The 72,089-nt window shown below is 42.1% G+C and overlaps 2 pseudogenes; one reads left to right on the top strand and one right to left on the bottom strand.

Moving 5' to 3' along the window:
* Nucleotides 1–6,033: 6,033 nt before the first annotated feature.
* LOC111525687 lies at nt 6,034–8,679 on the bottom strand (annotated as a pseudogene).
* A 12,564-nt stretch (nt 8,680–21,243) lies between these two features.
* Nucleotides 21,244–31,057, top strand: LOC111525688 (annotated as a pseudogene).
* Nucleotides 31,058–72,089: the final 41,032 nt, after the last annotated feature.

A 72,089-nucleotide genomic window follows, 5' to 3' on the forward strand; every position in this document is an offset into this window, starting at 1 on the left:
AGAGTTGTGCTAGGGTTTCTTGCCCTATACCCTGTCTTTAAAACAGAGAGAAAATGCAGCTTCCCCATACCCTTTCCCTCTATGTCATGAACAGACTGAGCCCCAGGTAGCTTAGAGGAAATGTCCTGCAACCCTCACCGTGGAAGATTCTCATTCTGACCTGTGTGTTTTGGAGCAGCCATTTGACATCAAAAAGCCTGTGTTTTCTCATTTCTACATTGAGAATGATTTTTGGGAACTCTCTGGGATAGTGCTCTTCATAAAGATTATTAACACAACAGGTGAGTGCTGTTGTTCTACAGCTGATACAGTATGATGAAGATGCCTTGAAGTTATTAATGGATTAATTATTCTTTACCTCCACATCAAATTCATCATTGGAAGCCTAAAAAATTCTTCACCATGAACATGTATGTCCTCCCCATGCACAGGTCTCCAAAGGATGGGGACCTCCTGATCTGAGCCACACATTCCAGTCCTCTGGTGTTTCATGGTCTCGTCACTGACTGTGTGTTCCTTCTTTCCCTCACCCACACACACATGCCCACGTACAAATATGAGTCTATCCTGAACCTAGAGATTTGAATGAAGCCAACCCCCCAAGCCAGGGACAAGGGAGAAGCTGATGCAGTCCCTGGCAGCAGGCTTCAGGGGTCAAACTATCTTCTTTACCATTTTCCTGAACTTATACCAGGACTTCACCACCACTCCACTGTTCCCAGACCAGATGTTCAGTAGGCAAGCTTCTGTTTTCTCCAAGGCACAGTGGTGACTCTGCCAACTACTGTGTTTCAGAATAACAATGCATCTATATTAGCCTCAATTTCCATCTCTGAAGAGAATTGTACCACGAACCTCATACAGTTTTTGTGAAGAATGAATGACATAAAACATGAAAAGTGGATCCCTAGTGCCTGGCTCGGTGGAAAGGCTGTTGGGCATGCTCTGGTTGTTCATATTTATATATTTTTTCTGTTCTTTCACCCAAGAAGCTTTTTCTCATGTCTCAGTGACTCATGTCCTTCTATAATTGGAAAAGCATATAGAAGACATACCTGTTCTTACATTTGTAAGGGACAGTTGAGCTTCATTTTAGCTGGACTTTGTCCTTGACCCAGAGAGAATGGATATCCCTGGGTGCTGAGAAAAGTACAGTCAGATATATCTAAAGAGGTAGGAGTTAGGGCTAACGTATTCATCATGTATATATTAAGCACTTTTTCAGACACTTGGCATAATTCAATGAAGAAAGCAGATGACAGTTCCTGGGCCTCAATTTATTTTATGGAGTCAGACACTGACAGTAGACTTCATAAGCAGGTCATTTTGACAGCATGTGAGACATGATGCCCTTATCCCTCCTGTAGGTAGGTACGGATGCACGTCTCAGCTTCTGATCAGAAAGAAACACCACAGGACCAAATATAACCATTTAAATATTTGAATAAATTTGTTTCAAAGTAATATCCCTTCATGATAAAAACTCTCAACAAATTAGATATAGAGTAAATTCACCTGAACCAATTAAAGGCCATGTATTACAAATAAACAGCTAATAATACATTAAATGACACAAAGTTGCAAGCTTTTTCTATAAGACCTGGAACAAACAAGAATACTCACTTTCATCAATCTTATTCAATACAATACTCTATATCCAAGCCAGAGAAATGAGAGAACAAAATCAAAGGCATACAGATTGGAAAGGAATTTAACTTCTCACTGTTTGCAGACCACATAATTTTATATATGAAACCTTTAAAACTCTACTAAAAAACTGCTAGATCTAATGTAGAAATGTAGTAAACTTGTGAGAGATAAAATCAACATATAAAAGTCAATAGGGTTTTTACACACTAACAAGAAACTATGCAAAAGTATTTGAAAAAGAAATCAAGAAAACAATTCTATCTATAATACATACAAAAAGTATACGCAGAAATAAACAATCAAAAAGGTAAAATCTGTATGTTAAAAGCTAAAAAAGCTTTAAAAATTGAGGTCAAAAATTAAATAAAAACAAATGGAAAGATGTCCCTTATTCATGAATTTCTAGAATCAATATTGTTTTAATGTCTATATTACACAAGATAATCTACAGATTTAACATAATTCTTATCAAGATACCAGTGACATACTTTACAGACATAAGATAAAAATTCTATAATTTATATGATGCAAAAAAGGCCTTGAAGAGTCAGGGCAATATCAGCTAAAAAAGAAAAATGTGTAAACATTACATTACTTGACAACAAAACATGGTACAAAGCTATAGTAACCATGGTATGGGCATAAAAACAGACACATAGGTTAATGGAACAAAATAAAAAACTCAGAAATTCATGCATTTACAGCTAATTGATTTTAGATGAAGGTAACAAAAATACACACTAAAGAATGACAGTCTGTTCAATAAATAGTGTTGGGAAAACCGGGTATTCACACAGAGAACAATAAAATAACGCCTTCATTTTACACCATATATAAAAATTAACTCATAATTTATTAAAAACTTACATGTAAGACCTGACACTCTGAAACTGCCATTAAAAAAAAAAAAAAAAATAGGGTAGAAGTCCCATGACATTGGTCTGAGCAATGAGATTTTGAATTTAACCTCAAAATTCCAGGAAGCAAACCTAAAAATAAACAAATAAGATTACTTCTAGGTAACTAGGTCAGGCATGATGGCTCACACCTGTAATCTCAGCACTTTGGGAGGAGGAGGCAGGTGGATCACTTGAGTTCAGAAGTTTGAGACCAGCCTGGCCAACATGGCAAAACCCTGTCTCTACTAAAAAAAATACAAAAATTAACCAGGCATGGTGGTGCATGCCTGTAATCCCAGCTACTGGGGAGGCTAAGGCAGGAGAGTCGCTTGAACCTGGGAGGCAGAGGTTGCAGTGAGCCAAGATCGCGCCACTGCACTCCAGTCTGGGCAACAGAGTGAGACTCCATCTCAAAAAATAAATAAATAAATAAATAGAGAGATAAAGACACACAAATATAAAAAATACTGAAGAATAATTAGCATAGGTAATTGTAGAGAAGTACTAAAAGTATGACAGAAAAGAAATGTATTTAAAAATATCCACTTCTGAGTTGTTTGTAGATGTAGACACCTGACAAAGAGTTGCTCCTACATTATGCAAACAAAAAAGCTAGAAAAACTGCAAATGAATGAATGGCTTGTTCTGAACCGTTTGGAGACCTGAAGTCACAGGGAAGACAACAAATCCAACAACAGGGGATGCAGAAGCCTGCAGGTAATGGAGGCCCCAGGCTTTTATGTGCGCCTGAAAGACCATGTACACTGGTAAAATTAAACCAAAACTTTTGAAGTAGTACCTGGTGGCTGTCTGTAGGTGGGTGAAGGAGAAGGTGAAACCCTGGAGTCTACAGACATAAGGTTTACACCTTTATTAGAGTATTTCTAGCAACCCTACAAGGCCTGTCAGGGAGGATGGGGTAGAATCCTGAGAATGCTTCCCCAACAGTGCTAATGGGGAGGGACCACTCTCCCACCCACTGCTACAATTCTGGAGACATAGCTTTTCTGTCTCTCCCATAGACTACAAGGCCCAATGTGCAAAGTAAGGGCATCTAAACATGAGCCAGAGGGAACCATGAAAAAACTCACAGCAGCTGATGGTGGAGAAACAAGGCCAACATCCACATCTCTGCACAGATGCATCTCCCATAAAGAAACTGAAGCCTAGCCAGGAGCAGGGCTTATGCCTATAATTCTAGCACTCAGAGAGGCCGAGGCAGGCAGATTAATTGAGCCCAGGAGTTCAAGACCAGCAACATGGTGAAACCTTGTCTCTACAAAAAATACAAAAAATAACTGGGCATGGTGGCACATGTCTGTAGTTGCAGCTACTTGGGGGGCTGAGGCGTCAGGATCGCTTAAGCCCAGAAGGTGGAGACTGCAGTAAGCAGAGATTGCGCCACTGCACTCCAGCCTGGGCGACAAAGTGAGACCCTGTCTCAAAACAACAAAAACAACAAATAAACTAAACTGTTAATTTACAGGGCACTGTTGCAGACCTACTTCCACTGGGATCTAAAAACATGGACTAGGAGCCTCTCTACTACAGGGGGAGAAACAGAAATGCGCCCTTGTCCCTGCATTGCATCTACAGGAGGGGCAGGAACATGTTTAAATGTCAGTCACCACACACCCCAGTTGACAGTGCTGTCTGAGGCTTCCTCAGAACATCAGAGATATCCTCACTCCTTCACCTCCTGTCACCAAGTTAAAAAACATGGAGTTGGCCGGGCACAGTGGCTCACACCTGTAATCCCAGCACTTTGGTAGGCCTAGGCAGGTGAATCACCTGAGGTCAGGAGTTCAAGACCAGCCTGGGCAACGTGGTGAAACTCCATCTCTACCAAAAATACAAAAATTAGCTGGGCATGGAGGTGGGTGTTTGTAATCCCAGCTACTGAGGAGGCTGAGGCAGGAGAATCGCTTGAACCTGGGAGGTGGAGGTTGCAGTGAGCCGAGATTATGCCATTGCACTCCAGCCTGGATAACAAGAGCAAGACTCCATCTCAAAAAAAAAAAAAAAAAAAGAAAGAAAAAAAAAAAGCAGTAAAAATCAGAGTAAAATACAGCTGTGCACGAGACCATCTCTGATAAAAGGCACCAAGGGAAGGCATAGCAAACCTGGGAGATATCAGCAAAGTATCCTGAAAAGGATTTCAATTCCCTGGTGCTCAGAAGGTTATTGCTGCCATAACAAATTTCAATCCCAACCTACCTCTCATCTACATGACCACAGACGCCTACACTAAGGCCTATCTGAGGGAAAACTGCTCATCAGTAACCTAAAAACTATTTATACTGTTTCATACAACATATACTACTGCTTTTAACAAATATTACAAGCCAAGCCATACTATTTTGTTTTAATGTGAGATCTTTATTTGTGTGAGAAGCAAATAAAAAACTGTAAAGGACAGAAGAAAATAAGCCATCAGGTAAAGGGGTCAGAAGAAATTAGGTATCACAAAACCTAGGCATACTGGAAATATGTTTAAATTTGTAAGCAAATGGGGAAAAGGGGGTAACAAAATAATCAGAAAATTATAAGCTAAACAAGCAAATTTGTAAAAGAGTCAAATAGAAATGGAATAATTTCAATATATATTAATATACAGTGTATGAGTTAAATATTAAATTAGACTGAGTTGATGACAAGAGGATTAATGAACTGGATTAGTGAATTGGACTATTGAAAAGAATGAATGTAGCCAAATACAGTAAGAGAAACAAAATAGTAGCAATCTGAATGTAATTATACATATATAAGTACAGAATGAGAAGGAACAAAGCAAAATTATTTTACTTAAGTCCATACAAATAATAAATCACACTAATAAAACAATTATTTTCAAATTTTGAAAATTAAAAATTGGACATAAACTCATAAATGCAGAAGTGTGCTGTGTCTAAAAGAAAGCAATAAATAAGGATATTTAACAAAATAACAGGCAAACTGCATAACACCAAATAGAATGAAGACAATTAAAAGCCATGAGAAGGAGAGAGAACCTACAAGGTGAGAGTAAAATCTCCACAGCCTCTGCAGACCCAGAAAACTGAGAAATAAATATTAAGAGTTCTGAAAAAAGTTATTGTTCAACCTATAATTGGATACATAGCTAGCATATTTTTAATAAATAAGGGTAAACTAAATTACCTTAAAAAGTAAAAAAGAGAGAGAGAGAAAGAAAGGGAGAGAGATTGTATTTACCAACAGGAGCTTCTTGAGTGTACACTTCAAGAAGATAGAAAAGTTGTCTTATAGAAAAATTAGGGAATCAAAATTAAAGATAAAAAACCTGTAGACACAGGAGACTGTAGGGGTGGACATTGAATTCAAGAAACCACTAAGTCTTTGGCAGCATAGGTTTCAAAATAATTTAGATAGATTAAAAGTATCATTAAATTATATATCAAATCATCTACTTCTTGTATAATTTAACTAATGTCAAAATAATCTATTTTTCAGACTATTTTAATAATTAATTTATTAAAAATTTATATTTATATTGCACATTATGCAAAATTTTGATTATTCTTTTATCAGAACTAATAAGTGTGAAAGGGCTGACAGTGGAATAGAAACTGCCTGCAAGCCTCTGGACACTCACAATGACTGAGTCATAAGCCAATAATAGAGATGAGGAGGATGAGATAATCAGGTCCACCCACTACGTGACCACAAAGCAACTCACCAGCAGCAGGATGGTCTGGGTGGCCCTTTTCTCTGGGGAGGTTCTTGGAGAGAGGTTGGTTCTATGAAGGCTTTGGGATGGTCTCTGATGCCTGGACAAGAGAATTACCATGTATGCACTTGAGAGCAGCATGAGTGCTACAAAGAAGACATTCATAAACAGTGGCAGCATGAAAGACAGGCTTTTGATAATGTAGCTTATGGAAGAAAGTGAGCTGTATTTACTGATACTTAGCATATCCGTGTTGGTCCCATTAGAAGAAACCACAGTGGAGGAGAGCAGGTTACTACTGAGAGACAAACTGAGAACTCATAGGAAGAAGGAGTGAAAGATGTAACCTGTGAACTTCTGTTCACTCCTTGCAGACCAGGAGGTGCCAGGGCTGACGGCGACGGCATGGCTCATGCTCAGGAGGCAGGTGGTGCAGATGGAGAGGCTCCCCATCACCCTGTGCATGTAGAAGAATGCCTTCCACTTGAAGTCTCTCTGAAATACGGTGACTTAAACAGGTCTGGAGATGCCAAGAAGACCACAATGAGGAGCAACACTAAGTGGACAAGGGCCAGGTAACAGGTGATGAGGTCAGTGGGCTTACGCCTCTGATCCTGAAGGAGGGAGAAGATTCGGAAGAATAGGAGGAAGTTGTTGGCTGTGAGTCCAACACCAGCTTGAAAAAGAAGGGCAATTGTTAGTTGTACCTTAACTGGAACATGGTCATCTTAATGATGAAGAGGAATTATATTTTATATCTGAAAAAAAGCAATAGACCTCTTATCATCAATGTGAGTTATTGTATAGTCAAAACTATTACCAACCTTATCATTTTAATTTTACCCATTTATCTTGATCAACCCTGAGTATCTCATATAAAATTTTTAAGTGCAGCCTGAGTATTATATTTTACAACAAATAATTCATATATATATCAAATATCAACACATCTGCAATCACACCTATGTAAGGTGCACATTATCTATATTCATATAGTACCTGTGGCTCACTCCTCAAAAGCATTTCTTTACTTTCTGTATTTTTTGTTTAATTTTAACCACCCATAATAACATGCATATAAAATAAATCATGGATGCTTTTACCACTGAAATGAGGTAAACTTTATGCTAATGGAAAAAGAATCACCAAAAATTTTTTTGAAAAAAGTTGCACTGAATTGATCCAATATCCCATCACTCTAATGCTTTTCTTACTGCCTTCCTCTTTCATATTTAAGTACCCTTCTAATTACATAGGGCTTCTGCTAATGATGAAATAATCTATCATGAAGTCAGGTGCTTATTAACCTTGACACCATCTGTACTTAGTTTTCCTTTGTCTTATTAGCTAAGATATTCACAGGATCTGGGGTTTAGGATGTGAACATTGCTGCACTAACTGTATCTTTTCAAAATGGTCCTGGTTCTCTTGAAGCTTAGTTTTAATATGGTACTCCTTATCTAAACCCTCCTCATCTCAGAAAGGAATTACTAAAACCCTGCTTTCAATTTTCAAGAGAACGAACAAAACATTTCTAAAGTTTATAGCATCCATAATTTCACATTAAAATGCTTACGTGAAGATCTTTTACTTGAGCCTTCACTTAATACAGGAATACCCTCCCATGCCTTCAAAAACACATTGCTCTTCAATAATAAAGGCAATTTTCTTCATATGTTAATTGAAAGAACTCTGTATCAAAATAATTTTTCTGAAATTTTACTGAATAATTTAAAAATTGTTCTCATGTTATTTGCTCTGGATGCTGGCATTATTATTTTATTAAATCAATTCAATACTGGCGTAGAACTATTTAGCTATTTAATACTGAAACAAAATCTATAGGCACTCTATTTTTCTTCTGAGATGTAAAAGTGTTCAATTGTTTTCAAAGTCACTTTAAACTACATTACATTAGTCCCTAAGTGTAAATATGTAAGTCAATGCAGATTATGTGATAGTTTGTGTTTTTGGCTCATACTCAGAAAATAATGGCTGAGGTAGGCATTGCTCTAAGACCACTTAGAAAACTGCAGCAAATAGTTTTTACTTTTTATCCAAGCACTTAATCTATTAAAGGGACGTATTTATTTCGACTTACAGATCCAACCAATGGATAGTTCTCAACAATATACATTTGTACTCTCAGCTCAGTTGGAATCTGTTGCCATATTGCACTCAGGAGAAACACCAGAAGAATATCGACAGAAAGTCTTAATGATCTTCACATTATAAGGTTCACAATCCAGTACAAGTAAAGCAAAATTTGGGTATGAATCACTAACATATATGGAATTATTTAATAACTATGTACCAGAATCTTTTTATTATTATTATTCAGGAATTGTAGGTTATCTAACAAAGAGAGAGAATAAATGTAATAGAAAAAGTACCATAACTAATAATTTTAATATTTTCTCTTTTTACCCCAAAGACAGCCATCTCACCATTTTTCATTCATGCCCCCACTCTGTAAATGACTCTCACACTCTTATGTGACCTTCTACTCAATGGGACTCTAGGTCATTGGTGCTGAGCCTGGACACTGAGGAGGGCTATGGTTCTTGTGGATTGAGATCAACAGATAAAGTACGAGAGTATTAAATATGAATTTCACATAAGTAAAAATAGTGAGTATATATATATATGTGATATATAATAATAGTTATGCATAGAAATGCTACATGCAAATGTTTAACTATTTTATAGTTATATTAAAAAGTTATTTGTTTTCTTTCTGAATATTAAACTTAACTGTATGCTCTGTATTTTTTTTTTTTGCTGAGTCTGGCAATTCCAACATAAAATAATCATGAGACCTGAAAACATGGTGTACCACTGAGAGAAATTAAACAGAAGAAAACACTCCATGAGGTCATATAGGTTGATCTGAGTTTAAGAATTGGGTCCTATTTGATACAGCACACACTTAGAAAGCCAAATGCAAATCTCAGCACTCACTATGAGATCTGGCAACCAGCTTGCCTTTGGGTTGAGGGTGAAGCCCCTGAGCACTCTCAGAAGACAGATAATACAGATAAAGTTCATCTTCATTATTCTCACTTTCATCTCAGGATATTCTTAATACTGTAAGCCCCAAAGGATATACACAATCATGAGTGTTAGGGAAAACATCCATCCTTTCAATGGACCAGGAACCAAAGGTTGATTATAAAGTCAATGGGCTTGATCAGACATCAGAAAAAAAGATTGTCATGAGAGAAAGAAGTTATTCACAAACCTGTCACTATTTTGCATTACAGAATATGCTATTTTGGACAAGATAAAGTTTTATTAAATCGATTTTTCCATTATTATAATAATATTTACTATTTAGAATTGTATTTTTTATATGTTTTAATAGTTTTTTTTTACATTCTTCCTGACATACATTTATGCATGAAAATCCACATCAGAAAATAAATAACACCTTGTTTTATTTTTACTAGTTTAATAATCAAAAACATCATATTCTCATCAATTTCACCATATTCTATGAACAGTGTCCTAAAACATATTACTAGCCGTCAACTATGATTATAAAGAATGAAGAAATTATGAGAATTGCACATGACCTAGTTGGTAGGGCAGTAGGTCTTTTCATACACTGGCAACAGTTGGTAAACTGACAAATACAGCTGGCAACATCAGAAAAGGGAGTCACCTTTTCCAGCTAAAATAATTTTATAAAATTCATTTGTGTAAAGTACAAATGACAAAAGAATAATTTTGGCAAGTTCCAGATACCACTGAGAAATGAAACTGGAATGCATCTACTATTCTAATGTAATTTAACTTAGCAAGAGTGCAGATGGTAGCACAGGGCGCACTAAATGCTGATATTCATGATCTCAAGACATTTTATTTTCACCTCGTCTGAGAAAAAAACATGGGAAAAGAAAGTGTCACTGCAGAAGTAGGAAACAAACAAACAAAAAAACCACCCTGGCAGGGCATGATCACTAATTCTGAACTTTAACTTTTTGGAAATCATAAAATTATGTGTGCCAGTGCATTTGTTTCTGATTACCAAACTCTAAAATTTTGAGCAAAATATAGGACTTTTTTTCCTAAATGCTTTCAAAGTATTTTGCCATCATATCCCTGTGTATCAGAGTAACAGAAAAATTATACTCATATTAACTGTGGTAAACATTGTATTAAGAAGGAAATGGAGGGCATGCCTTTCTGCTCAGGTACCCTAATCAGGAACAATCAGGATCGATTAAGACTCATCTTTTCAGACATCTTCCCTCTTCTACATGAGTACAGGGCTTCTAACATGAACACATTTAAGAAAAACTTAAAATTCTCTTATGGTACAGATACAGAAAAGTTTGCTACTGATCAAATTTCTTAAGGCTTTCATGCCTTTGTGAGTAAAAAATGGACAATTTCTGTCATTGTCATTTTATTTCTTCTGTTTACAACAGTGTCTTGGTTTCATTCTCTTTCATTTTAAAGATACATAGACACTAAGAGGTATTAACCTTATTAAATACAGAAAAGGTTAACTTGTGAATTTCAACAATTGAGTTAAAAATTACTTGTCACTTTTTGTGACTATATGTCTAATAGGGTTAACTGCAATTTAAACTTTTCAGAAGAATAAAAAGAGATACTAAATTCAGAAGATTTTCTAGTAAGAGAATGCTAAATTACTCACTTCCCAAACTATTATTCTCTCCTAACGAAACAATCTTATAAAAGTGAATACACACATCTTATATGTTTTAGATCATTTAGAAAATCTAAATATCAAACTAAATTTAAAGAGATATTTGAAATTGTACTGGATATTACCAGCCTCTATTCATGTAAGTTGGTCACTCACACTATTGAGTTTTAATATATAACAAAAAAATGATGATGCCAGATAGTTTGTGTTATCAAGAAAAAAATCTTTCTAGTAGCAATTACTGTAATCCAATAAAACATAATGTTTTTTATGGTCATCTGCTAAATTATTGGTATTGTGAAATGTTGAAAATATTTTATGTTATGACATCATTATTTAAATAGTGCTAAAGTATTAAAATATATTGAAGTATCTCTAAACTTTAAAAAAGATATATGATTAAATTATTCTAAATTAGTTCCACTTGTGTGTTGAAAGATAGAATTCTTCATAAGTACATAAAATACTTTGTCATGCTAATTTATTGTAATCAAAAATAGTCTAGTAAAGTTTCAATTCAAATATGATACTATAAAATCACAAATTTCATTACATGAGTATGTAAATTTGTGTGTTCATAATATTAATAACATTTATATTCTACCTGGAAATTCTTACTAATTCAGTAAGAAGTAAAAATAAAATTATGAGAGAATCACAGACACAATGAAGAAAATCCTACCTCTTCCCACCATTCACCTGAGTCTTGAGCACTCACTAGTAGTGAAGGACAAACAAACACTCAGCAGCTGAGTCTTGGAGTGATTCTGTGCATGTGGATTGTGGTCGCTGAGATACGGTTCGAAGAAAGAAATGCTGCCAGTTCGTTTCCCTTCAGGCCCATAACTGTGTTCTCTCAGCAGCTGCAATTGAAACGTTCTGAGCAAGGACCTATCCTAATTGAGAAAAACACTGTGATTAGCCAGATTGAGGTTGAAGCTGAGCTTCAATTATCTGTGTACCTTCTGGTCTCAGAGTAAGGGGGAAGACAGCAAATCACAAAGGGGACATTTACTTACTGGAAGTGGGGAAGTGGAAGAAATTGGAGAGGCTGTGTGGTCAGAGGTGGAGCAGTGGAAGATATGGAAAGAGTCAGCCTTCTGCATTTGTAGAAATCACAGGGAGTTACTGAGACAGTACAGACTAGGACATTGCCTTTGAAAGAATTTTATTTGGCTCTGCAAGGCACACGGAAGTTGCTGGCATCATGAGACAAAAGTTAGGTTATTTTAAGAAAAGTTAAGAAAAATACAAAAACACAACAAAACAAAGATGTCTACTAAAATGGTGATGGCCTACAAGAAGAATACCTCCGTTGTTTAAAATGTTTTTATATACATAGGTCAAGTTAGATATAAATATTATGATCTTCTAAATGTTTTCCTTTAACTCTTGACTTATAAATTCTATTGTCAAAAGTACCAGAAAAATAATTACAGGGATTTAGAAAACACTGGTTATGTTTTATTTATTGCAATTTCTGTTGTATCATTAACTAAAACTAGAAATATCCTAAATTCCCAACAAAAAAAGACAGATTGTGGCAGAGTTACAAAATAGAAAACTCTTCAGCCAGAAAAAGCATTCTGAGGAATGTTTATTAATGTAGAAAAGAAATTCAGAATATGTAAAATGAAAAAAGCGAACAAAAACAGTGATATAGTATTTTGTCATATTTGAATAAAAATTACATTCACATGTATGTAGAAAAAGAAAGGTGATATGCTGAGATGTTAACTGTAATTTTTTTGAGTTATAGAAATAGACTATAGTAAGCATATTAAAATATAGATGTTAAAATATATTCCATATTTTTATTTGCATTTTCCAACTTTTTCTGTGCATGTATTGCTTTGTAATAAGAAATTACCATAACATCTATTTTAATTCAACATTAAGAACCTGGTTTGAAAATAAGGAAACATTGCACCTATTAAGATAATAATCATTTCCTTTTGAAATGTAAACAAAAATTTGGTGGTTTCATCCTTGGCATTCCAAGGGAAAGGACCATCCATAATGCACAAGTTTGTTTCCCTGATCCTCAATAGAATGGCCCAAAGTAGCAGTCAGGGAACCACTAAAAATGAGTAACTTTCTGAGTTCCCGCCAAAGATGTACCTTCTTTTTTTTTTCTTTTTTTTAGATGGAGTCTCACTCTGTTGCCCAGGCAGGAGTGCAGTGGTGCAATCTCGGCTCACTGTAACCTCTGCCTCCCAGGTTCAAGTGATTCTCTTATCTCAGCGTCCTGAGTAACTGGGATTACAGGTGCCCATCACCACACCTGGCTAATTTTTATGTTTTTAGTAGAGACAGGGCTTCACAATGTTGGCCAGGCTGGTCTCGAACTCCTGACCACAGGTCATCCGCCCTCCTCGGCCTCCCAAAGTTCTGAGATAGCAGGCAGAGCCACTGTGCCTGGCCAGCTCTCCTAAACAGCGCTTTCGACTTGGCATTAGCACTTCCTCTGAGGCTGGAGGGGATGTCTTCCATGGATAACCACCAGGTACATCCATTCCTCCTCACTGATCCAGCCCTGCCTTCCTTCCTCTGCCTCTTCCCACGGACTGACTTCATTCCTCTCTGGCTTAATTTGGGGCATACATGCTTGTGCCCATTGCTCTGATGCGTAGGCTTGGGTAAGGCTGATACCAAAAAATATTTAACCTCCCCAATTATGCATCATTCTCGCCATAACTATCTCCAAATTCAAGGGCCAGACATGCATTTTTTGAAACATCTGAGCAGCTCTCTCCTGCCACTTTTTGTGCTTCTTAAGAGTCAACACGGCTTTTCTTTTGTGAAGTGGAAGTGGAGAGTCCACCTCTTGTTACGGCAATGAAATTTCCAGGAAGGAATAAATCATAGGAATTTAAGGTTGTGGGGTGACATTGTCCTGGGGTGCAACTTCAGTGCAAGAGGCACATGTGATAGCCTGCACTCTTCACAGATATTCATGCTGCGAAAGATAAAGAAGAAAGAAATAACACCCCAGATCAAAGAAGACCAGGGTGGCAGAACCACCCAATGTCATGTGTGAGCCTGGGATGGATCCTTTGCCAGGAGAAAAATAAATATGGCATAGAGAGAAATATCACATAAAGAGAAACATAGCATAGAGAGAAATATAGCATAAAGAAAAATATAACATAGGGATATAGCATAAAAAGAAATGTAGCATCAAGAAAAGTATAGCATAGAGAGGAATGCAGCATAAAGAGAAATTCAGCATGTTGGAACCTCTGGCAACATTTCAAATGTGGTAGGCTGCCATGTGATTAAGGCATTAAATCAAATTTTGTGAATTCGAAAGTTGTAGTACAGTTATCGTAAGATATTGATTTTCTTTTGAGAAAATAACATTGAAGTATTGGTTGGGGAGAGACAGAGAGAGGGAGACAGAAAGGAATAGAGAGAGCGTGAGAGAGAGAAAGAGTGAGACACAGAGAGAGAAAGAGGGACACACACACAGATTGGAAGAGTAAATATGGCAAAATGTATAATGTCGGTGAATCTAATAAAGGTCCTTTGTATATTTGGTAACTATCCTTGTAACTATTCCATAAGTTTGGAATTACTTCAAAACAAATTATTGTTTGTTTTGTTTGAAAGAAGCATGTGTCACTTCATAATAGCTATTTTTTTTAATAGAACCGATTATGTACTCAGCCCTGTGCATGATGTTTGAGATTCTCTTTATGTACAGCTTTTAAGGTATAAGATGGCCAAGGTCATAGAGTTTGTCAATGGAAGGACAACTTTTAAGACCCAGGTTTGTTTGTTTTTTTCTGGTTTCCCTCGAGCACCCTGCCTTGCTCAGTGATTCAACAGGAATACTGTAACTTTCAGTTTACAATGCAGCCTTTAGTCTACACAAGCACATTTTGGGCAATGGCATATTTGTGTTGATACCATAAGTCTTTGAGTATTTCCCTTGCTTTATATATTCTTCTGCAACATAAAGCTGAACCTGGAACTTAATTTTAATCTTGGAGTACCAAGAAAAAAACATAAAACTCTTACAAATCTACTTGCATGTAATTGACTATTAGAGAAAATCAAAATGTCCACTTATTACACAGATTTTAAAATCTGTCTTTATTAGTTCATTTTCATACTGCTATAAAGAACTGTCAGAGACTGGGTAATTTATAAAGAGGTTTAATTGACTCACAGTTCAGCATGGTTGGGAAGGCCTCAGGAAACTTACGGTCATGGCAGAAGATGAAGGGGAATCAAGGCACCTTCTTTACAAGGCAGCAGAAAGGAGAAGTGCTGAATGAAGTGGGGACAGCCTTTTATAAAATCATCAGATCTCGTGAGAAGTAACTCACTATCACAAGAACAGCATGAGGGAAACCGCCCGCATGGTTCAATTACCTCCACATGTCTCTCCCTTGGCATGTGGGGATTATAGGGATTAGAATTTCAAGATGAGATTTCGGTGGGGACACAGAACCAACCATATCACCATCCATAATATTAAAATCACTAATACTAAATTGTGTTCTTATCACACACTGTATGAGTTGTCAGATTTTGGAATATCTTGCTAGACGTTTTCTCAGTTTTTAACCTATGTGCACATTTTGTTGAATACCATCTAACCAGGTGCTTTGTGCATGGCATATGTAGCTTAATATCATATTTTCTTATTTTTAAGAAATAATCTTAAATGCTAAGCAAGGTTAAAAAAGAATAAACACATTTCAAGTTGAATTAGGAATACGAGTATACCTTTATTTACAAGTGTTACCATGCTTTAATTGAGGCAAATTATGACATGCCAAAAAGAACAAACAAAAAAAGTATAAACAGGAAAATTCATCAAAGAACTGACTGTGCATTTGGACTAAATCAGGCTTAGCTGGTGGGAACTGGGGCTAATGACTCTTCACTCTCTATTCAGGCCCCTTTCCTCAATTCTGTTCCATTATTACAGATTGTATACTGCTAGTTATTCTAAGTACATGTGATGCTTGCCTTGAATGGATTGAGTTCCTGACCGCAGACAGTTAAGAGCACACTACCATCACTCTACTAGAACAGTTTGAAGTGGTAAATTCTCAGTGTTGGCTTTACATAGAAAGGGCATCAAAGACTCAGAAGACTGCATCATTTCTAACACATAAATGTGTTTTTTTTCTAAAGAGTTCCCTCCCCATTATTCCTTTCTTGTGGCTTCAAACATTAGTTATACCATCCCCAATCCTAACATCTCCCCTGTATGTCAAACATTAGTTATGCCATCCCCAATCCTAACATCTCCCCTGTATGTGAAACTCCTATATCCCACTGACTATGTAACATCTCTTTCCGAATATCTAACAGCTTCTCAGACTTCTGGTCTCCCCCACTTTGATCTTGCAAGCATGCTTCACCAACCGTATTTCTCTATAGCAAACAGGTTTGTCCTTTTCTTCCTCACACCAAAATCCTTGAAGTCAACCTTGACTCTTTTCATCCTACAGCTTACCCATCAGAATATCCCATGAGTTCCACATTCAAGATATGTGCATACAACAGCCATGTATCACCATCTTTCTCTGCTTTTATTAGAGCAGTAGCTTTCTTGCTGGTATTTCTATAACATTTTCCCCTTGTCCCTGTTGCATAGAGTGTATTCTCAACACAGCCAGCATAATCCTTTAAAGACATAAGACAGATCATATCACTCCTTGGTTCCAAACACCTCAAATGATTCCATTTCACTTTGCGTAAAAGCCCAAATCCTTACATTCATTCATAAGACAATACAAGATCTAGTCCCCAACCCCACACACTTCACTTCTGTCTTCTGTCTCCCCTTCATTCACAACGCTGAAGCTATGGCCCTTCATGGGGTACCTTGAATTTGCTGAGCACATAATGCCTCAGGGCCTGTGCAGGTTCTGACTTCCCTTTCTGGAACACTCTTCCTCAACTTATCTGCATAGCTGGCCTCTCAGTTTTCCCGGGTCTCTCCTCCAATGTCATGGTATTAATGAGGTCTTTGCTGGGTACCATATATAGAATACTAGAATGGCCACTCCTACCCTGGCACTCATTGTCCTCTTCATCCGCTCTATTTTACTTCAGAGCATTTACTAGCATCACATGTACCTTGACTTGGTTGTTCCCATCTTCTTCCCAAACACACCAGAATATAAAGTCCCTGAGGGCAAGACTTTGTTTTGCTCACTACTGTATTCCCAGAACCTAGAAGAGAGCCTGCGCATAGCTGGCACTCAGTACATACTTAATGATGAATAAATGAACCACTGAAGATTGAAGGTCCCCTGTCCTTTTGTGACTGCTTGAAAGTATAATTAGCATCTGAAGGGGTGGCCTGCCCCTCCACACCTGTGGGTGTTTCTTGTTAGGTGGAACATGAGACTTGAGAAAAGAAACGAGACACAGAGACAAAGTATAGAGAAAGAAAAAGTGGGCCCACGGGACCGGCGCTCAGCATACAGAGGACCAGCGCCGGCACGGATCTCTGAGTTCCCTCAGTATTTGTTGATTGTTATCTTTTCAGAAAAGGGGAAGTGGCAGGACAATAGGATCATAGTAGGGAGAAGGTCAGCAGAAAGACATATGAATAAAGATCTCTGTGACATGAATAAGTTTAAGGAAAAGTGCTGTGCCTTGATATGCATATGTAAACATCTCCATAAACCATTTTAGTGCGTAAAGAGCAGCATTGCAGCTAGCACGTCCCACCTTCAACCCTAAGGCGGTTTTCTCCTGTCTCAGTAAATAGAACATACAATCGGGTTTTACATGGAGACATTCCATTGCCCACGGAGGGGCAGGAGACAGATGCTTTTCTGTATCTCAACTGCCCAGAGGCCTTCTTTCCTCTTACACTAATCCTCCTCAGCACAGACCTTTCACGGGTGTCAGGCTGGGGGATGGCCAAGTCTTTCCCTTCCCACGAGGCCATATTTCAGACTATCACATGGGGAGAAACCTTGGACAATACCTAGCTTTCCTAGGCAGAGGTCCCTGCGACCTTCCACAGTGTATTGGGTACTTGAGATTAAGAGAATGGTGATGACTTTTAACCAGCAAGCTGCCTTCAGGCACTTGTTTAACAAAGCACATTCTGCACAGTCCCAAATCCATTAAACCTTGAGTCACCACAGCACATGTCTCTTGCAAGGACAGGGTTGGGGGCAGGGTTACAGATTAACAGCATCTCAAATACAGAACAAAATGGAGTCTCTTATGTCTACTTCTTTCTATATAGACACAGTAACAGTCTGATCTTTCTTTTCCCCATGGCATCCTTGGAACTATTAATAACACTCAAATTATGTTAAAACCCAATGAAAGACATAAATGTTTTCTATCAGAAAACAGCACTCAGTAAAGACTCATTCATCAATGTCATGCTTCACTCCTCCATACATATACTTTATTAATTGAAAACCCTGGCCGAGCGCGGTGGCTCACACCTGTAATCCCAGCACTTTGGGAGGCTGAGGTGGGTGGATCACGAGGTCAGGAGTTTGAGAGCAGTCTGATCAACATGGTGAAACCCCATCTGTACTAAAAATACAAAAATTAGCCAGGCATGGTGGTGCGTGCCTGTAATCCCAGCTACACAGGAGGCTGAGGCAGGAGAATCATTTGAACCCAACAGGAGGAGATTACAGTGAACTGAGTTCACACCATTGCACTCCAGTCTGGGCAACAGAGCAAGACTCCATATCAAAAAAAAAAAAAAGTAAGGAAAAATTGGAAAACCCTGTAAATTCAGAATTTGCAAAGTTGCATATATTTTAAAATATATAAATTAAATATACACATTTAAAATTTGTTATTTCCATATTTTTTAATTTTTATATTGTCTCATATATATCAAGTAGATAAGTTAGGGATGGCTTGAAAAAAATAAAGTTATGAGGACTCTAAATCATTCCTCCTTTAGATCACAAAGCTTGGTAAGAGTCAGCTTTTTACAGCCTAAGTCCCAGCCACTGTGGAAGCCTCTTTTGAGGAATGAGAACTCCAGCGAAGGATCGGCCACCTCTCATTGCTGTTACACACTAGCATCCCAAAAATAACGTATCTCTAACTGATCACACAAGTTTAATAACCAACACATATTTGATAGATTTAATTATATATTTATTTTCATTCTCATTCCCAGAAATGGCAGTCTTAATTCCGACAGTGTCAGTGTTAAAAATCAGCACTTGTTCTTGTGTCTGAAACTGACAAGTTTCATTTCACCCATGACAGCCTACTGTTGTCACATAGAAAATATGATTTGAACTTGGATCATTGATGTGATGAGCAAATGTCACTGCTTGGAGGTGCCAAGTATGTAACACCCAGTTAGGCAGAAATCACTGTAATAACTTTTTTTATTAGAGTAGTGAGTGTTGTCAGGAAATAATGTTACCACCCTTCATCTTCAAAGGCCCCCAACACTGATACACACATCACTGAACACATCCTTCCCAACGGTATTGTAGCATTTACCTTCAGTTTGACTGAATTGTATGAAAACTGTGGTTTGCAGGGACTTATTTAAAGTTATATTGTTAGCCAGAACGTATGTATAATAGAAACATATTTATAAAATTGTGTAATAATTCATAGTACAGCTTGAAATATTTGGTGTCAGGTTAACATCAGTTAGTTTTAGACTGAGTATAACTGGCAGACATGTAAAGTGCATGTTGGTGTACACATGCCGGCATTCACAGGGACAAATGATATAGGAAATGGGTATACGGGAGCTTTTAAAAATCAAAAGGAAACAGAACTAAATTCGCACTGTTAGGAGAACTTACAAATAGGAAATGTTCATAATTACACGGAGAGTTTCGGAGAAGAAAAATTTGTTTACAAACTAAAAGCCCTTTCATATCTTTTTCAAAACAGGTCAGCATTTGATTTGCTGGGTGAGGGAGCTCCATTTGTGAAATCCTAAGCCTAAGCAGGACTGGCTGAGTTTCTGGTCAGAGCAAGCACGGGGACACACTGGCATCTCTGCAGGTGATGAAGTGCTCCAGGCCTTGAACTGAATGAGTAGGACTGGGTGTTCCTGCTGGGCTTACCAGTTGACCCAGGCTTGCCACGGTATCCAGGATCCATAGAACACATCACCTGCTCCCGCCCACACCTGGACCTGCCTTCTCTGCAATGGACTGGAAGACAGGGGGTGGTCTCCACACAGTTCAGCCATGGAGCATCTTGTCTAGCATTTGCTGCCAGATCCCAAGTCATCTCAAACAGAAAAATGCCGGGTATAAAGAAAGGGACACAGCAAAAATTCTCAACTTTAAAAATGTAATTTAAAAATATCGGTTAAAGAGGAAAACAGTTCAAAAAGTGCTTTTAACCAGTTTATTTTAATTCAAAAAAATGGAAATATATATTAATTTCCAAGTTTTAGCTGTAGAACTAAAACTCTTGCTTTTGAGTCTAGTTCTACAGGCAACAGAAACTTTTTTTTTTTTTGGGCAAAAAACAACTCTTAATGATCATCTAAAACTTCAAGGTTTTGGTTACTACAGAATAAGGCAAGAACTTAAGACCCATGAAAGCTATCTTTGTGCATGATCCTTCTACTCCAAAAAACAAGCAAACAAACAAACAAACAAAAAAACAAAAAAAAACCCCACACTATTTACAGTCGTCTTGCTTACAGCTAATTTGGCAGTGATTTTCATTTTTTGCTATTGTTCTATAGTCACACTAACTCCTTTAAAATATTTCATTCATTTTTAGAATATTTCATTATACTACATAATTATAATGACAAACGGCAGTACCATAAATAAGTTTGGCATAAAAACAGCTGGCTCAGGAGAAATGCACAGCACACTTGTTGGAAAATTCAACCTTGCAAGATGAGATACCAGGAGAGAAGCCCCAGTGGTGAGTGCTGTCCCACCAGGTGCCTCAGGCAGGGGCACAAGCCACCTCAGCCTGCAAGGTGATTAAGTGGAGCTTGCATTTTAAAAAAAATCTTCCACTGCTCTGTATTTATCTATTCTAAATGATTTATAATTCAGCACAAACTTGCTCATTGGGAAACTAGCTATGGCTATACGAGGCAAGAAAGGTAGAGTCTAATAGCAAGAAAAGAAGTCTTCCAACATTTTGAAGACTGATCCAGAGACTAGTTGATGAAGACTCACCAGATTTCATCTCTGGAGGGAACATAACAGGCATAATCTTATTCCCTGTGATGCCATGAATGAGGAGAAGGACTGGAGCCCCCAGAGACCTCCCGTCTCTCCCAGCCCAGAACCCCTTTCTCTGAAAGGATTGGTGAAATAGTTTTATTCTACACAAATGGATATCTCTCTGGGGAAATGACATGAGACATGCTTCAACTAATGTCCAGTGCCCCTGCCACCCACAGACGCTACCAGAAGGTAATGGGTATGTGCAGTGTACTCAGTGGGAGAAAGCCTCTTTAGGAAGGGCCGTGTCTACAACTCAAGTGAGAGTGTGTCCTACCAGAGCTATTCAGAGGCCACTGCTAGACAGAACGGTATGGGGCACCCAGGTAAACAGGAAGGAAAGGAGAAAAGCAAATGTGAGTTTACTCAACACGGAACATACTCTCTCAGAAGCATAGGCACAAAGTTATACCACTACTTTCCTAGAAATGCTTTCTAGCGTGCTGGTGTTCATTTTATAAATGACACATGCTTTTTCTCATTTTTCTCTCAGTGCATCACTTATATGCAGCATTTCTTATCTCTGTGAGAGTAAAAAGATGCTCTTTGATGGAGAGAAATCTGCATTTGAACCATTGATTATGCAATAGTGCATAATCACTCTCCTAATCCCAAAAATAACGTGGTCTAATGAGAGCACGAGATGGGAGAGTGGGTTTCTTATGAAGCCCTTTCCTGTCCTTTCTTCCTTACTGGTGCAGCTGTCTTTCTATTACAAAAGTTTTAAGCAACAGAGACTCACTTTGCAAGCCAACCAGTAACTGTTAGGGCATGAGCATGTGACCCAATCACGGCCAATGAGATACACAGGAAAGTGTCTGCCAGGGCGTTTTTGGGATAAACTCTTCTTCTGGATAAATCTTCACTCCACTGTTGCTGCATTGGACATTGTCATTGGGAATCCAGTATCAAAGCTCTCAGGCACCAGGTATAAGCTAAGAAAATCCTTACAAAATTGGTCCCAGAAGCTTGACATTGTTGAGCCATTAAAACAACACTGGACTCCTTGATGTTGAAAAAAACAAACTTCTATTATCTTGGACACTGCAGGTCAAAAATTCTGTTACTTGTGGCAAGAAAATCCTAATTCCATAAGCAAAAATAAAGAAGAAATGGAGCACAAATGCTTTCCTAAAACTTAGGATTTCTAGGAACCACAGATTTTTCAGAAAATATACACTTAGCAATATAGGCCTATACATGGAAGTACAGAAGCTGTATAACACACCTCACACCATTTTCCCCAAGAAAATGTTTGGAGCAATTGTAATATGTAGAATTGATCCTAAAAATGCAATTTATAAGGAAATACTAAAATGCAGTCTAGCTCTTTTCAATGGCTGCAGTGAAGGGGCATAATCTTGGCTCACTGTAGACTCAACCTCCCTGGCTCAAGTGATTCTCCCAGCTCAGCCTCCTGAGTAGCTGGAACTACAGGCATGGACCACCACACCTGACTAATTTTTATATTTTTAGTAAAGATGGGGTTTCACCATGTTGCCCAGGCTGGTCTCAAACTCCTAGACTCAAGCGATCCACAAGCCTCGGCCTCAAAAAGTGCTGAAATTATAAGTGTGAGCCACTATGTCTGGCCAAATCATTTTAATATACTGTACTACTTAATGAAATCTAAATGTTCAGAAGTCCAGCGTAAACATTTATAAAAATGTTGCAACTGCACTCTCACTCTAATAATGTAAATCATATTCACTGCAGATTTGATTAATGCCCGGAAGACGAGGGTTGTAATGCCGCAGTTGTCCGTCTGCTTTCCTGACTTTCCTTAGTGACCTCTCTCTCAACATCTCTCAGAGTAGCTGGTCTTGGCATTTCACAGAAAGTCATTCAATCTCTCTCTAAAATTCTTTCAAAATAGTCATTAAGAAACAAAAATTTTCACAAAGTTATCCAACTCATCTTTTAATGTTTTCCTTGAAGAAGACGAAAATGCCACCATCAGTCATAGTGGCTTACACTTATAATCCCAGCGTTTTGAGAGGCCAAGGCTGAAGGATCACTTGAGGCCAGGAGTTCAAGACCAGGCTGGGCAATGTAGAGGGACCATCTTTCTAGTATAATATTATTAAATTTTTTAAATGCAACTATTTCACATATTTAGACACCTTTGTCACTATTGCTCAGTGGAAAGGCCTGTCTTGGTTTAGCAGAATTCCACAGGATGCCCTTTTATTTGATAAAGTGGGAAATACTGGGATCTGGTAGCTCATTCATCTAACTGCTAAAATAATACCACTCACGCGACACTTGGATTATTAACTTTTCAAAGAATTTGAAAGCCAAAAAATCCATTTAACACTAAAGTTGAAAGTAATTTAAACTGTTTCACATTAAGAAAGCCTGTCAAGGCAGGGTGCAATGGCTCACGCCTATAATCCCAGCACTTTGGGAGACCTAGACGGGTGGATTACCTGAGGTCAGGAGTTTGAGACCTGCCTGGCCAACATGGTGAAACCCTGTCTATGTTAAAAATACAAAAATTAGCTGGTTGTGGTGACACACACCTTCAGTCTCAGCTACTCTGAAGACTGAGGCAGGAGAACTGTTTGAACCCGGGAGCGGAGCTTGCAGTGAGCTGAGACCATGCCACTGCACTCCAGCCTGGGGGCAGAGGGGAGAAGAGAGAAAGAGAAAGAGAGAGGAAGGAGGGAAGGAGGGAAGGAGGGAAGGAGGAAAGGAAGGGGGGGAGGGAGGGAGGGAGGGAAGGAAGGTCACAATCCTGTTGTGCTGTAGGTGTTCATGTTCCAGCTTTTTGCCAAAAACCAAAGACATCCTTTCCGTATTACAAACTATTCCCTGACCATGTCACAATCTTTGTGGCATGCATTAAACCTTTTTGGGTGATGATAGAAAAGGGTGTGTTTTGTTTTATTATTATGACCTTCAAAAGAATAGCAAGTTATTCTGCTGTACTTCCAAAAACTGTAGCTGGGAAGAACAATATAGCAGAAAATTATTTTCAAGGACTCAGAAAACAAATGTATGGTACGTACTACACGTTGTCTGTTAAAATAGCCAACCATGGTGAAATCCCTTTGTGGGGAAAAGTAGGAATTTTTACAAATGCAAACATAATGCTACTTCTCTGGGTATAACCACAGTAACAATGGCACAGAAAAATATGTCAGAACCAGAGGAAAAATGGTGTTATATGCTCTGAAAATCAAAGCCTCCTATGGATTCTTACTCTGAGAGTGCATAGAAATAAGAAGTTGAGTTTCATCGATAGCAGCATGAAATGCAGAGTGGGAAAAGCAGGAAGAAAGTTCTAGTAGTGGCCCAAGCTCAGTGGCCCACACTGGTAGCCCTAGAACTTTGGGAGGCCAATGTGGGTGGATTTCGGGAGTTCAGGAGTTTGAGACAAACCTGGGCAACATGATGAAACCCCGCCTTACCAGAAAAAAAAAAAAGAAAAAAAAAAAGAGAGAAGAAAAAAGAAAAGAAAGAAAAGAAAAAAAAAAAAAAGAAACTTCTAGTAGCCACAGAAGTCAGTTGCTTTGACCATGGGATATGATGTCAGAATTTCAGGAGTAACAGAAACAGCAGGAAAGCAGGCAGACAGATGGCAGAGATATTTGCTGGAACCCTCAAGCCCTAAGAAAGAGTCTTGAATATGTTAACATCACTTTTGAACACTTTAGCGACCACAGCTCTCAGTCTGTGAGGAAAAGTCCTGCTGGCCATTGAGACTGGTGTGACAGACTGTCCTGCTCTGGGAAATGTGGAAGGGCTAAAATGGAAAAGCCTAGGTAGGGATGGTTTGGCTTCCCTGGGCCACATTGGAAGAATTGTCTTGGGTCACACATGAAATACACTAACACTAATGATAGCTGATGAGCTTAAAAAATGCAAACAATCTCATAATGTTTTAAGAAAGTTTACACATTTGTATTGGGCTGCACTTAAAGCTGTCCTGGGTCACATGTGGCCTGCTGGCCAAGGGTTGCACAAGCTTGGCCTAGGGTTTCTTGATGACATGAAAACTGATAGAGCATTCAAGCCCAAAGCATTGTTTTTTCACAATAGTTTTGGAGAGTAACCAATTTGCATTTTCTGCGTGGTTGTTCAGGTATCACAAGAAAAGAACCCCTGCGAAAGCGCCAGCTTCTGGGACAACAGCATAAGTCACGCCTTCAACCTCCAGTCCTCTGCAATGAACAAGGAGAAAACAATCGTGCTTCCTGTGGCCACCATGACACCTTTATCACAGCCCATGGGTCACAGAGTGACTCGGGCCCTGTCTGGCTCTTTCTTAAAATGTGCATTTTCACAGCACATGGGGGCAGTTGCCAGTGACGCTTGCTACTTCCCAAGGGAGCACTGATGCATCTCTAATACCAGGATGAAAACCCATATGAGACCATGGAGAGAAGCGACTTCTCAAATGCTAGTGCCTTGCAGATGTTGTGGCTGAATCTGTTTTTTTAAGAGACAGAGTCCTGCTCTGTCACCCAGGCTGGAGTGCAGTGGCGCAACTTTGTCTCCTGCAGTCTTAACCTCCTGGGCTCAAGCACTAATTCTCCCACCTCAGCCTCCTGAGTAGCTGGGACCACAGGCAAGTGTCACCACACCTGGCTAATTTTTAAAACCATTATTTGTAGAGATGGAGTCTTGCTAACATAGCAAGGCTGTTCTTGAACTCCCAGCCTCAAGCGATCCACCCACCTTGGTCTCCCAAATCGTCAGGATTACAGTCATGAGTCATGGCACCCAGCCATAGACTAAATCACTGTCCTAGTTGTGACCTCAGGATGCCTCAGATTTGCCATGTCAGAGTTTGCATGGTCATCTGGTTTAATGATGATTAAACTGCTGTTGAAGATGCTTCATAGCAGTTCTTAAATTATCATGATGAGACATTAGCAATCGAGGCCCTCAAAGAGTTGCCCCAAATAAGTATAAGACAACAGAGCCTCTCACCAAAAAGATTCCCCCAGACTCATTTAAATACAGAAGGTGGTCGGGTGCAGTGGCTCATGCCTGCAATCTTAGCATTTTGGGAGGTGAAAGTGGGAAAATTGAGCCCAAGAGTTCAAGACCAGCCTGGGCAAAGTAGTGAGACCCTGTCTCTACAAAATGTTCTAAAATTGCCCAGGGAAGGTGGTGCATGCTTGTAGTCCCAGCTACTCAGGAGGCGGAGGTGGGAGGATCCTTTAAGCCTGGGAGATGGAACTCAGGAGGCTGAGGTGGGAGGATCCTTTAAGCCTGGGAGATGGAAGTCAGGAGGCTGAGGTGGGAGGATCCTTTAAGCCTGGGAGATGGAAGTCAGGAGGCTGAGGTGGGAGGATCCTTTAAGCCTGGGAGATGAAACTCAGGAGGCTGAGGTGGGAGGATCCTTTAAGCCTGGGAGATGAAACTCAGGAGGCTGAGGTGGGAGGATCCTTTAAGCCTGGGAGATGGAGGCTGCAGTGAGCTGTGATTGTGCCCCTGTGCTCCCACCTGGGTGACAGAACAGAAGTGCCAGCCTAATGTCAGTTCTTAAAGGACAGGGCCAACTCAGGTATTTCTACATCACCATGAAGAACTCGCGGGGGTGGTGGAAGGAAGTAGATACTGAAGTCATCTTTTTCAGAAGTTATCACCTGTTTGTTCCAGAAAAGATTAAAATGAGGCATCCCTCTCCTGGTGTCTTCTCCCCCAAACTCCTCCACAGCTTATTTTAAGATTCCAGAGCAAAAACAATAGCAGAGTTGTCATGGTCACAAATAACTGATGGCCACAAATGCATGATTATCAACATAAGATCATTTATATTTTAAAGGGGGTGTACCAAATTAGTAAAACATGCATACACAGGTCAACAGAGGTTGCTGTAGAGATGGTCAGCTATACTGCACCCAGTTTTATTGTTTGTCATTGCTTGGAAGTACATTCACTGTAATTCTCATCTTCCCAGAATGCTAAAACATGCATGCACACACACAGGCTAGACAACAGTCTAGTGTCACGTTCCTATAACATTTAGGTGATGCTCTTACTTCATTTGTGCTCTTGGAACCATGAAAACTCAGAGCTGCAGGAACTGTCTGTTCAGAGTATTATTCAACTCATTACTTTTATAGCTGTAGAGAATGAGGTCAAGGCCAGAATGGAGGCTAGGAGGAGGGTCCTTCCTGTTAGGAAGCAGGCAACAGAGCAGGAGGTGAGCATTGGGTAAGCCGGCATTGCCACCTGAGCTCTGCCTCCTGTCAGATCGGTGGCAGCATTAGATTCTCATAGGAGCACCAACTCTATTGTGAACTGTGCAGGTTCTTCTTATGAGAATCTAATGCCTGATGATCTGTCACTGTCTCCTATCACCCCCAGATAGGACAGTCTAGTTGCAGGGAAACAAGATCAGGGCTCTCACTGATTTTACTTTATGCTGAGTTGTACAATTATTTCATTACTTATTGCAATGTATTAATGATAATGAAAATAAAGCACATAATAAATGTAATGTGCTTGAATCATCCTGAAACCATCCTCCCCAGTCCATGGAAAAATTATCTTTCATAGAACTGGTCCCTGGTGCCAAAAAGGTTGGGGACTGCTGATCTAGAATAACTAACTGATTTCTAGAGTTTACCCTACCCACATAACTCACTCCTTTGAATGATAGCAATACATTTCCTTTCTTCACTTTTAATTTATTTTTATTTTTTGAGACAGGGTCTTAGTTACCCAGAATGGAGTGCAGTGGCACCATCTTAGCTTATGGCAGCCTAGAACCTACTGGGCTCAAGCAATCCTCCTGGCTCAGTCTCCCAAGTAGCTGGGACCACAGATGCATGCCATCATGCCTAGCTAAAATTTTTTTTTTTTTTTTGGTAGAGATGAGCTCTCACTATGTTGCCCAGGCTGATCTCCAACTCCTGGGCTCAAGTGATCCACTTGCCCCACCCAAAGTCCTGGGGTTCCAGACATGAGCCACCAGGCCTGGCTCACATTTCCTTTTCTTTTTTTTAAAGTTTATGAATATGAATATAATCATATTCATTAGAACTGAAAAGTGAAATGTAGTTTTCTTTTCTGTAAACAGATAAAATTGCTTTTAGGTATATGTTTGAAGAAAGGATGTGGCTCTGGAGAGAAGATCTAGCTAAAGGTACCCCTACTTCCTACAAGAACTTGGGCAATATGTCCAGCCTCCTGAGCAGCTGCTCTATCATCTGTGACATAAGAGTGATCAATGCCACATCCCAGCGTGTTATCACAGAGGACAAATGAGAATCTACCTGAAAGCCCTTTGTAATTTCTGAAGTCCCATATACATTATTGCTTTGATGAGATCAGAGCAGTGCACATTTTAAAATAATTATTAAAGTATTTTGGTGACTTATGCTTGTAATCTCAGCACTTTGGGAGACCAAGGTGGGAGGATGGCTTAAGCCCAAGAGTTCCAGAAACCAGCCTGGGCAACATGGTTAGACCCTGTCTCTACAAAAAATACAAAAATTAGCCAGGCATAGTGGTGGATGCCTGTAGTCCCAGCTACTCAGGAGGCTGAGATGGATGGGTCACCTGATCCTGGGAGATTGAAGCTGCAGTGAACCATGCTCATGTCACTGCACTCCAATCTGGACCACAGAGTGAGACCCTGTTACCAAATAAAAAGAGTCAAAGTCGGGAAGGGAAGGGAAGGGAAGGGAAGGGAAGGGAAGGGAAGGGAAGGGAAGGGAAGGGAAAGGAAAGGAAGGGAAAGGAAGGGGAAAAATGAGGTTAAAGCTGGAGAGAGGGGCAGGAAAGGCAGTAGTGTTACCAAAATAACACAAAATTTGCTGGCTTCAGAACAATTTCCTTTTGGAAAGAGAACAATCCTCTCTACCTCTGCCCCATTACCAGCTGGGCACAGAGAAGCCTACTGCCTGGGAAAGAGAGAAGCAGAAAATAACCTCAGCCAGATTAGTGCTATAGAAAACCAAGACCGAAATGTTGTCAGGTTCTAGGGTAAGAAGCAGCAAGATTCCAGAGCTCTTCAGAAGTTAGGACGTAGATTTTCCATGGCAATGGGAGAAAAACTGGATGGTTCCTTGAAACCCTGGTTTCAAACATTGTTCATTTCTAACAATACCAAAAAGCTATATTTACACTTAAGTTTTCTTCTATGGTGTTGTTACATATTGTTTTTACCATTTCCTAGAGTAACTAACACAGGCAGTGATCAGATCAGTGGGGTGGCTGGTGAATGCATGTGGACCATGACCAGCCATGCATTGCATTCTGCGGAAACTTTAACTGAAGATCCAGAAATAGTGAGGGGTTACATGCCATTTCTGTAAAGGTCACCCATGTGCTACTCCTTTTCCCTGCTTTTCTATTCCCCCTTCTTGTTTTCATCTACCTTTCTCTATTTATAATTTCTGTATCTCTCTCCCCTATCACCTTATTACACTGAAAGAATGAGCAATTTTTAAAAGGTGCAACAAAAAAAAGTTTAAAAACATATAAATATGCATGCTGACATCCATTTTCGTCCAGTTAAGGAAACATTTTTTTTTTTTTTTTTTTTTTTTTGTGAGATGGAGTCTGGCTCTGTCGCCCAGGCTGGCGTGCAGTGGCGCGACCTTGGCTCACTGTAAGCTCTACCTCCCCAGTTCATGCCATTCTCCTGCCTCAGCCTCCCGAGTAGCTGAGACTACAGGCGCCCGCCACCATACCCGGCTAATTTTTTGTAGTTTTAGTAGAGACGGGGTTTCACCGTGTTAGCCAGGATTATCTTGATCCCTGACCTGTGATCCACCCGCCTCAGCTTCCCAAAGCGCTGGGATTTACAGGCGTGAGCCACTGCACCCGGCCCAGTTAAGGAAACTTTTTAAATGATGAGGTTTATGTTGGCACACACGCAAACAAACAAACAACAACAACTACAAAAAACCTATAAGGATTTCACATGATGGATTATCTTTTTTTTGGATTTAAAGAATTATACAAATCCAACAGTGTTAAAAGTAATAAATGTATGTATGTGGATTTTTTACAATCCGTGTTCCTGTCGCTTAGTACCTAGGATTAGAAACTTATCAAGGCGGCTTAGCCTCCTTACGCGTTTGCAGCCAGCTCCGCGACGCCCCCTCTGTTGCGCTGCGTGGCAGGCGTGCTGCGCTCAGCCGCGGCCAGCCTCAGCGCTGCCACGCCCAATTCGCCTTTCCCGCTGTTCCTGTAGCGGCGCCTGTGCCACAGGCCTGGCACTTCTGGCTGCTAAGAGTGTGCGCAGGGTGTGCAGGGCGGTTCCATCTCCTGCGGCCTGCAGGCTGTGGCTGCAGCATGGCTGCGCACAAAAGGAGACAAAGCTTTTGCTGATTTCCTAAGTGATGAAATTAAGAAGGAAAGGAAAATCCAGAAGCATAAGACCCTCCCTAAGATGTTTGGAGGTTGGGAGCTGGAATTGAATGGGACAGAAGCTAAATTAATGTGGAAAGTTGCTAGGGAAAAGATTACTGTCACTTTCAACATTAACACGGCGTTCCACCAATATTTGACGAACAAAAAGGAACTCTCGCAAGGAGTTGAAGAACAGGAGCCTCAATTGACATCCACTCCCAATTTTGTGGTTGAAGTTATAGAGAATGATGGCAAGAAGGCCCTTGTGCTGGACTGTCACTATCCAGAGGATGAGATTGGACAAGAAGAGAAGGCTGAGAGTGACATTTTTTCTATCAGAGAAGTTAGCTTTCAGTCCACTGGCGAGTCTGAATGGAAGGACACTAATAATACATTCAACACAGATTCCCTGGACTGAGCCTTATACGACCATCTAGTGGATTTCCTTGTGGACCAGGGGGTGGACAACACTTTTGCAGATGAGTTGGTGGAGCTCAGCACAGCCCTGGAGCAACAGGAGTACATTACTTTTCTTGAAGACCTCAAAAGTTTTGTCAAGAACCAGGAAAGTAGACAAACACTGAAAGCTGTAGTATTATGGCAGGTGTTAGCCAGTGAACCAATCCTACTCTGAAGCCAGACACATGTACTTTGAAATGGTTATCCTAATATCATGGGAAAAAAATAGCAAATTTAAATAATTTCTTTCGCACTTTTATTATCATTTGTTTTTTTTTCTGTAAAAATCCATTATTTCTAGATTTTTGTATAACATAATAGAAAATAAAATTGGTTTATCTCCTCCCCAAAAAAAGTTAAGGCAAAAGTTTGAATAATTACTGAGTCAACTAAGCTTCTATCTCAAGAAATGAGAAAAAGAAGAGTAAAGTACATGTGTAAAAGTTGGGGGAAAGCACTTCTGCTTGCGGCCAAGGTGGAACAACAAGGACAAGACTTACCTCCTGCTGGAAACAATAGAGCCAGATAAAATACATGCAATGACAGTTTTCAAAACAGTGAACATTAGAAAATGAAGGGCAGTGGATACAAATGAGGTGAGCCTGTTAGCAGTGGCTACTCTGTCCAGGTCTGCAGCAACCTCAATTCTTGCCTCCTCAGAATAAAGAATTTGACTGACGGGCATAAGGCAGAGAAAGAAACCGAGACAAGTTTGAGATTAGGAGTGAAAGAAAATAAAGTACACTTGGAAGAAAGCCAGCTGGGCAACTTGAGAGATCAAATGCACCATTCACCCTTTCACTTGGGCTTTTATACATTGGCATGCTTCTGGGGGATTGTGTCTCTTCTCCCCTGATTCTGCCATTTTCCATTACTCTGCATGTATACTCTGCCCATTTGCCCAACTCCTGAGATCTTATTGGGAAGCTGCTGATCACTGTCTTCACGTGTTTCTATCTATCAAGAGACTGCCTTTCCCATGGGCCCACTGAGACCCATTAATTTTTACTTTATTTTTATTTTATTTGTTTTTGTTTTGAGACAGAGTCTTGCTCTGTCACTCAGGCTGGAGTGCAGTGGCGCGATTTCGGCTCACTGCAACCTCCATCTCCCAGGTTCAAGAGATTCTCCTGCCTCAGCCTCCTGAGTAGCTGAGATTATAGGTATGCACAACCAGACCCAGCTAATTTTTGTATATTTAGTATGGATGGGGTTTCGCCATGTTGGCCAGGCTGGTCTCGAACTCCTGACCTGAGGTGATCTGCCTGTCTCGGCCTCCCAGAGTGCTGGGATTACAGGAGTGAGCCACCACACCTAGCCCAATTGCTACGATGTAACAATGGCCTGACCATCACCTGATGGTCACCTGACATTCCTGGGGGTGGGGAGCCTCTCTCATGTCTGCCTGACTACTTATTGCTCATGTCTGCCTGACTACCTACTATAACAAGTCCTAGGAATTTCCAGGTTCCGTGCCTTAACCTATTTTCCAGCCCACTGCTCAGGGAGGAGAACCCTGGCAGACTCCCCAAATTGAGGAGACAGAGCTGAGAGTCCACAGAGACCAGCACAGCTAGAGTTCATAAGACAGAGAATCAGAGATGAGAGACCTGCTGACAGAGAACCCTAGAGACTGGCAGAGGGTCCTCCCAGCATCTTCAGCAGAGTATCAATCACCGCATGTGTATGAAGACACTACTTGAGGCTGGGACAAGAGCCATCCGAAAGGATTGTAGGAAACGGTGCTGAGCACTCACTCACACAGGGTGGGTAACAGTGGCTGATCTCGCCAGCCAAATTAGAAATGCTCATAATTCACAGGTCATTGGATACAGAACTCAACAAATCATGAAAACAAGACCTGAAAGGATCAAACTGTTTCTAAGAAAATAAAATGTGTCATACAACCAAAGCAATCTGCAGGTTCAGTGTAATCCCTATCAAAATACCAGTGATGGCTGGGTGCAGTGGCTCAGGCCTGTAATCCCAGCACTTTGGGAGGCCGAGGAGGAATGATCTCTTGATCCCAAGAGTTCAAGACCACCCGGGGCAATATAGTAAGACATTATGTCTATGAAAAAATCAAAAAAATAGTTGGGTGTGGTGGTGCACAACTGTGGTCCCAGCTACTTGAGAGGCACTTACAGGAAGATCACTTGAGCCAGGGAGATTGAGGCTGCAGTGAGCCATGATCATGACACTGCACTCCAACCTGGGCAACAGAGTTAGACTGTGTCTCAAACAACAAAAAATACCAAGGAGGCCAGGTGGCTCATGCCTGTAATCCCAGCATTTTGGGAGGTTGAGGTGGGTGGATCACTTGAGGCCAGCCCGGCCATCATGGTTTGAGACCAGCCCGGCCATCATGGTTAAACCCCATCTCTACTAAAAATACAAAAGTTATCTGGGTGTTGTGGTGCACATCTGTAGTCCCAGCTTGTCAGAGGCTGAGGCACAAGAATCACTTTGACCCAGGGGGCAGAGATTGCAGTGAGGCGAGATTGTGCCACCGTGCTCCAGCCTGTGCAACAGAGTGAGACTCTGTCTTTAAAAAGAAAAAAATATGGCCAAGGGTGGTGGCTTATGCCTGTAATCCCAGCACTTTGGGAGACCGAGGCGGGTTGATCATGAGGTCAGGAGATCAAGATCATCCTGGTTAACACGGTGAAACCCTGTCTCTACTAAAAATACAAAAATAAATTAGCTGGGCGTGGTGGCAAGTGCCTGTAATCCCAGCTACTCGAGAGGCTGAGGCAGGAGAATTGCTGGGACCCGTGAGGCGCAAGTTGCAGTGAGCTGAGATGGCTCCACTGAACTCTACTCTGGGCAACAGAGCAAGACTCCGTCCTCAAAAAAAAAAAAAAAAATTAACAGAAATAGAAAAAACAATCCTAAAATTTATATGGAATCACAAAAGATCCAGAATATCCAGTCTGTCCCTGGATCTAAGGAACAAGACAATAAAAAAAGAGACTCCTAAAATCCAAGAAATCTTGAGCAAAAAGAAGAAAGCTGGAGGTATCACATTAAACCACTTCAAAATTTATCATAAATCTATAGTAACCCAAACAGCATGGTACTGGCATAAAACCAGACACACAGGCAAATGCAACAGAATAGAGAGCCAACAAATGCATCCATGTATTTACAGCCAACTGATTTTCTACAAAGGTGCCAGAAACACACAACAGGGAAAGGACAGTTGCTTTAAAAAAATGGTCTTGGGGAAACTGGATATTCACATAAACAAGAATGAAATCAGACCTTTGTCTCATATGAGACACAAAAGTCAAATCAAAATAGATTAAAGGCTTACATGAATGTCCTGAAACTACGAAACTACTAGAAGAAAACATAGGGAATAAGTTTCATGACACTGTTCTGGACACTGAATTTTTGAATAGGATCTCAAAGGCAGAAGCAATGAAAGCAAAAATAAAATGGGATGACGTGAAACTAAAAAGCTTCTGCACAGCAATGGAAATAATCCACAGAATGAAGAGACAACCTACAGAATGAGAGAAAATATTTGCAATCCATGCGTCTCTGGGGAGTTAATATTTCAAATATGTAGGGAACTCGACTCAATAGCAAATCCAATTCAAAAATGGGGCCATGGGGGTTCTTGCCTGTAATCCCAGCATTTTGGAAGGTAGAGGCAGGAGAATTGCTTGAACCCAGGAGTTCTAGACCAGTCTGGGCAACATGGTGAAATCCTGTCTCTACAAAACAATACAAAAAATTAGCTAGGCATAGTGGTTCATGCCTGTAGTCCCAGCTACTTGGGAGGCTGCCGTGGAAGGACCACTTGAGCTCAGGGGGTCGAGACTTCAGTGAGCCATGATGTAATCATGTCACTGGCATTCCAGCCTGGGTGACAGAGTGAAACTTTATCTCAAAAGGTGGGGGGCAAAGAACCAAATAGACTTTGCTCAGAAGAAGACATATAAATGGCCAATATGTCTATGAGAAAAATGCTCAACATCACTAATCATCAGCGAAATACAAATCAAAACTGCAATGAGATATCACCTCGCACCTGATGGAATGGCTATTATTGGAAAGGCAAAAGACAACAAGTGTTGGTGAAGACGTGTTGAAAAGGGAACCCTTGCAGGCTGTTGGTGGGAATGTAAACTAGAGTAGCCATTATGGAGGCTACATGTGGAAGAACGTATACGGAGGTTCCTAAAAAAAGTTAACAAAAAACCACCACATGATCCAGCAATCCCACTACTGGGTATGTATCTAAATGATATAAAATCAATGTTGAAGCAATATCTGCACTCCCACGTTTATTACAGCACTATTCACAATAGCCAAGAAATAGAGAAACAAATGCATCCCAGAACAAAAGCTCCAGGTTACCTACAGGAATACAAAAATATCCACCAATCAATAAAGTAAAATGCACAATGTCTGAGATCCAATCCAAGGTTACCAGAAATGCCTTTGCAGGGAAAAAGGACCCAGAATAAGGAGCATAATCAATCAATCAAAACTGACAAGGATTTTAGAATTAGCAATGAAGGATATTGACACTGTCATTATAACTTTATGTGTGATACTGTGATAGAAGAAGTATATATTTGGTCTTTGTTCCTGGTTCCTGGCACAAAACTCTTGTAATTTCCTGAATGACAAGGTGAGATGCTGATCCTGTTATTCATAATATGCCTCTTTCAACCATCCCTGAGTTTATGCTAATGAGATGATGCTCAGTGGGCCCCTAGATATCTTCAGATGAGGGCTGTTTGCTAGCCCCACTCTGGGCCTCTGGAAAGGGTTTGGAGATTGGGGTAATCATCAATTTCCAGCAAATGACTTAATCAGTCATGCCTACATAATGAAAATCTATAAAAACCCCTGAACGAAGGGTTTGGAGGGCTTCTGGGCTGGTAAACACAGCAGTGTGCTAGGAGGGTGCCCCTTCCGTATCTAGTCCTATACATCTCTTCCATTTAGCTGTCCCTGAGTTGTATCCTTTATAATAAATCAGTAATGCTAAATAAAGTGCCTTCCTGAGTTCTGTGAGCCATTCTAACAAATTATGAAACCTGAGGAAGGGGTTGTGGGAACCCCTGATTTATAGCCTATTGGTCAGAATTATGGGAGGTCTGGGGTTTTCAATTGGTGTCTCAAGTGGAGGCAGTTTTGTGTGACCAAGTCCTTAACTTGTGGGGCCTGACACCAATGCCAGGTAGTTAGTGTCCAAATTGAATTGAACTGTTGGATGCCCAGTTGGTGTCTGGAGAGTTGGAGAACTGGTTGTTGATGTGGAAAAAACCCACACATTTGATATCAGAAGTGTTCTGATGAGAAACAGTTCAGAGTATGCCATATATTAAAAAAGTTAAATAGAGACTTTGAGGATATAAAAAATACATTGAATGGAATTAATAGCATATTAGACATTGCAGAAGAAAATATTAGTCAACTTGAAGACATAGCAATAGAAACAATTGAAAACAAAACACAAGGAGAAAAAATACTCCACAAAAATGAAAACAGCATCAATGAGCCATGGGACTTCAAGCAGCCTAATTTGTGAATAATTTGTATCCATGAAGGAAAACAGAGGAGAGAGTCAGAAAAAAAAAAAAAAAAAAAAAACACATGTGAAGAAATACCCGCCAAAATTTTTCCATGTTTGGTGAACACCAGAAACCTACAGAGCCAGAAGGCTCGAAGGACCCCAAGCACATGAAGAAAATTACACCAAGGCATACCGTAATTGCTCAAAACCAGTGCTAAAGATAAAAATTTAAAAGCAGACAATGGGAAAAATGGAACATGCTATGTACACAGAACAAAGAGAAGGATGACATCATATTTCTCACCTGAAACAATGCAAACAAGAAGACTGGGAAGCAACATCTTCAAAGTATTAAAAAGAAATAAAAAACTGTCAACCTACAATTCTATACCCATGACAATATCTTTCAAAAAATAAGATGAGTCTGGGCATGATGGCTTACACCTATAATCCTAGTGCTTTGGGAGGCTGAGGTGAAAGGATTGTTTGAACCCAGGAGTTCAAGGCTGTAGTGAGCTATGATTGTGCCATTGAACTCCAGTCTGGGTGACAGAGAGAGGCTCTATCTCTTAAAACCAAACAAACGAAAAAGATGAAAGAAAGACATTTTCAGACATACAAAAACAGAAAGAATCACCAGTAGATCTGTACTACAAGATATGTTCAAGGACATCTGTCAGACAGAAAGAAAATGATACCAGATAGAATCAGGAATGAAAAGTGCTGGAAATGGTAACTGCATGAGTAAATACATATTATTATTTTTCTTATTATTTGAGTCTTTTTAAAAGCTAATTGACTGCTTAGGCCAGGTGAAGCAGTTCACGCCTATAATTCCAGCACTTTGGGAGGCTGAGGCAGTCAGATCACTTGAGCCCAGGAGGTTGAGACCAGCCTGGGCAACATGGCAAAATCCTGTCTCCCCCCAAAACACAAAAATTAGCCAAGCATGGTGCCATGCATCTGTAGTCCCAGCTACTCAGTAGGCTGAGGTGAGGGGATCACCTGAGCATAGAGAGGTCAAGGCTCAGTGAGCCACAATCACACCACAACACTCCAGCCTGGGTGACAGACTGAGACCCTCTCTCAGAAAAAAAAAAAAAAAAAAAAAAAAGATAGCTATTTAAATAAAAATCACTATGAATTTTCAGGTTTGTAACACATGAAAAAGTAAAATGCATGATACAATAGCATAAAGGCTGAGCACAGATCAATGGAAGCACACTAAAGGTCTTATACTATATGCAAAGTGGTATATATCACTTGAAGGTAGACTATGATAACTTAAAGGTAAATACTATAAACACTAAAACAATCAATAAAATAAAACCAACAGTTGGTTGGGTGTGGTGGCTCATGCCTGTAATACCAGCACATTGGGACGCTGAGGTGAGAGAATCACTTCAGCCCAGAAGTCTGAGACCAGCCCTGGCAACATGGCGAGACACCATCTCTACAAAAACTTCAAAAAAATTATCTGGGCATGGTAATAAATGCCTGTAGTTCCAGCTACTTGGGAGGCTGAGGTGGAAGGATCACTTGAGCCCAGGAGGTCAAGGCTGCGGTGAGCCATGATTGCACCACTGGACTCCAGCCTGGGAAACAGAGCAGGACCCCATCTCTAAAAATTAAAAAAACTGTGTCAGACCTCTGGAAAACAGTTGATATGGTTTAGACTTGGGTCCTCACTCAACTCTCATGTCGAATTGTAATCCCCGATGTTGGAGGAGGGGCCTGGTAGAAGGTCGTTGGATCATGGGGGCAGATTTCTTCCTTGCTCTTCTCCTGATAGTGAGTTCTCATGAGATCTGGTTGTTTAGAAGTGTGTGGACATGTAAGACGTGCCATGTAAGATGTGCCTGCTTCCCCTTCACTTTCCTCCATGATTGTAGGTTTCCTAAGGCCATCCCAGCCATGCTTTCTGTACAGCCTGCAAAACTATGAGCTAATTAAATCTCTTTCCTTTATGAATTACCCAGACTCAGGTATTTCTCTACATCAGTGTGAGAACAGACTAACACACTGGTTAAAAGTTTACAGGAACTGATTGCCCAATCAAGAAAAAGTCATCTTCAAACTGGGAGTATTGTGGCATTTTCACTTGATCTTCCCCCACTGTCTGCCTGGCACAGTGGCAGTCTTGGTCTGCCTCAAAGCAGCCACCTAGTTTCCAGTCCCCTCCCTTGAACTGCAGGGAGCAGAGATTTTATTTACAAATTGCTGTGTACCTGCTTTCTTTCTCTTGTTTTGTTTTGTTTTTTATTTATTTATTTATTTATTTTATTTTTTATTTTTTTTGAGACGGAGTCTCGCTCTGTCGCCCGGGCTGGAGTGCAGTGGCCGGATCTCAGCTCACTGCAAGCTCTGCTTCCCGGGTTTATGCCATTCTCCTGCCTCAGCCTCCCAAGTAGCTGGGACTACAGGCACCCACCACCTCGCCCGGCTAGTTTTTTGTATTTTTTAGTAGAGACGGGGTTTCACTGTGTTAGCTAGGATGGTCTCCATCTCCTGACCTCGTGATCTGCCCATCTCGGCCTCCCAAAGTGCTGGGATTACAGGCTTGAGCCACCGCGCCCGGCCTGTTTTGTTTTTTAAGACAGAGTTTCACTCTTGTTGCCCAGGCTGGAGTGCAATGGCATGACCTTGGTTCACTGCAACCTCTGCCTCCCAGGTTCAAGCGATTCTCCTGCCTCAGCCTCCCAAGTAGCTGGGATTACAGGTGCCCACCACCACGCCAGGCTAATATTTTGTATTTTTAGTTGAGACGAAGTTTCTCCATGTTGGTCAGCCTGGTCTCGAACTCCTGACCTCTACTGACCCACCCACCTCAGCCTCCCATAGTGCTGGAATTACAGGCATGAGCCACCACACCTGACCAGTGTACATGCTTTCTATTTGTCCACCTGTTCTATGTTCCTTTATTCTCACCTTCTTCTGGATTAGTATTCTTCATTCTCCTCTCCCCATTTGTCTGAAACATACTTTTTCTGTTCTTTAGTTTGCTATCAAACTATTAATTTATCAAAATATTGGTCTAGGCCAGGCACAGTGTCCCACACCTATAATCCCAGCACTTTGGGAGGTTGAGGTGGGTGATCACTTAAGGCCAGGAGTTTGACACTAGTCTGGCCAACATGGTGAAGTCCCATCTCTACTAAAAATACAAAAGTTAGCCAGGTGTCGTAGCACACACCTGTAATCCCAGCTACTTGGAAGGCTGAGCTGGGAGAATCACTTGAACCCAGGAGGCAGAGGTTGCAGTGAGTCGAGATCGTGCCACTACACTCCAGCCTGAGCAATAAAGCAAGACTGTCTCAAATTTAAAAAAGAGCTGGGCACAGTGGCTCATACCTGTAATCCCAGCACTTTTGGGAGGCCAAGGCAGGTGAATAATGAGGTCAGGAGTTTGAGACCAGCCTGGCCAACACGGAGAAACCCTATCTCTACTAAAAATACAAAAAATTAGCTGGACATAGTGGTGGGCACCTGTAATCCCAGCTATTTGGGAGACTGAGGCAGGAGAATCGCTTGAACCCAGGAGGCAGAGGTTGCAGTGAGCCGAGATTGTGCCACAACACTCCAGCCTAGGGGACAGAGTGAGACTGTCCCCCAGGGAAAAAGAAAAAAAACAAGAAGGAAGGAAAGAAGCAAAAAAAGAAAAAGAAGGAAGGAAAGAAGGAAAGAAGAAAAGAAAGAAAGAGAAAGAAAGAGAGAGAGAGAGGAAAGAAAGAGAAAAAATAAAGAAAAGAGAAATGAAAAAACCAAAATATTAGTCTAATGTAAAATATTTTAGAGGATGCATAGTGTGACTAGGTGCTGTGGCTCACACCTGTAATCCTAGCACTATGGGAGGCCAAGGTGGGAGCATCACTTGAATCCAGGAGTTCAAGACCAGCCTGGGCAAAATGGTGAAACCCTACCTCTACAAAAGTACAAAAAATTAGCTGACTGTTGTAGCATGTACCTGTAGTCTCAGCTACGCATGAGGCCGAGGTGGGAGGATTGCTTGAGCCTTGGGAGGTCAAGGCTGCAGTGAGCCATGATAGCACCACTGTACTCCAGCCTGGGTGACCGAGCCAGACCCTGCCTCAAAAAAAAAAAAAAAAAAAAAAGATGCATAGTGTGTTTGTCTGTTCTGCATTGCTATAAGGGAATACCTAAGGCTGGGTAATTTATAAAGAACAAAGGTTTATTTTGGCTCACAGTTCTGCAGGCCATACGGAAGCATAGTGCCTTCCAATCATAGCCAGAGGTGAAGGGGAACCAGCAGGTCACATGGGGAGAGAGGAAACAAGAGAGAAAGGAGGAGGTGCCAGGCTCTTTTAAACAACTAGCTCTCCTGTAAACTCATATACCACTCATTACTCGGGGGAGGGCACCAAGCCATTCATGAAGGATCCATACCCAAGACCAAAACACCTGCCACCAGACCTCACCTCCAACATTAGAGGTCACATTTCAACATGAGATTTTTGTTTTCAAGCATGTTCTTGCTTTGTTTGCTCAGGCAGTGGCATGATAACAGTTCACTGCAGCCTTGACCTTATGGGCTCAGGTAATCCTCCCACCTCAGACTCCAGAGTAGCTGGGACCACAGGCATGTGCCACCACACCCAGCTAATTTTTGTATTTTTTTTCCTGTAAAGATGGGGTTTTTCTATTATGCCTAAGTTAGTCTCAAAACTCCTGGGCTCAAGAAATTCACTCACCTCAGCCTCCGAAGATGTCAACATGAGATTTGGAGAGAACAAATATCCAACCCATATCACACACCTTAATACACTTCAACCTGTATTTCAATTCACAGATTCCCTCTTCAGCTATGTCTAATGTGTTGTTAAACTCAACCACTGACTTCTTAAATGTTGTCTATTTCAGGTCGATCATCACTTCCACTTGTTTGGGCAGCAAGTCACCCAGGTGCTGAGGCAAGAGACCGAGGGCACAAGCTGTTCCAGTATAATAAAGAAAATATATAGAATAAGAATAGTTATACTAGAAATAGAATATAGGTATGATTATATATAAATATTATTAATCATTAGTTTGTAGCGTTACTTTTTCCAATATTACAATAATCTCTGTTCTATAATTATAATCTAGGAAAAACCAGGCCATACAGAATAGGAGCTGAAGGGACACGATGAGAAGTGACCAGAAGGCCAGAGTGTGAACCCTCTGCCATACCCGGACAGGGCCACTAGAGAGCTCCTTGCTCTAGCAGTAACACCAGTGCCTGGGAAAGCACCCGTTACTCAGCAGACCTTGGTCTAGCGGTAGCACCAGTGCCTGGGAAGGCACCCGTTACTTATAGCAGACCGGGAAAGGGAGTCTCCCTTTCCCTGGGGGAGTTAGAGAAGACTCTGCTCCAACACCTGTTGTGGAAGGCCTGGTGCACTGGCAGCCATCCAGAGGCCTAAACGTCTCCCCGTGATGCTATGCTTCAGCAGGCACGTTCCTGGTCTGCTTTCATGTTCCGCCCTGTACACCTGGCTCTACCTTCTAGATAGCAATGGCAGAATTAGTGAAAGTACTAAAGTCCTTGAAATGCACAGAAGAAATAATGATGTAAGCTGTCCCTCTCTCTCTCCACCTCCGCTACCAAATAGGGAAGGGCCCCCTGTCCAGTGGATACATGAGTCGTGTGACCTTACCTATCATTGGAGATGACTCATACTCCTTACCCTACCCCCTTGCCTTGTATCCAATCAATAACAGTGCAGCCACGCATTTGGGGCCACTACTGGTCTCCCTGTCTTGGTGGTAGTGGTCCCCTGGGGCCCAGCTGTCTTTTCTTCTATCTCTTTGCCTTGTGTCTTTATTTCTATGATCTCTTGTCTCCGCACACAAGGAGAAAAAACCCACAGGCCCTGTAGGGCTGGTCCCTATACAGTTGGTTCTTTTTCAACTCATTCTCTTTTTTCTTTTTCTGTTTTTTTAATTTTGATTTTTATTTATTATTGTTTTTTTGAGACAGCAACTCACTGTTACTGCCCAGGCTGGAGTGCAGTGACACAATCTCAGCTCACTGCAATCTCCACCTCCCAGATTCATTTGATTCTCCTGCCTCAGTCTCCCAAGTAGCAGTGATTACAGGCATCTGCCACCACACTGGCTAATTTTTGTATGTTTTATAGTGATGGGTTTCACCATGTTGGCCCGTTTATCTTGAACTCCTGACCTCAAGTGATCTGCCTGTCTCTGTCTCCAAATTACAGGTGTGAGCCACTGAGTCCAGCCTTGTTTTTAAAAGCTTTAAATTTCTTGTTCACTTTTAATTATTTTTACCTCCATGACCATAGTAAGCTTGTCTCACACCACTGGTGTGTGATCTTTCTAAAATGAGGAGTCTGTGTAACTGTGTCTGTTGTCTCTTATTTCTCCTGAATCTCACGCATGTCTTGATTCAAGACATCTTTGGTTAGGTAGGGAAGTAATTTTAAATGAACTTACTTTAGGTGGGCTTGGTCTGGGACTGATTATCAGTAAGGAGGCATTCCTGTACTTACAGCCCATTCTTACTCAGCTGTTTATGCCTGCTTCCTCATCTGCAAAATGGGGTAATGATAATGCTTCTGTTGTATGTCTCTTCATGAGTCTTTAATGATAGCTTCTGAGTGCCTGGATCCAGTCATACCTGAAAGTAGTATTTCCATTCCTACTTCTGCTTGTCAGTTTAAGCTGGGCTCCTCACAGCAACTGCCTTGATTCCTGCCTAAGCCAGCAGAGTGACTGGGAGATTTGTGGGTGGTGATGCTGGGGTTGAGTGACCCTCACAGTGAGTCTGACCAGACCCAGTGCATAGGAAGCAGGCTAGGGGGAGTGTTGAGGCTGTGGTCCTTCAGCTGCCACCAATTAGGATTCCCCCCACCATCAGTGTGAAGGGTTGGATGGCTCCTTTATGTCCAGATTCCTGTGGCAGGTGTTCCATCTTGTTTGCGGTGAGGCTGGAGGGATGCTGCCTGGTGGGGGAGCTGGGGTCATGATGGGAGAGGGGGTTGACTGCAGGGGCCACACAGACACAGCACATTTGTCCTGTCTGCCAAGTGCAGGTATCATCTCCACAGGAGGTCTCAGGGGGATAAAATCTTTTCAAAGGATACTACTGGGGGTCTGTGAGGTGGTCTGGACACTAGCATCCTTTTTTTTTTTTTTCTTTTTAGCTGGGGTCTTGCTCTGTGGCCTAGGCTAGAGTGCAGTGGCATGATCATAGCTCACTGCAACCTCAATCTCCTGGGCCCAAGTGATCCTCCTGCCTTGGCCTCCCAAATTGTTGAGGTAACAGGTGGCACCTGGCCTGAGAGCAGCCTTTTTATGTCCCCAAATCACACATTTGCCTACATGGATGCATCTGTTCCATGTGCTCTATTTCCACATTAGCTGTGGTGCAGCTCATGTCCGAAGAGTGGTTAGCAGTCCTGGGTCCAGACAAGCCAAACACCACCTCCAGGAACTGACTTCAGTGCAGCGCATGGCATATACTGACCTCCTGACAGAACCTGAGCCATCCCATGACCTCTGTCGCTCAGTGTCCCCATCCAAAACTGGAGGCGACAATGTGTGCATGAGATTGTTGTGAGGATTATGTATCAACATTTGTAAAATGCTTTGGAAAAAAAACAGGTAAACCGTTGGTGCTTGGAATAGTGCCTGGCACACACAGGGTGTTTTAAAAGCACTTAGAACAGCAGCAACTGGCCCACTGCTGGTGTTCACTAAGCACTCAGAGCTGCACCCATCACACAGCTGGCCTTCAATAAGCACACAGAGCACAGGCACAAAACTGGTGCTTACTTAAGTACATGGAGAAGAAAACCACTCTGCTGAGTGAGGGGCAGACTGGTGCTTTATATAGATACACACACAGCAGAAGGTACAGGGCCTCAATAAGAAAATACGCTCTGTCCAGGTGAACCCTCCATGCAGAACACTTGGGGTAGAGGAGAGGGAAGGGTAAAAACGTAAATAAAGACTAGGAAAGAGGGTTACTACTGGAAGGGCAAATATAGGTGGGGAGCACACTGCGGGTGGGAGACAAGACCTGTTCTTCTCTGGGAGACAGCAATGTAGCACAGAGGAGAACAGTAGTCATGACTAAGCCTGCAATGCCTGGTGGGGGCCCCTAACATAAATAAGAGAAGAGGGGTGGACCCAAGAAGAAATGACTGCAGAGAGGGCGTCCTTTTCTGTGGCAGGATCTAGGGCTCCCAATTAACGTCCATGAACTCAGAGCTGGGAAGAAAGCTGCAGGCAGGGGAGACTGGGGTGCCAGATGAGTTGGGCTGGCACAGTAGGCTTCACATCACGTCCTGGTGTTGATAGAAGGGAAGAAAGGCTGCCTTGGCCCACAGGGAGAGGACAGGAGTCAGTGTGGATTGTGTGCGTGGGTGCGAGGTGGGGCGGCGGGGTCAAAAGGGAAGAAGGGGAGGAGGGAGGATGGAAGTCACACCTCGATCTGATTCTCATGCACAAGTGAGATGCTGTTGTCATAAAAGTAGTGCCACTGGCCACTGTCCTTGTTGCAGTCAAATGTTGTGTCTGAAAGGGAGAGACAGTTATCCTCACCTTCCCTTCCTGCCCCTAGGACGTGTCCAGATTCACTCTGTCATTCTTTCCACCATGATAACCTCACCACTGGCTCACATCCCTAGTCACCCACTGAGAAGATACTGACTTCCCCCAAGCCCAGATACCCCAGAGCAAGCCCCTGCCTACAGCCTGGCTCATCCAGTGTCCATCATGCATGCCCCCATAATTGGTTGGAAGCTGCGATGAGGTCGTCCCTGTACAGCTCCGGATTCAAGTCATTCTGTGGTTTGATGACAAACTCAGAGAAGTCCAGGTCCCTGTGGGTGGGGAGAGGGTTAATCCTGGTGCACCCCCTCCTTTCCCTGCCTTCACCCAGCCATCCTCCTCGTGGCCCTTGACCGGATAGAAAACGCCACGAGGGTGTCCAGCTTCTCTCGGGAGAACTTGGTGTAGGGAAAGCATTTCAGGTGGACAACGAGAACACAGGCAGCATCCACAGGTCCAGCTTCTTGGTGGCCAGCTGGTGCTGCTTGCAGGAGGGGCAGTGCCTACAGACAGAGCCCAAGTCAGCAGACATACTTTTTCCGAGCACCTTCTGTGTGCTGTTTGTACTGCCTGACTCTCATGTACCATTTCAAGCCCACAGAGACACTGCCCTTACTATTAGCCCATCTGGTATTCTAGTTTGCTCTGTTCCTGTTAAAATCCTTTCACTCACTCATCAATTGCTTACTAATTATCTTTTGTATATGCTTTCATACCACGTTTTGTATTTTTGTTTGATTTCTGATCCATGAGATGCTAGTCTTATTTTAGAGCCCACCTCTATCCCTTCATATTTTAGTCATTTATTCATTCACGAGGCATTTAACACTTTGGTACTGTGTTGTATTTCTGTTCCATTTCCGCTCCACGGAGATGCTGCTCTTATTTCTGAGACTGGCCACATGGCCTTGGTTCTCTCTTTTTGTTCATTCTGCAAGTGTCTACTGAGCATCTACTAAATACCCAACACTATTATAAAAAGGGAGAAGCAACACACAGTGAACTGAAGTCTTCACCCTCAAGGAGTCAACTCTAATAAAGATGACAAATAACACAAAAGGGGATAGAAGACATCACATCATGTAGCATTCCTGAGCTAGAAAGAAAGTAATGCTTGACTAGGAAGAAAAGAGCACAGAGAGGGGGTGGAGAGGGGACAGTGGGGAAAGGTGGGTTTTTTTGTTTGTTTTTTTTAGACAGAGTCTTGCTCTGTCACCCAGGCTGGAGAGCAGTGGCATGATCTCAGCACACTGCAACCTCTGCCTCCCCAGTTCAAATGATTCTTCTGCCTCGGCCTCCCGAGTAGCTGAGATTACAGGTGCCTGCCATCACACATCACACCCAGGTAATTTTTTGTATTTTTAGTAGAAATGACGGGGTTTTGCCATGTTGGCCACGCTGGTCTTGAACTCCTGACCTCAGGTGATCCACCCACCTCGGCCTCCCAAAGTGCTGGGATTACAGGCATGAGCCAACGCGCCTGGCCGGGAAGGTTGATTTTTAACAGGGTAGTCAGAGGAGGGCTGTCTGATGAGGTCATGTTTGGTCGGAGACCTGAGCATAATAAGGAGTGAAGTCCAGCAGATCACTGGGGAAAGAACGTTCCTGGAGAAGAAACAACCCAGGCTGAGGCACTGAGGTAGGAGTCTGCTCAGGGTATTGGTGGCCAGGGTGGCAGGAAGGGTTTCAGTGTGGAGGAGAACGGAGGGAAGTATATTTAGAAAGGTAAACACAGTGGTACAACCCAACAAAGCCCTCACAGGCCCCGCTCTGGCCGCTTCTCAGGGGTTTTCTTTCTCCAGGGTCTCCACGGTGGTGAAGAGCTGAATGCACTCCTACAGCCGCACAGAAGCCTCCTTCGTCATGTACCCAACATAGTCATGCTTTACACAGCCCTAGGTTGGGTGAGTAGAGGCCAGCTGTGAAGACTGATGTAGAGGCTGACTGTGAGGAATGGGGGAGAAATGTGGAGTCAGAAGGTGGGGACGTACGACACGTCAAGTGGGTCAAAGCATAGACTTTGAAGTTAGGAACCTCAGGCCCTGGAGCTCTCAGCAGGTGTTCAGGTCCCAAGGCCAGGCTGGACCTGGATCTCTTGACTCTGTTCCCACTGGAGGAGTTTGTGGCGAATGTGCAAAGGCACTCTAGATTTTAGGCACAATGAAAAATTGTCAGCAAAAAGACAAATAACCAAGACTCTCCCAGGAGACAATGAAAGACAGGATGAAGTTGTGTATGTTTTGAGTGTCTTGTTCACCTCTGTATCACCAGCACTCAAGAGAGACAGTAGCAAAGTCAGAGGTCTAGAGAAAGAAAAATCCCTACAAGTCATTCCATGGCCACATTAAGTCTGAACTATCTTTTGCACGTTGCAGGGGAGGTGTCGAATAAGCAGCTAAACATCCAAGTCTGAGTTGAGACCCCACTGGGCCCCGCCCCTGGGAAGAGGACACTTATGAAAGCTGATACATCAGAATGTTATACAGGCCCTCTGAAGAGAACTGGTCCCAGGGCACCAACCCTAGGAGCAGGTGCCAGAAAAGCATCAGGCCATAGTAGGAGTTGTTGCAGTCATGGGCAGGGGTGCGCTCCCACCGGTAGACAGGAACCACGATGTCTCCTGTTGATCCCTTGATGGCCTCAATCTGACCTGACACATCATAGCTGTGGGGGGTGGACAGCAGGAACATTTGATCACCAACCCCCACCTTCCCTGAGACTCCCTGACTGCCCGGTTGCTCTACCCACTCATCCCCCTCAGCCTCAAGTTATTTTTTAACAGAGTTGAAGAGTTACTAAATGTCTTATGCTTTACAATCTGTTGGATAATTTGTACAGCACTCTGTTTACGTGCTATTTCATAAAGTCCTTTGGTGTTATCAGTGCGCTGAGGAGGTTCACTTTTAGTGACAAAGGGATTTAAAAACATTTTCTTTTTGGAAACCACTGCTTGGTTTACAAAGAACTTTCCTATTCACAGAGCACTTTCTATTTTAGTTTTTAGTTATCCAAAGATTTAAACATTTTCCTGAATGCTCCTATATTTAGAAAGTGTCTTAAGTGTTCCATATTTCAAAAATCATTTTTTGTTTTTGAGGCCCACAATAAAGGATGGCGCTCAGCTCAGAATCTGGTACCTAGGAGAGGCCTCATAAGTGCTGAATGAGAAGTAAGAAACAGCAGCCTCCGTCCTGTGATGAGGAAGAAAACACCCAAAGACACCCTGTACAAGGGTCTGTGGCTCCGCCCCATTGAAAACTTCAAGCCCCCTCCCCTTCTAAGGCACGTGGCTAAAGCTCTGTGCAGCGTAGGTGCCCAGTGAATAAGGCAGAGGAGAGAAGAGAGAAGATGGTTAAGGCAGGTCCATATAAATGGAAGTGGACCAAGTTCCTGAGGGACTCCATCTCCCCTCCATCCCCTCACTCACAGGAAAATATCATCACAGTCCAAGATGCTGCTCAGAGGCTTATCCAGCTGGTAGAGCTTATAGAAGTGATGACTGAAGACCTCAGCCATGATCATCTGGGAATGAGAAACAGAGAGGGAGCTAGTCAGTCTGCAAGGCCTCCCCAGGCCCTTCCACCTACTTTCCCCTGAATCCCACCCAGCCCCCATCTGCAGTCTCACCCTCTCTGGCGAGATACCCATGTGTTTGGACAGAGCCACACACAGATCTGAGATCTCGCCTTTCTTTCTTGGGGACCACAAACCAGTCCAGTGGGATAAACAGTAACCAGAAAAGACCAAAAGGCTGTGTGGTGAGTTAATGCGAGAAGACTTGAGGTATGACAGATAATCAAACTCTGACTATGTATCCTCCATTATGTCCCCATGTCCCCACTGCCCCAATACCTGCTCTGGCTTGTGGTGGGGATCACTTAAAATGGAGCATTTACAGAGTTAAAAGCTGAAGATACCTATCCTGGGAGAAAGGGGGAGATTAGATATGTCTTTGCATTTCTTTTGATACAGGTTCAATATTTTAAGAGCCCATACCCTAAACATGACCTCACAGTTTTTATGATAAGAAAAATTTAAACTCACAGTACTGGATGATGTGGCTTCAAGAGTGGTCAGCAACCTCACAATTTTTCCAAAGAGCCCCATCTCATTATAACACATGGCATCATTCCAAAACAAAATAAAAGAAAAAAATTGTTTACTATGTCAACCTTGGCATACATATGCCATTGTTTTTTGATAAGACCTAAGTATTAGGTAGAAACTTGAGAAAAATAATTTTCTCAATTGCAAATTCTTACTATGAGAATTTTTTAAGCTCATGGATGTATATTTAAACAATCTGAGTATTTCCAAAATAACTTGCCTGGCTTTTAAACATTTCTTCTTAAGAGGTCAACCTGTTTATGTACTAAGTACCTCCTTTCTTCTCTCAAATTATTTCATTCAACCTATTTGTCACATATGTAAAAATAGATATAATGTACAATCAACTACCTGCAATGCTACTACCATATAGCTTTGAGTTTAGGAGGTATATCATTTCAGAAAATGTTAGGTGATTGCAGTCATGAGTTAGCTTGCAGTTTGAATCATCAGGAAGAACACCAAGATTGTAGCTATCAAAACATTAGTATGGTTTACCTATTAATATTTCTCACATTCAAGCCCCAAATGAAGGCAAACAACTATCTAGACTTGGGACATGTCTCTTAATGAGAATCTTCCCAAATGCATGCTGTAGGTTCTTTTGACTTTCCTATCCCTGAACTTCTAGTTCAGTGAAATACTGGGGAATTGATTGCATTGACCTAGAGAAGTCACAGTTCTCCATGCCTTCATTTGACTATGTTCACATTACACGGTTTTTTCAAACTAATTACTACCTTTTACCTGGAATAGTTCTCCATTACCATCATATATTCCACGTGGCCTTATTCTTAACTTCTGATTCATACTCCTAATTAAGACTGAGACCTTTTTCAGAGTTAACTATGAGTATGCTCAATGTTAGAAATATGTTATTTTCTACTTCTGGCCAAAATTCAAACAATATTAGTTGTAAAATTAGCATAAGAAAGTTCACTCCTTTGAGAATGATTGCTATGTGCAAAGTCCCCACAAAATCCCACATTTGCCTTTACACTGGCTCTATCTTTTTTTTTTTTTTTTTTTTTGAGATGGAGTCTTGCTGTGTTGTCCAGGCTGGAGTGCACTGGTGCTATCTGGGCTCACTGCAACCTCCGTCTCCCTGGTTCAAGTGATTCTCCTACCTCAGCCTCCCGAGTAGCTGGAATTACAGGTGCATGCCTCCACGATGGCTAATTTTTGTATTTTAGTAGAGATAAGGTTTCACCATGTTGGCCAGTCTGGTCTCAAACTCCTGACCTTAGGTGATCTGCCCACCTCGACCTCCCAAAGTGCTGGGATTACAGGCATGAGCCACCGCACCCAGCCTTAGTTCTATCACTTTTGACGTAATCTTAATTTGTTAGGAAACATTCCACATAAACGATTTCATCCTCATAAAAATATTCCATAGTTTCTTCCCATAGACAGATTTAAATTCACAAAATGACGCGTTGCTGTGTTCTGTTACTGATTACACAAAGGAGGCAAGCACTCAACTTTCCAGCTCTAAAGCATTCACATTAATGCATTTTGCTACTGACAGGTCTAGCTTGGAATAGATTCTTAGGCTGAAGGAGTGATTATAGAAGACCAGATTTCTTAAGACAGGTAATGAAAAAGAAAGTTGTTATTTGCTTAGCTGAATTATTCTTTTTCATCATGAGTGCCTTACATAATTAAACAGCATGGGCTTGAAGTTACTTTACACTAAGCGAGACTCTTGTTTTCTCTTTTAATTGGTTAATATGATAAATTAGAAGAAGAAATAAAAAATGTTAAAAATCAGGCAAAATAAATTTGTAACAATAATAAGAATATGTTTTGAAAGACATGAATAGCCTGAACATTTTATTAAATTACAGTTTCTCATAATGAGAAACTGAACTGAAAGATACAGATCATTTGTTTCCATTAATAGTTTGTTCTTCTTAGAGAGCCCTGGGATCACACCTTAAAGCAGGGTATTAGTATTCACATTTTAAATAATATCTGGGGCTGTTGCTAATAAGCCACATTTCAAATAAACATATCAGTTACTGAGAGTCCATGTTGCTAATAAGCCACATTTAAAATAAAGGTATCAGTTACTGAGAGTTTAACAAAAACAGATTCCTTTTTCTTTTTCACTCTATAATCACTCATGCTTCTATACATATTTATAGACTGCCCACAGGCTCAATGTTGTCCCTAAGCCTGTTTTGTTTGGTCCACATTATGTCTACAATTTTGGAGTTATTTTTCTCTCCAACAAGTAACAGGCAATCTCCAGTTTATCATGGTCCCTCACCTCCCTCAAGATTAATCCAAATCTTATTTGACTAGTTTCTGCAATATGTAAAAAATGAAGAGAAGGGCTAGAATAGCAAGTGAGAGGGTGTGGCAATCTTCATATGATGTTTCCAAAGCTGAGAAAGGCATGTGCCTTTATTTTAATCACAGGAGAACAGGGAGTGAGCCACTTGACCTGAAAGGGAACTGAACAGAATGAGAATCGGTCTAGTACCTAACAATATAGATTGGTGTACTAGTGAAGTAGTCAGTGGTTGTTGGGTTTAGGAATAAGTGAGTAAGGAATAGAAAGCATGAATGGAAAAATAGCATATGCAAAAGTCCTGGGGTGATAGAGAAATGCTGAGATTGGCATAACTAAAAAAATAATAAGAAGAAAAAGACTGTAGCCTGTATGCAGAGACTGCAGGGGAATCTGGTGAGAAAAAACGCTGGAGCAATGGGTAGGAGAGTAAGATGGAATAACTACAGCATAAGTAAAACTTGCCTCCTAAGTATTGTTAGTAAATAAATATTTATATCAACCCAGCATTTATATTTGCATTTTAAAATCATTATGGAAAGTTTCCAAGGGTACAACAGTAGACAGAATAGTACCTATAATGAATCTCTGTGTACCCTTCACCCAGCTGTAACATAATTTTGCTTCATCCAGATTCATCTTCTTTTTCCCCTCATATTGTTTTGAAGAAAAACCTTAGAAATCCTGTGATCTCATCTATAAGATATTTGTCTTTACGGTAACTTCCTACTGTTGTGGAAAAAAAAGTTTAAAACTAAATGTAAAGGTGGAGTGTGGTGGTTCTCACCAGCGATCTGGAAAAGCATGAGGATTTCCAAATGGGCTTTTCCTCTACAGCTCAGCACCCCCGATTCTCTCATTGGTCCAGGTAAAAGGAGGAAAGGTTCCTTTCCCTCTAGACAACACTGGCAGCAGCTTCCACTGCTACTCACCTAAGGACCTCAGATCTTTGTTTCAGACAGAGTTTTACCTGCCATGAATGGAGATGCACTTCTTGTAATGAAAGGAGAATCCTTGGGTCTTCAGCTCTGTGCCCCTTGGTTTCCTGGATTTAATTCCAAACTCTGTGCTTTCACATACCAGTAATTTCGTTTACAGTTTTCTGCCTAGGATGGTCTAATCTTTTAAAAAAAAAAAAAAAACAAAATTAATACAGAATAGAAACAGAAATAGTAATGAGTCAGTTTACACTTTAAGAAATGTTTACTTTCCACTTAAAAAACGACATTAATTTTACATGGTCCTGTTTGCTCATTTAGTGGAGACTTACTATAGACTGGAGCTTGGTAAGTACTTTAGCTTAAAATCCAAAGGCTGTTTTAAGAATGAACACACTGGCCAGGCACGGTGGCTCAGGCCTGTAATCCCAGTACTTTGGGAGGCCGAGGTGGGTGGATCACCTGAGGTCAGGAGTTCAAGACCAACCCGACCAATATGGTGAAACCCCATCTCTAGTAAAATTACAAAAATTCGCCAAGTGTGGTGGCGTGCACCTGTAGTCCTAGCTACATGGGAATGTGAGGCAGGAGAATCGCTTGAACACCTGGAGGTGGAGGTTGCAGTGAACCGAGATCCTGTCAATGTACTCCAGCCTAGGTGACGGAGCAAGACTCAGTCTCAAAAAAACAAAAACAAAACAAAACAAAAGAATGAACAGACTAAGTCATGTAATTGATGAAGGCTGGGAGTCACAAGAGAGCATTCAAGTTTTAAATAATATTCTGGGCTTTTCCAAAGTATGAATTGTACCTATAAAAAAAAGATAAGCTTAGGTACCATAATTCTTTTTAAGAAAAAAAAATTTTCCCGCTATGAGACAAATAAAACTACATGGTATAATCAAGTACTGCAAATCACTTAAATAGGCACCAAAGGTCCTGGCATTTTTGGTTGATAAAATTTCTTCCTAAAAAAGTCTTTTACTTTGCTCAAAATGTTATTATTTTAATTTCATAAGTAGATTAATAGTTTCAACATACATCAAATTAGACAAGACCTTTTGAAAAATTGCATATTAATTAGAGACAGAGTAGTTGTCCTAAGAAGAATTTTAAATCACAAGATAATTTTAAATTATAAAACAGAGTTTTCTAGTTCTTATTTGAATACCAAAAAGGAAAAAGACCATAAAATGCACTAATTAATTAATTGGAAAATATTGTTTTTAAGCCATAAAATAATTCATTTTTTAGGAATTTTGCAAGATAAGCTTGAGAGAAATTAACTTTCAAAAAATTTCTTTGAAATATGCCGACGAGTTGATGGGTGCAGCACACCAACATGGCACAAGTATACATATGTAACAAACCTGCACGTTATGCACATGTACCCTAGAACTTAAAGTATAATAAAAAATAAAATAAAATAAAAATAAAAAGAAATATGCCATCCAGTATGTTAGCCACTAGCCTTATGTAGCTATTTGAATTTAAATTTATTAACATTAATAAAATAAAAAACTCAAGACCTCAGTCTCAATAGACACATGTGGCTAGTGGTTATCATACTGGACAGTACATATACAGAGTATTTTTATCATCACACAACATTCTGTTGAATAATGTTGCTTTAGAAGACACAGCTGGTGGTAGTGGGTGTCAATTCCCGTTTCCTGAATGGGGAAGTGCCTGGTCTGCTGCCTGGTCAGAGAGGGGCAACGTGGGGGGCAGGCCACCATCTCTCCAGCCACAGCTGGGATAGGAGACCACCTTTCTTCTCCCCTCACTTTTCCCATCCCTTTCTTAAAAACCGCACCTCATTACTTGCCCCCTTTGCCATCAGTTCCCACCAAGGAAAAGAAGAATTGTTGGAAACTCACCCCCCACAGAGCCCAGGTCCTGCCGCCCAGCCCTCCCACAGCCACTCCCAGTAGCTAATCCTTTCTCCGTTACTCTTTCCTAGAATTCTGGCTAATGGGATGAGCCTCCAACCGCCTCTTGAAAAAGTAAACATCCTTTTGTGAGACCCCTCCCGACCCCGACCTCCACATTAACATATCTCGTCATGCATCTGGCCCTTTCTCAGAGTCTATCCAGCCCTCTTGCTTCAAACCAGTTTACCCCAGGACCCCAGACACTTAGGACCAACCCCTCCAGGTTCATGGCCCCCGCTGGCCTCCCCCAGTATCTCGGCTACTTCCCTAACTCCACCTCCAGCCCCCTTTGCCCTTCCCTGTGTCTGCCCCTGTTTTCTTTCCCTTCCACTCTCCCTAGCTGTGGGCTAAGCTGAAGACAGGGGCAGAGAGACTGGAGAGATGGTGGGCGTGCCTGAGATATTGGGGTGCTCCCCTGGATGGTTCTCTGGCGGGGGGGGGTCCTGGAAGTGAAATTTTGAATTGTTAGGTTTTGGGTTCCTGGAGGGGGCAAGATAGCAGGTAGTGGCTGCAGGGCTGTCATGGTACAATCTGGAGGCATTCTATACTACACTTCAGGGAAAAGTAGGGACCTGAAGTTTTAAGAGGCTGTGGGGAGACCCCAGATCTGACCCATGCTCCCATCGGCCCCCTCCCAGGTTTCCTGTGGCCAGGCGGAAAGCAGCGAGCCCAATGCTGAGGACAGGACGTCCAAAGATTACTACTTAGACTCCTGTGCCCATTTCGGCATCCAGAGGTGAGTGCGGACAGCCCACGGGGCCGGCGAACCTTAAGGGGGTTAAATATTGGGGAGGGGGGCGGAACCTAATTTCCCACGCATGCGCAATGCATCCTCCGGCAGCAGACCGCCCCTGTGTCCCTCTGCTGCGCACCCACGTCGCCTCGCCAAGCCTTTGCCTTGGAGACCGAGGTTAATCTCAAGCTCTGCAGGGGCCCCTCGCCGAAGGCTAGGGTGGGAGCGTGCATGAGTGCCTGGGGCCTTAGCCTGGGGTCAGGCAGGGCCCGCTGGTATCTGCCGCCCTCTAGAGACCGGTGGTGCAACTGCGCCCCGGCCTCTCCCGGCCTGACAGCTTCTGGACCCTTGTGACGAAAACACGGAGATCCCAGAATGCAGCTGGGGTGGCGTACTAAGGAATTTTCTTCTTCCCCTGAGGCCACTTTCATAAAATCGTGGCAAAATATACACAAATTACCATTTTTTATTTTTAGAGACAGGGTCTCCTTCTGTCACCCAGGCTGGAGTGCAGTGGTGCAGTCACCAGTCCCTGCAGCCTTGACCTCCCAGGCTCAGGTGATCTTCCCACCTTTCCCTCTGGAATGGCCGGGATCACAGGCGCGCACCACCAAACCCGGCTAATTTTCTTATTTTTTATAGAGGTAGAGTCTTGCTTGGTTGCTCAGGCTGGTCTTAAGCTCCTGGGCTCAAACTATCCTCTCGCCTTGGCCTCCTGAAATGCTGGGATTACAGGCGTGAGCCACCGCCCCCGATCTGAGGACTTTTAAAAGCCAGGGTTCGCTGGTTCTTAGGTAGCAATGGTAGCATCTGGCTTAGATGAGAGTTTAGTCCATCTAGTCTGCTTTTACAAATAGGGAAACTGAGGTGCACGGAAGGAAGTGAGAGGGCCTAGAGCTGTCCCTGGCCGTTCCAGCTGTCAGGACACCCTGTTCTCCAGCTGAGGATGTAGGGCCCCTCACGACGTCCTTGTGCTGCTCTTCCCCCACAAGATGCTGAAGGACGAGGTTCGCACCCTCACATAGCAACTCCGTGTTTCACAACCAGCACCTCTTCAAGGACAAGGTGGTACTGAATGTGGGCTCAGGCACGGGCATCCTCTGCACATTCGCTGCCGAGGCCAGAGGCTGAAAGGTCATCAGGGTGAGTCTCCAGGGTGGCCAAGGGGGCCCGAGCCTGGGGACAGAGAGGGGGCCCATCGGGGCTCAGGGATTGGATGGAGGAGGATGGGGGCTGAGGATGGAACTGGGGGGAGGGTCTCACCCTCCCTTCTTCCTGGGCCCTCAGATCGAGTATTCTGGTATCTCTGATTATTCAGTGACGATCGTCAAAGCCAACAAGTTAGACCACAGTGAGCTCAGAAAAAGGATGGGTTTGTGGGAGTGGAGTGGGGAAATGCCCTGCTTCCCCAGGGCCTCCCCAAAGAGTTGTGGGGTCTACAGATGGGCCACAGATTCAGCAGCTCCTCTCCCATGGTCTTTTGGGCTGCCAGCAGCCTGAGAATCTGAGTGTCAAAGCCCTAAGCTTAGCACCTCAGTCTTAAAGTTAGGGTAAGAACCACTCTCTACTTTGTTTTTTTTTTTTTTATTTTTTTTGTGACGGAGTCTTGCTCTGTCGCCCGGGCTGGAGTGCAGTGGCCGGATCTCAGCTCACTGCAAGCTCCGCCTCCCGGGTTTACGCCATTCTCCTGCCTCAGCCTCCCAAGTAGCTGGGACTACAGGCGCCCGCGACCTCGCCCGGCTAGTTTTTTTTGTATTTTTAGTAGAGACGGGGTTTCACCGTGTTAGCCAAGATGGTCTCGATCTCCTGACCTCGTGATCCGCCCGTCTCGGCCTCCCAAAGTGCTGGGATTACAGGCTTGAGCCACCGCGCCCGGCCCACTCTCTACTTTCTTGAATGAGTAACAGAGTCCCATGGTTGGCGGCTGAGGGCCCACAATGAGAAGTCTCCCCTCTGATTCCCAGATGCCCTCCTCTAGTTTGACCAACACTAACTTCCAGAAAAGTCTGCACCTACAAGCACATATATGAGTAAATGCGTTTACATTTATGTGCATAATTTTCATGCCAGGAGCATTTCGTACCAGGCTCTTCCCTTGGCTTCTTTCCTCTGCGTGTTGTGTAGTTTGACACTTTCCAGGATGTTGAGGCATTGCACTCTTTCCACTAACACCATCATAGTACGTCCCCCAGCTTTTTAAACCAGTCTTCTGTTGATGGGCGTTTAAGCTGCTCTGAGATTTTCTTTCTTTTCCTTTTTTTTTTTTTTTTTTTTTTTCAGACAGGGTCTGGTTCTGTTGCCCAGGCCGGAGTGCAGTGAATGGTGCAATGATGGCTCACTGCACTCTCTCTCAGCCTCCTGAGTAGTTGGGACTACAGGCATGCGCCACCATACCTGGCTTTTTTTTTTTTTTTGTGTAGAGGCAAGGTTTTGCCATGTGGCCCAGGCTGGTCTTGAACTTCTGGGCTCAAGCAGCCATCCTCCCACCTTGGTCTTCCAAAGTGCCGGGATTAAACGCATGAGCCACTGCACCCAGCCTGCTCTGAGATTTTCATTCCCTGCACATAATGTCATTTCATACACAAACTAATAATATTTGTGAGGTCAATTTATACAAGCAGATTGCTTGGGCAAAAGGTTAGTGGCTGGGGCAACTGGCCATGCCCACTCTCTCACTTTTATGTTACTTAGGGTCCAGCACGTGCACTAGAAGGTCCTTGATGCAAGACATGTCAAAGCCATACAAGATCTCCCGCCCTCGGGAGGCAGGCAGGGAGGGTTGAAACCAAAGACAGAACATCCCCGGGACCTGGTGCAGGACTTTGGAAGGCAGAGTGTTGGCCTGAGGTCTCAGAGCCTGACCTGTCAGCTAGAGGTGGTGCTAGAGGCACAGAAAAGCCACTTTGTCCTTTAAGTATCTTCATGAGCTCTGCCTTGTGACAGCCATGCTTTGTGCTTGGCGCCCAGGCTCCAGAAACGGTGGTGAGCAAGGCAGGCTGGCCCTGCCCCAGGGGGACGTCCTCTGGAGGACACACCTAAGCCAGTAGCTCAAGGCCTGCAGCCTGTGCACTGGAAGGCAGGACTCCAGGGTGATGAGCCGGTGCACATGAAGACGGACCACTGCAAAAGAGCATGGGGACAGGCTGGATTCAGAGATGTGCCTGTGGTCCAAGCTACTTGGGAGGCTGAGGTGGGAGGATCGCTTGAGCCTGGGAGTTCAAGTCTCCTGTGAGCTGTGATCCCACCACTGCACTACAGTTTGGGCAATGGTGTTTGCTTTTTTCTCTTTTTTTCTTCAGAGACCCGTTTTTTTTTTTTTTTTTTAAGTATGGTGATAGCGAGTCTTTATTGAGCTGGAGCTGGGGGGTGGGGTTTGGTATGGGGGGCAGAGGAAGTCGTTGAGGAGGAGAGGAAGTTGTTGAGTGGCAGAGGAGAGGAGGCTGGAAGGGCAGGCACCCCACCCAAGCCACCCTCCTGAAAGCAGGTGGGAATCTGGCGCAGGGTTTTAGGTCAGCGTTTGGGTCAACATTTGAGGTCATCACATTGGCAGACTTGTCAAGAAGGGGTCAGGAAGAGGACAAAGCAGGGCCCCTGCATTTGAGTGAAATTTGGCCAGGTGGGGGGGGGTGGGGCGGGAGTGGGCACTGGACAGAGTTAGAGTGGAGCTCCCAGGTTTGGGTGTGAGAAAGAAGGGAACAAGGAATACAGGTTTGAATCTAGGGCGGTTTGTTGGGAGCCAGACAGGCAGGTTGAGAAATGAATGAGGAGCCGAGGCCAGGCACCAGTGAGTGAGGACCAGCAGGAGGGGGACAGCAAGGTCATGGGCCCTCCAGGAGCTGGGGAGGGTCGGGAGGAGGAAATGAAGTGGGGTGGAGATACATCCAGAGCTTTCCCTCTCCTGTCCTGCAGGAGGTGGACATCTACACTGTCAAGGTGGGAGACCGGACGTTCACCTCCCGCTTCTGTCTGCAGGTGAAGCAGAATGACTATGTGCACGCCCTGGTGGCCTACTTCAATATCCAGTTATAGAACTGATAAGAGGTGAGCTTTCTTGGGGGTCACGTCCTCCGCCAGAGATTTCAATGGAATGATCCCAATTTAGCCCCCACTACAAGCTCATGGGGGTCTGTTATTATCCTTGTCTTGTGGGGGTGGAAAGTCTCCATTGTGCAGTGTTGAAATCAGAATTTGTACATGAAACCACAGTCCTGAATCATTCATATCCCAGGACCCTCTTCCCTTTCTCTGACTCTGCCCTCACTCTTCACTCTCTCTGGGTCTCTAACCCCCATCTTGTGCCCTGAGCCTCCTCGGTCTTTATCTTTCCTCCTCCTTCTAGGACTCTGTCCCCCCTCATTCCTGTGCCCCTCTGTCTGGGTCTCTGTACTCTCCTCTGGGTGCCTGTTGCCCTCAGCTTTCTGGTTCCTCGCCAACCCGTCTCTGATCTCCCTGGACTAATGCAGATGTTGCTGTATGGCCAGGATGCCTCTCCTCCTCACAGGGCTCTGCCACATTTCCCTTCCAGAAGGGCATCCTGGCCATTTCACCCGTGGACTTGAACTTGCCCGAGGACTGAGATCTTCCTCAGAAGCTGCTACAAGATTGGACCTCATGTTGCTGCCCTCTTCGTGTACTTTTCCAAGCCTTTCTATTCTACTCAAGGCTGTGAGGTGATGCTTGTCCTTCCAATTTTTGTCAAAAATAAATTGTTTAAAAATTGTCATATTAAAAACATTACAAAGTATTCAGTTGTCTGTTCTTTCACTAGAGAACTAAAGTTCTAAGTAGAGAAGATTTGGTTCAGAGATCTCTGTGGTTTACAAATTGAAGAAGGATATTTACTTGGAGCACCTACAAGGGCCTGTTACCTGGACATGTAACATATTTGAGGATATCTGTAAATATGATTCCAGCAACTTGCGTTTTTTTTTTCCTATTGTGCAATCTGGTTATTCCAGCTAATCATGTGCTGACGGTCATGGAGTCTTTCCGGCGAGTTGCAGAGAAAGGTATAGTCTAACTTCACCTGTGTCTAGGACACCACCATCTTCTTGCTTATCTCCTCCTATTGCTCTTTTTGAGTCTTTTTTGCTGATTTCTCATCTACCTATAGACAGTTGTTTGTCACACACACACACACCCAACTTTTTTTTTTTGAGACAGGGTCTTGCTCTGTTGCCTAGGCTGAAATACAGTGTTGCTACCATTACTTACTACAGCCTTGACCTCCTGGGCGCAAATGATCCTCCCGCATCAGCCTCTCTAGTAGCTAGGAATAAAGGCGTGTACCACTACATCTAACTAATTTTAAAAAAATTGTAGACATGTGGTCTTGTAACCTTTTTTTCCCAAAGGTTACTGAACTGCTGCCTAAGCCTATGTACCTTGATTTTAAAAAGGCCTCTGCTTGAGACTTAGAGAGGTTTAGTGGCATCTACTGTCATCCTGTGTCTTAAAATATCTTGAGTTTGGCATAAAAAATGATGAAAGGAGATTAAATTTTTTAATTTAAAAGAACAACACTAATTTGGAAGGATGAGAAGCAGAATGCCTTTCCTTTGATTTTTTTTTCTGTCATTGCATTCTATTCACATCAAGTGGACATGAATTGAAAGTAAATGAGTTGATAAACAACTAGATTCAAATTAGAAGCAACTGTGTTGCTTGGGGTTCTATACAGAGCTGTCAAACAGAGGCAGCCCACTAGGGCTGCACTATATACCACCCCACCCTCTGAAGCCATCCTTGCAAAATGTTTAATTAAAAGATTCTCATTTTATAATGGTTTGATATTTTTAAAAGCATACATTTAGAAAACTATATATCCCTCAAACATAAAATCTACCTACCAAAGTTTGATAAAACGCGAAAACTAAATCCATAAACCAGAACAGAGGAATGAGCATTTCAAAATGCTTTTGAAGAGTGTTCATGGTTTGGTAACATGACAGTTTAAAAGCAAGATCCTTTTTTTTCTTTTTATAAATTGCATAATTCATTGATACAAATTGTCAAATTTTAAATATTTTAAAGAGGTGAGCTACTAATCATTTGAACATATTGCTATCAGTGGCATAGTAGCTGTTTTCATGAAGTTGAACATATACTAATAAGCAGAAATTAGCTCTATTATAATCCTGAAAGTCTGAATTTATTGAAAGTAAGGTTTGCTAAAGAAACCTTTGTTCTAATGAAAACACTACACAACTTTACTAAAAAGCAACAACCATATTAAGCTGTCTTGTGACTTATCTTTTCTATAAAACTGTCCAACACAAGCATTACATGCCCTTTTTGAGCTATATGGCCTTTCCTACAGTTATAGTAGTTAAAATACATTAAAATGTTTAAACTATCTTTAAGAAACATGTACATTAATTTATTCAGCCTACCAACAGAATAAAGACTGCTTCATAGGATCTCTGAGCTCCTTTTGAAGTGCTATAATTTCCATCAACACTTAGGGTACAAATTATTGTACCCTATTAATGCTAATTGTGGATTAGGAAGTATACGGGAAATAATAAAAATTAAAATAATATAATATTAATAAAATATATGACGCCTCCAATATAAAACAAAAAGATACATACTCAAAGAAACCCATTTTTTTCATTAATTAAAGCTTCAATTAAATAAATCTTTCAAAGTAACTAATGAAAGGTTTTCTTTTCTTTTTTTTGAGACGGAGTCTTGCTCTGTCGCCCTGGCTGGAGTGCAGTGGCGCGATCTCGGCTCACTGCAAGCTCCGCCTCCCGGGTTTACGCCATTCTCCTGCCTCAGCCTCCGGAGTAGCTGGGAATATAGGCGCCCGCCACCTCGCCCGGCTAGTTTTTTGTATTTTTTAGTAGAGACGGGGTTTCACCGTGTTAGCCAGGATGGTCTGGATTTCCTGACCTCGTGATCCGCCCGTCTTGGCCTCCCAAAGTGCTGGGATTACAGGCTTGAGCCACCGTGCCCGGCCTGAAAGGTTTTCTTGATTTCATGTAACTTGATATAGAGAAGTTGAAATGTATCTTGAAAGACAATTTGACAACGACAAATTAGAAACACACTAATAAAATACAATCAGAAACTTTAATCCCTCTAAATCCTCCCCATTCACTGTAACAAATATCTAGCATAGTAGCAAATCACAGCATAATCCTTGGGAAATGTTTTACAATTTAATTTTGAAAATACATGTTATAGCAACATGTCAAGTCAAGGTTAACACAAAATACTTTTTTCAGTAGCCCAATATTTTAAAAGTACAAGATTTCATATTAATCATGTTAAATTTCTTGTTGACAATATATGCAAAGCTAGCACAGCCTTTTTTAAAGACAATAAAACTTCAACTGTATGTAGAATCTTGCTATAGAGGTAGCTATTAAAACCACACCGGGGCGGGCGCGGTGGCTCAAGCCTGTAATCTCAGCACTTTGGGAGCCCGAGACGGGCGGATCACGAGGTCAGGAGATCGAGACCATCCTGGCTAACACGGTGAAACCCCGTCTCTACTAAAAAAAATACAAAAAAAACAAAACAAAACAAAAAAACTAGCCGGGCGAGGTGGTGGGCGCCTGTATTCCCAGCTACTCCGGAGGCTGAGGCAGGAGAATAGCGTGAACCCGGGAGGCGGAGCTTGCAGTGAGCTGAGATCCAGCCACTGCACTCCAGCCTGGGCGACAGAGCGAGACTCTGTCTCAAAAAAAAAAAAAAAAAAAAATTCCTTTCTCGATGGTTATTTTTTACTATTAGAAAACTGACATGTATGGCCGGGTGTGGTGGCTCACGCCTGTAACCCCAGCACTTTGGGATGTCAAAGTGAGCAGATCACCTGAGGTCAGGAGTTGGAGACTAGCCTGACCAACATGGTGAAACTCTGTCTTTACTAAAAATACAAAAAAAAAATTAGCCGGGCATGCTAGCAGGCGCCTGTAATCCCAGCTACTTGGGAGGCTAAAGCAGGAGAATCGCTTGAATCCGGGAGTTCCGGAGGTTGTAGTGAGCGGAGATCGCCGCCACTGCACTTAATCTGGGTGACAGAGCGAGACTCAGTCTCAAAATAAATACATTAATTAATTAAAATGAAAATAAAAAAGTTTGGCTACTTGAAATTTTGAAATTTACATTTGGCTCACATTTTATTTCAGAGGATTGCTTCATTTTTAAAATCTCAGGCTGCCTGCTCAAAGGACCAGAAGCCAGGAAGTTCATAAAATCTGAAATTTTAAAATAATCGTTATTATATTCTTTTCATTTGAGAATAGCCATATAATATGTTATTTATAAATGCACATCACCTTGTACACAAGGTTAAATGCAAATACACTCCCGATTGGTCCTAGCTCAGCTCAGGGAGGAAGCCCTGCCCGAAAAGGTTGCAGCCCAGGCTGTCACTCTTTCTTCATTCAGCACAGTGTCTGGTCAAATCTTCTGTCACTCAGGGACTGAAGGGGCGGGCTTTAAGCATTATCCAGTCAGATACTCTAAACTAGGAACCGTCCAGTAAGACACGCTCCTGGAAAGTACAGGACGGCTTCCGGGATTTGGCGGGTCTTTTGTCTCTTCCTGCAGCCAGAGCTCCTGGTCTCGTCTTCACTGCTCTGTGTCCTCCGCTTCTGGAGGCCCAGTCTGTGTGGCCCGGTGACCTGCAAGTTTTGGGAGATCCACAGCTAAGACGCCAGGACCCACTAGGAAACCCAGAAATGGTGAGAGTGCCGGGTCCGACATCTCCAGAGAGGGGGAAGGGGCTGATTGAAAGCGGTCAGAAGTGGCTGTAGCGGGACTGAGGCCTCCCATTTGTCAGCTCCAAAATCTGAGGCGCCTTGGTGCAGCTCGGCCCTCAGTCCCCTTCAGCCGTAAGATGGCGGCTGGGCGGACAGGCGGGACCCCGGGCGTCCTGTCTCTTCCCTTCTGTGTGACTGTGCCCGGCCTGGAGCCCTCTCTGGGCTGCGCTCCACTCACCGCGCCGCGTCTCTACCCGATTGTGCGGGCACCACGGGAGGGTAGTCAGGGGAGAATCCTGACTCGGGGTGCGGGGTTCATGAATCGGAAGAGCTTTTCGTCCCTCTTTTCTCTTATGAAAAATTTATGGTAGTTACCGCAAACGTTAAATAATTTATTGAAATAGTAGTTCAAAAATTGTAGAGCACCCAGCTATGGTTTGTAGTTTGTGATCCATGGAAGAGGGTTTAAGAGAAGACTTTTATAAGGTGCATGATGAAAAAAACCCACATTCATTAATCGGTTACTACAGTTAGGTTGGTTGTTTCTTTGAGATGGAGTCTCGCTCTGTCGCCCAGGCTGGAGTGCAGTGGCGCGATCTCGGTTCACTGCAAGCTCTGCTCCCGGGTTCACGCCATTCTCCTGCCTCAACCTCCAGCGTAGCTGGGACTATAGGCGCCCGCCACCGCGCCCGGCTGATTTTTTGTGTTTTTAGTAGAGAGGGGTTTTCACCGTGTTAGCCAGGATGGTCTCGGTCTCCTGACCTCGTGATCCGCCCGCCTCAGCCTCCCAAAATGCTGGGATTACAGGCGTGAGCCACCGCGTCCGGCCACAGGTAGTTTCTTAATTTCCACTCTGAGCGTAGATTTCCTGGTTATGCAATCAGAGGTTACTTGGCAGTTTATAGTTGGTTAGGTATGAATTTTGTTTCCTATAGTGCAGTAATTTACAAAAAAAAAAAAAAAAAAAAAACAAAAACAAAAAAGACGCACTGGAGTTAGTTTTTTTTTTTAAATCAAAATCCAAAGACTAGAGTCACATCAGTTTCATCGCCTGCCACTTAGTTATTTTCACACTCCACAGGGGAATGATTTTCCCTTCGTTTTTCAAATGCATCCCAAGCCACCTCTCAAGTCAACACTCCCACCACCCTGCATTCCTTCTTTCTAACTCTGGCTTGCAGTAAAATACTAAATTTTCGGTTCTTTTTGACATTCCCAAATGCCGGTTTCCCCTCCCTAATTCACATTATCAGCTATTTGTCCTTTACTGTGCATTTTAGATACCGTGTTTTAATTAATCATTTTAAAAAAATTAAGATGGAGTCTCACACTTTGTCACCCAGGCTGGAGTGCAGTGGCGCGATCTCTGCTCACTGCAGCCTTTGCCTCCCGCGTTCAAGCGATTCTCGTGCCTCAGCCTTTTGAGTAGCTGGGATTACAGGCGCGTGCCACCACACCTGGCTAATTTTTGTAGTTTTAGAAGAACCGTGGTTTCACCTTGTTAGCCAGGCTGTTCTCGAACTCATGACCTCAAGTGATCTGCCCGCCTTGGCCTCCCAAAGTGCTGTGATTACAGGCGTGAGCTACTGCTTATGGCCATGAATTACGCATTTTTTGACAAAGCATTGGATGGGGCTTTTACAAAGATGTGTTTGAAAAATACTTCCCCTGAGAAGAAAGTGAAGAATAATCCCCTGACACTGTATTGTAACTCTCTTTTATCTTCTCTATGTACAGAGGTCTTATCAGAATGTTTTTGGATCAAGGTTTCCCTTTGGAAACTTTTGGTATTATTTGTTTTCAGCTACCCTTGAATTTTTCCTGGTCTTGGGTTTCAGTATTGTTTGGGGATAAACCAAGATACCCACCATGGTTATGTCTGCTAGAATGTCTAGTGAATATTGGCTCCTGGGTTATTTTCTTTCATAGGAAAACCTGAGGTATGGAGTGTATAGCCTCTCAAGGAAGCAGGTGGATGCCCTAGGGCTGACAGGAATCTCCTGGTGTACTTAGTTTTTTGAAAAGCTAACCCTTTGAGACATTAAAGCTGTCTTTACCCAACCCAGCTTCCATTTCTTGGAGACACATTGCTGGTCAGCCAATCAGATGGTGGTATTGAGGGAAAAACAAATAATTTCTGCCCCCTGGGTTTTTTTTAAGGGGACAGAAAAATAGTGAAATAAATATAGTTAAAGAAAAATAGTGAACAATTTGTGAAAGAAAAAAATGGCATCCCAAAAGTCAAAAACAACCTGACCCCAGTGAGATGGTGCAAGAACTTGGAAAGTAAAACGCATCTGGTGCACTCACTGGGCCATACTTAGTGCAGTGTCTCCTGAGAGGGTGGTTATTGAGCACTTAATTGAACAGGATGGGGTGGGAGAATCTCTTAAGTGATTGAATGGCCTTACTTGACACTTGAATAAGGCACATGTGGTTTTTAATCAGCACTGCCACTCTCTAGGCTTATCACCTGTGAAAGATTTGTTCACTTATTTGAACCTCAGTTTTTAATTGATTTTTTAATCTAATATATAGTTTTTTAAAATTTTTTTATTTTTTTAATTATACTTTAAGTTCTAGGGTACATGTGCACAACGTGCAGGTTTGTTACATATGTATACATGTGCCATGTTGGTGTGCTGCACCCATCAACTTGTCAGCACCCATCTTTTACATCAGGTATAACTCCCAATGCCATCCCTCCTCCCTCTCCCCGCCCCATAATAGGCCCCGGTGTGTGATGTTCCCCTTCCTGTGTCCAAATGATCTCATTGTTCAGTTCCCACCTATGAGTGAGAACATGTGGTGCTTGGTTTTCTGTTCTTGCGATAGTTTGCTAAGAATGATGGTTTCCAGCTGCATCCACGTCCCTACAAAGGACACAAATTCATCCTTTTTTATGGCTGCATAGTATTCCACGGTGTATATGTGCCACATTTTCTTAATCCAGTCTGTCACTGATGGACATTTGGGTTGATTCCAAGTCATTGTTATTGTGAATAGTGCCACAATAAACATATGTGTGCATGTGTCTTTATAGCAGCAGGATTTATAATCCTTTGGGTATATACCCAGTAATGGGATGGCTGGGTCATATGGTATATCTAGTTCTAGATCCTTGAGGAATCGCCATACTGTTTTCCACAATGGTTGAACTAGTTTACAGTCCCACCAACAGTGTAAAAGTGTTCCTATTTCTCCACATCCTCTCCAGCACCTGTTGTTTCCTGACTTTTTAATGATTGCCATTCTAACTGGTGTGAGATGGTATCTCATTGTGGTTTTGATTTGGTTTGATTTGACTCTTTATCCAATTTGCCAGTCTGTGTCTTTTAATTGGACCATTTAGTCCATTTACATTTAAGGTTAATATTGTTATGTGTGAACTTGATCCTGTCGTTGTGATATTAGCTGGTTATTTTGCTTGTTAGGTGATGCAGTTTCTTCCTAGCATTGATGGTCTTTACATTTTGGCATGTTTTTGCAATGGCTAGTACCAGTTGTTCCTTTCCATGTTTAGTGCTTCCTTCAGGGTCTCTTGTAGGGCAGGCCTGGTGATGACAAAATCTGTAAGCATTTGCTTGCCTGTAAAGGATTTTATTTCTCCTTCACTGATGAACTTAGTTTGGCTAGATGTGAAATTCTGGGTTGAAAATTCTTTTCTTTAAGAATGTTGAATATTGGCCCCCACTCTCTTCTGGCTTGGAGAGTTTCTGCCGAGAGATCTGCTGTTCGTCTGATGGGCTTCCCTTCGTGGGTAACCGACCTTTCTCTCTGGCTGCCCTTAACATTTTTTCCTTCATTTCAACTTTGGTGAATCTGACAATTATGTGTCTTGGAGTTGCTCTTCTTGAGGAGTATCTTTGTGGCATTCTCTGTATTTCCTGAATTTGAATGTTGGCCTGCCTTCCTAGGTTTGGGAAGTTCTCCTGGATGATATCCTGAAGAGTGTTTTCCAACTTGGTTCTATTTTCCCCATCACTTTCAGGCACGCCAATCAGATGTAGATTTGGTCTTTTCACGTAATCCCATATTTCCTGGAGGCTTTGTGCATTTCTTTTTCCTCTTTTTTCTCTAGACTTCTCTTCTTGCTTCATTTCATTCATTTGATCTTCAATCATTGATACTTTCTTCCAGTTGATTGAGTCGGTTACTGAAGCTTGTGCATTTGTCACGTATTTCTCGTGCCATGGTTTTTATCCCTATCAGTTGGTTTATGGCCTTCTCTGCATTGATTATTCTAGTTATCCATGCTTCCATTATTTTTTCAAGATTTTTAGTTTCTTTGTGTTGGGTATGTATGCAGTTCCTCCTTTAGCTCTGAGAAGTTTGATCGACTGAAGCCTTCTTCTCTCAACTCGTCAAAGTCATTCTCCATCCAGCTTTGATCCGTTGCTGGCGATGAGCTGCGTTCCTTTGGAGGGGGATGCGCTCTGATTTTTTGAATTTCCAGCTTTTTTGCCCTGCTTTTTCCCCAACTTTGTGGTTATATCTGCCTTTGGTCTTTGATCATGGTGACATACTGGTGGGGTTTTGGTGTGGGTATCCTTTCTGTTTGTTAGTTTTCCTTCTAACAGTTAGGACCCTCAGCTGTAGGTCTGTTGGAGATTGCTTGAGGTCCACTTCAGACCCTGTTTGCCTGGGTATCAGCAGCAGAGGCTGCAGAAGATAGAATATTGCTGAACAGCAAGTGTTGCTGTCTGATTCTTGCTCTGGAAGCTTCGTCTCAGGGGTGTCCCCCACCGTGTGAGGTGTGAGGTGTCGGTCTGCACCTAGTGGGGAATGTCTCTCAGTTAGGTCCCAGACTCAGGGGTCTGGGACCCACTTGAGCAGGCAGTCTGTCTGTTCTCAGATCTCAGCCTCCTTGCTGGGAGATCCACTGCTCTCTTCAAAGCTATCAGACAGGGTCATTTACATCTGCAGAGGTTTCAGCTGCTTTTTGTTTAGCTTTTGCCCTGTCCCCAGAGGTGGAGTCTACAGAGACAGGCAGGCCTCCTTGAGCTGCGGTGGGCTCCACCCAGTTCAAGCTTCCTGGAGTCTTTGTTTACCTACTTAAGCCTCAGCAATGGTGGGCGCCCCTCCCCCAGCCTGGCTGCTGCCTTGCAGTTAGATCTCAGACTGCTGTGCTAGCAATGAGGGAGGCTCCTTGAGCATGGGACCCTCCCGACCAGGTGTGGGATATAATCTCCTGGTGAGTCGTTTGCTAAGGCCCTTGGTAAAGTGCAGTATTAGGGTGGGAGTTACCCGATTTTCCAGGTGTTGTGTGCCTCAGTTTCCCTTGGCTAGGAAAAGGGATTCCCTTCCCCCTTGCACTTTCCAGGTGAGGTGATGCCTCGCCCTGCTTCAGCTCTGGCTGGTCGGGCCGCACCAGCTGACCAGCACCGATTGTCCGGCAGTTCCCCAGTGAGATGAACCCGGTACCTCAGTTGAAAATGCAGAAATCACCCGTCTTCTGTGTCAGTCACGCTGGGAGCTGGAGGCTGGAGCTGTTCCTATTAGGCCACCTTGCTCCGGGACCATCTCAGTTTTTAATTGTAAGTTGCATTTTATTAGTAGGGCTTGAAAGGTGGAAAAAAAAATATATATAAATATACATATACATATATAAATATATATACATATATACATATATAAATATATATACATATACATATATATACATATATACATATGTACATATATACATATATAAATATATATACATATATACATATATCAATATATACGTATATAAATATATATACATATATAAATATATACATACATATATAAATATATATATACATATATAAATATATATATACATATATATATTTTGGCTCTAGAAAATGAATACATTTCTACAAGAAAATGTGGTAGATAACTGGTGAGTTACATAGATTCATGAAAACGTTAGTTCCTCTTCTTGCAGGGTACGTTTGTGACAGTCACTATCTCTTTTCTGTATCCCTTTATCTTGATTTCTGAGTTTCATGCCAAATTTTATTAGATGAAACTTGGTACCTCCTAGAAGTGTTGCCATGTGACTAATTGTTTACTACATGATTTTTAATTGAAATAATTCGATAATACATTTATTGTTTGAAAGGAATAGATACATTTGGTTTAGACACCTTAAAATTTCCTTCCCTTATATGAATACTGTGTTTGAGTAATTTTGCTGGATTTTACAGTTTCAAAAACCAGGTGAATAACTCTGAGATGAAGATTAAAGCTTGAGTCCAGTTACTCTGAGCTAAGGCTAATATTGAGCCTGCAAAAAGAGGTTACTAAAGGCCCAATTACTTCTTTCTGGGGAGCCTCCCTCGTCTGCAGGTGTCTCAGCCTGCTCACCACAGCCATGGAAGAAGCCTTTATACTGAGAGAAGCTTCAGAGCCCTGGAAAGCTGGGGGTCCACAGGCAGATTGAAGGGGACTGGAAAAGTCTTACTGAAGATGAAGCTGTTACTGTTTTGAGGCAGTTCTAGATTTTGTAAAATAAAGCAGATTTAAGTAAAAAATAAAAATTGAATTCCAAAGGAGTATTGCAACAGGAGGAAGTACCGGCTATAAGATCTATAAAGATTGCAAAATTTAGGCAGATACGGGCTTTCTGTCATAGGGAGTAGCAAAGCCAGTTAGAAGCAAGGTGCGAGGGGAATGGCAAATGGAGGGTGAATAATCAGATTTTAGGTCAGAGAATGTTTTACCCTGAAGTCAGCATGTTCTTAGGAGGAACATAAAATACATTTGTATGTTGACTCAGACTGAGGGTAGCTCAAAGTTCAGGAGCCTGTGAAAAGGAGATAAACTTAATTAAAGTTTGGTTAAGAAGTATTTTATTTTGACCACTGAAGACAAATTCAGCTGATCTTTTTTATGAGAAAAAGAAGAAAATGTGGAGAGCCTGTGTCTGGCTATGTGAAAGGTAAGAAAAAAGAGCACCATCTAAGTCATGAATGGGAAGGGTGTTTCCAAGAACAGTTCGTGGAGAACACAAAGGATGGGGAATTTTATTAATCACAGCTATTCACCTGGATTATCTATGTGCTTCATTTCCCCCCACCTTTTTATTTGTTCTATACATGTCTTCCATTTGACTTGTCCTGGGTTGTATCTCTTTTAATAAACTGGTAAACATCACTACAGTGTTTTGCTGAGTTCTGTGAGTAGCTCTACCAAATTATTGAACTTGAGGGAGATTATGAAAGTCTCCAACTTTTAAATAGTAGCTCAGAAGCATAGATGGGCCCATTGGATTTGTGACTGGCATCTGTAGTAAGGACAGTGTTGTGAGACTGAGCCCCAAATCAGAATCTATGCTGACTCTGGGTGGTGTCAGAATTAAAATATTAGACAATGAGTTGGTGTTGGAGAATTGCTTGGTGTTCAGCAAAGATTACAGAATTAATGCCAGAAGAAAGAGATCACAGAGGCCTGGCCTGACTTGGAATGGAACTCTGGTTGTCTGGAAATGCTAGGCTCTGCTCTTCTGCACATAGGCTGTCACATTGCCCGTTATCCTGTGATTCCATGTCTCCTCCCAGGGTGAGAGAGGATTGAAAACTTAGAGGAAAGGAGTTTTGATAGCGGACCCCCTTTTCCCACAGCTGCCATCACAGGATTTCCACCCACTCACAGACACACCCACTGGACATGATGTGTCTACACCCCTCCCAGGACTAAACACAACCCTTAGGAATTTCACCACAGCGTTTTTTTTATCCTAGTGTTTCTTGCCAAAAACCTACTGAAGTATCTACAAGTCTCCTGGCATATCCCCACCCCCAGACGCTGAATCTGCAGCAGTAAGCTGTTTTCTCCACCAACCTAGGGTTCTGGACCATCTGTTTATAATCTCATCTGCCTGCATGGACACAGAAATAAACCAGAGTACAGCTCTACCTGGGCCATATCTGTAGCACAAACCATTTCTTCCACCTACGTTGTACTCTCCCCTGCCCATGGATTTTTTTCCTTTTAACTTTTATTTTTGGTTCAAGGGTACATATGCAATTTTGTTATGTAGGTAAAATTGTGTCATGGGGTTTGGCGTGTTGATTATTTTGTTACTGAGTTACTATAGAGCCAAACAAGTATTTTTTTCTGATCCTCTTTGTCCTCCCACCCTCCACCCTCAACTAGACCTCAGTGTCTGTTGTTTGCTTGTGTCCATGTGTTCTTATTGTTTAAATCTTACTTTTAAATAATAACATTCATTTGGCTTTCTGTTTCTGCATTAGTTTTCTAAGGCTAATGGTCTCTAGCTCCATCCGTGTTGCTGCTAAGGACATGATCTTGCTATTGTTTATGGCCACATGGTATCCGTAATGTTTACGTACATATTTTGTTTTTATTAAATCTTGTTTTATGTTATTTAACTTTTTTGGAGA

Source organism: Piliocolobus tephrosceles, chromosome 17 (genome assembly GCF_002776525.5).
Source record: "Piliocolobus tephrosceles isolate RC106 chromosome 17, ASM277652v3, whole genome shotgun sequence".
NCBI classification, from domain to species: Eukaryota; Metazoa; Chordata; class Mammalia; order Primates; family Cercopithecidae; genus Piliocolobus; species Piliocolobus tephrosceles.